The sequence below is a fragment of the Callithrix jacchus genome, chromosome 5, assembly GCF_049354715.1.
Source record: "Callithrix jacchus isolate 240 chromosome 5, calJac240_pri, whole genome shotgun sequence".
NCBI classification, from domain to species: Eukaryota; Metazoa; Chordata; class Mammalia; order Primates; family Cebidae; genus Callithrix; species Callithrix jacchus.
In genome coordinates this window covers 80401083-80473171 of record NC_133506.1, presented here as the reverse complement: position 1 = coordinate 80473171, position 72089 = coordinate 80401083, and the positions used below count along the sequence as shown (strand labels likewise).

General features: G+C 40.0%; 1 long non-coding RNA gene across 1 annotated transcript; it reads left to right on the top strand.

Moving 5' to 3' along the window:
* The first annotated feature begins 32644 nt into the window (after positions 1-32644).
* LOC144582834 (uncharacterized) lies at positions 32645-59841 on the top strand. Its single transcript, XR_013536280.1, has 3 exons — positions 32645-32897; positions 57476-57568; positions 59483-59841. It is a non-coding gene; the product is annotated as an uncharacterized LOC144582834 (long non-coding RNA).
* Positions 59842-72089: the final 12248 nt, after the last annotated feature.

Below are 72089 nucleotides of genomic sequence, written 5' to 3'. Positions count from 1 at the left end.
TTGAGCATCTTATTAGGGATTTGCTTGCCTGTTTAAATCTTATGTTTATTATTTTTTAAATTTTGTTTTCTTTTTATTGCATTTTGAGATGTCTAGCTATATTTTGAATACATGTCTGTTATCAGATATATGACTTTCAAATATTTTCTCCTAGTCTGCCTGTGGCTTGTCTTTTGATTTTCTTAACAGTACCTTTTAAAAAGCAAAAGTTTTTAATTCTGACAAGCTCTCATTTGTCTGTTTCTTTTTTAATGAACCATGCTTTTGGCGTTGTATGGAAAAACATCTTTGCCTAACCCAAAATTTTACACAGGTTTTCTTCTGAATGTTTTTACAGTTTTAGGTTTTACATTGAGGCCTCTGAGTTCATTTTTTAGATAATTTTGAGTTAATTTTCTTTATGGTACAAGGTGTGGATTGAAGTTTACTTACTGTGTTGAAAAGACCATCTTTCTCCACTGAATTGCATTGTTTACTTTTGTCAAAAATCAGTTTTCCATCTATGTACAGGTTTATTTCAGGATTCTCTATTTGTTATTTGCCTATGTGCTTATCTTTACACTTCTACCACCTTGCCTCGGTTACTGTAGCTTTATAAGAATTCCTAACATCAGGAAGTGTTACTCCTTCAAGTTTGTTCTTCTTTTGCAAAATTATTTTGCTTATTTCAAATCTTTTGCATTTCCCTATGAATTTTAGAATTAGTTTATCCATTTCCACAAAAACACATTTTGGAATTTTTTTTTATTGGGGTTTATTTGGATCCATAGGTAATTTAGAGACGGAACTTGAATCTTAACAATATTGATTCTTCAATATGAATGAACATGTGCATCTCTAATTCATTTAGGATCTTTTTGTATTTTCTTAGAAACGTTTTCTAGTTGTCACTAGTCTTTCACATCTTTTTTGGACTAGAAACGTTTTCTAGTTGTCACTAGTCTTTCACATCTTTTTTGGACTCTAAGTATTTCATATTTTTGATGCTACTATAAATTATATGTTTGGTTATAATTTCTGTTTCTGATTGTTTGTTGCTGTTATATAAAAATACAATGGGTTTTTTTTTTACATTGGTCTTGCATTTTGTAGTCTTGCTAAACTCACTTACAAGTTCTAATAGTTTCTTCAATTTTATCAAATTATCTACTTTGACAGTCGTGTCACCTGAAAATAAAGACAGCTTTATGTTTTCCTTTCTGAACTGGATGCCTTGAATTTCTTATACTTGCCTTTTTTGCACCGCTTAGAATCTTTAGTATGATGTCAACTAGAAATATTAAGAAACAACACCCTTGTTTTGTTTCTGATTTCAAACAGAAACAGTTTGTTTCTGATTCAGTTTTTCACTATTAAATGTATTAGCGCTAAGGTTTTGGTTATTTTAAATGTCTTTTATTAGATTGAGAAGGATCCTTTCTATTTCTAGTTTGCTGAGAGTTTTAATTTTTTTAAATAAGGAGTAGATTTTGTCAAATGCTTTTTTATGTCTATTGAGGAGACGAGTGAGTAAAACACATCACCTACAATTCTACACCCAGCAAAAATATCTTGGAAAAATAATGGTAAAATAAAAATGTTTTCAGGCATATAAATGCTGGAATAATATATTTTCACCAGTCTGCACTTTAAGAAAAATGAGAAGAAGTCCTCAGGCAGAAGAAAAATGATACCAGATGGATATATGGATCTATATAAAGGAATGAAGAGCATAGGAATTGGTAACTATGCTGGTAAATATGTATTTTCTTACTACTTAAAACTGTATAAAAGATAATTATTTAAATATAATAACAACCATGTAGCATAGGGTTAATAACATATATAAAAGTAAAATGTATTAAGACAATAGCACAAAAGTTGGCAGAAAGAAATGTAAGTATTGTTTTGGGAGGTTCTTATACTATACATAAAGTGGTACAATGCAGCACCTCATTTTTACAGCTAGGTTGTGGTAAGTTAAAATGGTATTAATATAACATAAACGTTAAAGCAACTGCAACAAAGAAAACCAATAAGTAACCAATGTTGTTCAAATAGATTCATAAATAACATTCAGTTAATGCAAAACAAGGCAGGAGAAGAGTTTTCCTGCAGAAAAAGAAAATATGGACACATAGCAATGTCAATAAAATGGGTTAAAAGTAAATACTCCTGCATGAGGGCCAGCCACTGTTCCTTCTCATCCTTTCTGGTGGTGCTTTTCCCAGCCTCACGTGGTTTCTCCACAGGCATTTGCTGATGAATGCTCACCTGAATACTACATGAGCCTCCTCTGCAGAGCCCTGCGATTCTGTCTCTTTGCAGTTGTGTTTTCTGCTCTACTCTGTCTTGGGAATTCTAGCTGTCTTGGTTTGCCTGAATTCTGAGCTCTGTGTCTTCAACTCAGGGAACCCACTGGACTCTACCCGAGCTCCTTCTCTCTGTGCTGTGGCCTGGAAACTGTCAAGGAAAAAGTTGCATTAATCATTGCTGTTTAATCATTGCTATGGAAACTCTCAGAGAAAAAAACAGTGTTAATCATTGCTATTTAATCATTCCTCTCTTACCTTATTGCTATCTTGTCTTTTAGAGATCAAGGTTCTTCCTTATTTGGTGTCCAGTGTTTTGCAAACTGCTGTTTTCATATATTGTTTTTGTTTCTTTATTTCATGTGGAAGGACAAATTTAGTCTTTGTTACTCTACCTTGCTCAGATGTGAAAATCAATTTATTATTTTTTTTATTGCTGAGAGTATTCTATTGTATGGATGTACCACTGTTCATCCACTCACATATTCAAGGTCTAGGTTGTTTCCAGTTTATGAATATCTCTTCTAGCCACAATTGTGTATAGCTTTTCGTGGCAACATTACATTTCCAATGCACTTGGATAAATACCTAGGAGTGTTATTACTTGCTCATTTGGTAAGATTATATTTAATTTTATAAGAAACTGTCCAATTGCTTATTAGATGGCTGTACCATTTAACATTCCTATCAGATATCTACACGGGTTCCAGTTGCTCTGAAATCTTGCCAGCACTTAGCATTATAAGTTATCTGTTTACCTATTTGTTTATTTTGAGTCATTTTCATAGATGAATAGTGTTATCTCATTGTGGCTTTAATTTGCACTTCCTGAATGATTAATAATGTTGAACTTCTTTTAGTACGCCTGTCATCTGTGATAAAATGTCTGTTCAGAACTTTTACCCATTACAAAATATTGGGTTGTCTGTTTCCTTGTTCTTGAGTTTTGAATGTTCTTAATATATTATGAATACAAGTCCTTCATTAGATTTGATTTGCAGATACTTTCTCCTAGTTTAGGACTTGACTTACATTTCATTTTTAAATCTCTTTAAGAAGGATTTAATTTGTTGAAAAGCCCGAATTAGAAATGTAACTTTATCAATGTCGCAATACCATTTATTGACTAGTAGAATAAATAATTTTAATTACACCAATATTTACTCGAATTTAAAGTCATTTATATTCATATTCCTGAGTACAATTTTTTTTTTCTTGAGATGGAGTCTCGCTCTGTCACCAGGCTGAAGCGCAGTGGCAAGATCTTGGCTCACTGCAGCATCCGCCTCCCAGGTTCAAGCAGTTCTCTGCTCCAGCCTCCCAAGGAGCTGGGATTACAGGTACATGCCACCATGCTCAGCTAATTTTTTTGTATTTTTAGTAGAGATAGAGTTTCACCATGTGGGTCAGGATGGTCTCGATCTCCTGACCTTGTGATCCATCCACCTCAGCCTCCCAAAGTGCAGAGATTAAAGGCATGAATGACCATGCCCAGACTCCTGAGTACAATTTTAGAGCGAATTTATTTTAGTAACAAAGATTTATGTTCTTGTTTTGGGTCGCCCACTAGTAATGTGACTTTAAATACTTGATTTCCTCAGCAGCAAATGTTCAACTTTGAACATAAACTTGCCAAAGTTGCTACACAGACTGCAGTAACACTTTCTGTCAACAACTTTGCTCTAAAGTTGTAGTTTTTAAAAAATACCTTCATAATAACATAATAGTATATTTTGTTTACAGTAGTATTCATATATATTTTTGATTGGTATTGTTCAAATAGTGTTAGGACTAGAAAATGTATACACAAATATAAAAAGGAAAGATGGTGCAAAGAGGAAGAGACTTTACATTTTATCAAAAATAAACATCTACAATTTATTTTTAAAATCCCACATAAACAAAAGAGGTTGGGCAGCGAGGTGGCTCATGCCTGTACTCAGCAGTTTGGGAGGTCGTGGTGGAAGGATCTCTTGAAGGCAAGAGTCACAGACCAGTCTGGGAAATAAAGTAACACCCTATATTCACAAAAGATTTAAAAAAAGAATTAGCTGGGCATGGTAGTGCATGCCTATGGTCCTAGTTACTTAGGAGGCTGAGGCAGGAGAATTATTGAGTCCAGGAGTTCAAAGCTGCAGTAAGCCATGATCACGCCACTGAGCTCAGCTTGACAAGAGAATGACACCCCATCTCTACCATCATTAAAAGTGTTAATTTATAGACACAGATAATAAATTACTTCAGATACAGCACATATAACATTTAGTGGGCACTGGAGTAATCAGGCATCTATCAGCCATCTAATTATTATATTAGGTGACTTCAACTGAATCATTATTAATCATTATTAAGTTGAGATGTAGAGTTAAAATATAATTTTTGAGGCAAAATGTAATCCTAGTGTCTTGAAGCCCACCATTTCATTACAAAAAGTTTCCAGTATACATAAATTTCTAAGAATTACACAACAAGGCTGGGTGTGGTGGCTCACACCTGTAATCTCAGCAATTTGGGAGGCTGAGGGAGGAGAATCACTTGAGCCCAGGAGTTTGAGACCAGTTTGGGCAACTTAGTGAAGCCCTGTCTCTACAAAATGAATTAAATAAAATACATTATCTGAGTGTGGTGGCACATGCCTATAGTCCCAGCTACTGGGGAGGCTGAGGTTACCTAGGCTTGATCCCAGGAAGTCAAGGCTGCATTGAGCCATGTTGGCACCACTACACTCCAGCCTGAGCAACAGAGTGAGACCCTGTCTCAAAAGAAAGAAAGTCAGCAAATATCCCTGTACCTGCCTACTTGGATTCTACTATTAACATCTTACTATATTTCCTGAATCATCTGCCTGTCCATATATCCATCCTGTTACTCATCCATCCATCCACATTATTTTCTGATGCATTTCAAAGGTAGTAAACTTATTTCTTATCACGAGGAAACCTCTTGGTTATACAACTAAAGATTGTCAGACGAGATAATTGTTTCTAACATATATTGACCTATCCTTGCCTGATCCCCCCACCCCTTGCCAAAAAAACCCCAACGCCATGTTAAAACCTACTAAGGTTCCCAAACTTGGGGCACTTTGCAAACCAACAAAAAGATTCCTGGGCCCAGTTCTGGATCTGTTGAATCTGATCTGGGGTGACACCCTAGTATCTGAATCCCCTCATGCCCCTCCTCCCTCCATCTCCACAAGTGGGTGAAGCATCAGCTAAGACTTTAGCTCACTCATTTTGGGAGAGTCTAGCAGGAACAGCAGACGTGAAGAGCGGCCATAACAAGCCTCAATTATGCACGTCTGGGAAGGCCGAGAGAGAATGATATTCTAGACAAAGTCAAATATGGTGAGGATAAGATGTGTTCAGACAGGGCTGAAATTAGACTGGTGCTCTGAAATAGCCTTTTGCAAAGCTAGCTGTCTGAGAGAATCATTTGAAAAGCTTAAAAAGGAAAAGATGCTTGGATCATAACAAAGAGCTTCTGATTTGAAAGCTCTGGATGAGGGCCCGATGTCCGTATTTTTTTTTTTTTTTTGAGACGGAGTTTCGCTCTTGTTACCCAGGCTGGAGTGCAATGGCGCGATCTCGGCTCACCGCAACCTCCGCCTCCTGGGTTCAGGCAATTCTCCTGCCTCAGCCTCCTGAGTAGCTGGGATTACAGGCGCGCGCCACCACGCCCAGCTAATTTTTTGTATTTTTAGTAGAGATGGGGTTTCACCATGTTGACCAGGATGGTCTCGATCTCTTGACCTCGTGATCCACCCGCCTCGGCCTCCCAAAGTGCTGGGATTGCAGCCTTGAGCCACTGCGCCCGTCCCGCTGTCTGTATTTTTAACAAACCATACAGGCATTCTCGATGCCATTGGTCTCTAGCCAGTATTTATGAATTTCTCCAGAAATAAAGAAAGGGGGGCTACAAAAGAGCTAGCTGAGATGTGATGGCTTTTAGTACAAGTAACACTTTAGTACGAGTTAAGTAATATTAGTGGGTGTGAGGCAGAGGCTGGGTCACCGAGCTTGAGTCTCAGCCGTGTCTAATGCCAGTAGGTCTGGTCACTAGGAGTTGATTGCCATAGAGTGCCATGTAGACAAATTTGGCCTGGTGCCAAGCCCATGTGCTGTGGAAGGGTGAGAGGAGACTGAGTTCCAGGCAGTGCTTTGCACTCAGATTTGTATCCTGATCCTGGTTGCTCTCTGGGCACCAGCAAGGAGGATTATCTGAGGAAAAAATCGAAAGAATTTTTTTTTGGCCAATAACCATAAGATATTGAAAAACAGACAGCATTTCCTTGTTGTTCATAAGACAGAGTAAGGTACAAAAGGAGTAAAAGGAAGGGAGAATTTGACAGAGAGCTTTGGTGCACTATGGACTCAGGAAGACAGCGTTTCCTGTTCCTCTGCATTAACTGCAGAATATAGTGAGGGATGGCAATTCCTTGCAGAAGCCTGTGGCAAGGCTCAGAGGGGACCTTCATGCCTCAGGCCATCACTGGTATCCAAATATCAGAGGAAGAGAATGGTGACTACTCACCAAAGCAAAGCCAGAGATGACACTGTTCTCCTTGGGAGCGTACTGAAATTATCTATGGTTGGAGGTGATTTTCAGGGGACAAGTGCCTTCAGTTAGTGTCATAGTTTGGGCAAGAGTCAGCAAAATATGACTTATATGGGTGCTGACTCGAAATAACAAATGCTTGTCGGGGAAGCTAAGAACTTGTAAAGAAGGCCGAAAGAAATTAAGGCCTAAGGAAATGAATGAGACAGCATATTAAGAGAGGGAAGAGCAGATGCTTTTTAAATGCGTTTTGTCTATTTGTCCTAATAGATACTGCTTGGTTTATCTTCCTCTAATTAAAAGTTACTTTATGAATTCAGACTTAATAGGAAATAGTTATTTAGACTGCAGGCAGTCTAGGTTCCCTGACGCCTGTGACAGTGCGCTCCCAATTCTTTTCTCTTTCTCTGACCTTGCTTTATGGATTCCTTTTCAGCGGCCTTTACTGGCTCCTTCTGCTCTGATGCCTTACAAGAACCATATTTCTTTATTTTTCTCTCTCACACAAGAGAATTGAATTGTCGGAAGTGGGATTTCAGGGTTGAATGGGAACTTTAGTGTGGGTGTGTGTCCTATTAAGCCACCTCCAGTCCCATGCTTGAAAACCCTACATGTAGGTGGCCACTTGTCCCCCTGTGGCCCAGAGGGAGCTGACGCAGGTGACATTATTCTTCCCAACATAAGCCTTTGCTCCTCACTCTGATAAGAAGCATAGCAAACAGCTTTTGCAAAGTTTTTGATGTGCTTCAGTTTTCCTCCAGAGAGGCTGAAGGAATATTATGGAATACTGAAGAGCAAACTCACTCTAGAATACTGGGAATGAAGATACTTGTATTTGGAACTTGGTAAAATTGGAACTTGGCTAAAAATATTTTCTCTCTGGTATGTGTGCCCAGGGAACACACACAGGTGATAAGAAAGAGATTTGTAACCCTGTCATATTTTAGTTTAACGGGTGATCTCTCTGAGAAGTTATGCAGTTATGATGGGGGGTGTGGTATGAGAAAAACAGTGAAAACGTATTTAGGCTCAACAGAAAGCTTAATGTTAGGAAGAGTTCCTGCAACATCAGAATGTAAATAATTTACTTTACTTGTTCATTCAGCAGGGTGAGGGGAGGGAAGATTAATGGGCAGTTTAAAAGAAAGTCCAGTTAAAACCTTTTCTGCCCTGATGTCATGGATGCAAGAGCCAGTTTAATCTAAACAAAAGGGGGAACTCACCCATTTGGGCAGGGCTGGGAGACCACACAGTGGCTGAGAATTGCCCATCAGCAGGGTCCCACCCTTTATAGACCCTTTGTTTGCATTTGTAGTGAAAAAGGAGATGCTCTTGTAGAGGTTAAGTCACCTAGTTATTTGTTATAAACTTTCAGAAAGGAATGGGTTTGAAACAAGTCTTAAGTGTTTCAGTGACAAATATTTAACGTCACTCCTGAGATTTATGGCTCTTCTGTTCACCCTTTGAAAGCTTTTAGTTCAGTGGCAAAGGTTACTAGGGGCTTGCCCGGTAGAAAAGAGGTCTTTTCTGTTGTTTTATCATCTTAGCGCAGGCTGGAGAGTCTTCCCAAGTTTCAGTAATGAATAATCGCCCTTTCTGCTCACATCGTCATCTGTCCTACGACTGTGATTGTCCTCAGAGACTAAGGCACGTAAGTGCTCCTGGCATCTGGTCTCTCTGCTTTCACACCTCCACAGCTGTGATGCAGGGTGGGAGGGCTGATCCCAGGCCATCCCAATCCACAGCACTGCAGAGCAGGGAGGCCAGGGTGATATGTACCTGCTCTTCCTCACTGGGACCCTGTCTGGAGCACCTGTTGTGTTGGGATTCTTGTACTAGAGTAATCCAAATGGTGAGGCCTCATCACTTTTTGGGCGAGATAGAACTTATTTGCTGTTAATGTCTAAATTTTGATGATGAGGGTGCCTGCTGGCTTAATTATGGGAAATTAGACCTCCTGGAAGTGTGCCTAACTTGCTTCTGAACAGGATGCTGGGTACCACATCATGGTGCCACAATGATATGAATAGATCTGCTGCAGTGGACCAGTGTGGGACATAGTGACCATGCTAGAGACCACGCTGCCTCCACCTGGCTTTGGGGTGATGGGCGGAGGCCTGGGGTGGGGGGATAAGTCTTCCCTCCTAATCACACAAAGACAGAACCATAACTCTGATAGTGCCTTTACTAAAAGACTGATTATGACTTATCACATGTCTCTCCATCTGTCCTGCCCAATAGTAAGGTTCTTTATCAGGCTTTCTTCTTGCTCCACGTAATAAAAGCAACAACTGACATTTATTGTATGCTTATTATGTGCCAGACAGTGTTCTAAGCATTTTGTGTGCATTGTTCCATTATTCCTCACCAAACACTTTGGGCTATTATGATCCTCATTTTACAGATGAGGAAACTAAGTGCACTGAGAGATTCAGTGACCTGGTCGAGGGCACACACAAGTGTGAAGTGGCATCCGACGCCAGGCTGCCAGACTCCAGGGTCTTCTTTTTTTTTCTTGTCCGCCAGGCTGGAATGCAATGGTGTGATCTCAGCTTACTGCGAGCTCTGCCTCCAGGGTTCAAGCGATTCTTTTGCCTCAGCCTCCCGAATAGCTGGGATTACAGGCACCTGCCACCGTACCCAACTAATTTTTGTATTTTTAGTAGAGACTGGGTTTCACCATCTTGGCCAGTCTGGTCTTGAACTCCTGACCTCAGGTGATCTGCCCATCTTGGCCTCCCAAAGTGCTGGGATTACAGAGGTGAGCCACCATGCCCGGTGACTCAAGGGTATTTTAACCACTGTATTCCCTACTCTTTCCTTCCTCAGCAGGAAGCTCTGTGTAATTTTCTGCCCTCAAATTCAGGCTCAATTGCTGGAAGGCCCCAAAAGGGAGAAGGAAACTCCCCTTCAAGCCAGTTTAAGGCTCATCCACCAAGTCTTCCTTTTCTATCCCAGGACTGATCTCTTTTAAATGACTGACAGCTCATTTCCTTTGGAAGAGACTCCACTTCTGCCTACAGAGGTATGGCCTTGCTGTTTCATTCTCCTCAAGACATCACTCTCCCAAAGACTGCCATGGAGTAATATAAGTACATTTGCCAAGGCCTGGGCTATTCAATCAGGATGCAAAATAGCCATTTCTGTTTTTTTAAAGGAGAAAAACAGGATCAGAGCTGTATATTGCTGTGCTGCCTTCTCCTGGCTGTCTTTGAATTGCTAAGTAAACAAGGACACATAGGACTCTGCAATAGCTCACAGTCATGGGGAGGTACAGGGGAGTCTAAATATCTATGCAAGAAAGAAACTCTCTGTAAATCAGTGGGTGTCTTCTAGAAAGAACACATACCAAGGCCTCTGTATTTTGAACAATGAAATCTCTATAGGTGATTCTAATATGCAATCCTGGTTGTAAGCCATGACGTAAGGAAATTCATAGCTAGATACAGACCTGCTAAGAGAGATGCTCTGTCTTACCAAACACAACATCTGATTAGAGGTGTAGGTAACACGCAGTCTGGTGAGTTCATAAGCATTTGGCTCTTATACAACTGCAACGTGTGTGTGTGTAACATGTGATGTATTTGCTTTGCATTTGCTAACTCAAAGGACCATCCAAGTAGTAATTCTGCCAACTCTTAGGTGGCATGAAATTCTCCTAATGTTTTCATATTTTAATAAAAGTTTTCAAATTTCATTTAAATGAAGAAAGAGAAGATGAAGTAAATCTGAAGAAATTTTCACTGCACAAAACATTAGATCTTAATTTTTTTGGGAATTTTGGGCAAAAAGTTTTTAGAAACCATAGAGAGAGATAGGAATAGTTTATTTTCCTCTCCCACAGTGGCTTATAAGTGGCATATTTTTGAGTTCTTTTCTTGCTTTTATACTTGAAAATGGACTTGGCTTGATATATTCATGTTTTATGCTTCATTTCCCTCATAACTTTTAAAGCATTGCTCCATAGTCAATGACTTACATTGAATTTGTGTGTATGTGTGTGTGTGTGTGGCAAATTTGAAGCCAGCCTGACGTTTTCTCCTGCACTGAACTATAATTTTTTTGTCAGGAGGGCTAAAAATTCTGTCTTTATCCTTGAAGTTAAATCAGTTAATGAGGCTATGTGTTGATGTCAATATTTTCTGTCACTTATTTATGTCCCATATATGTTGTATGAATTTAATCTACAGATTCTGTTTTTTCCATTTTTTGGAAATTTTTCAAGATTGTATCTCTAAATATTTTTTTTCCCATTTTTGGATTCTTAATGACAACAGCCCTAGTTAGCTTTCAGTTGGTTCTTCTTTGTCTTCTGCATAAATCGTCTTCTCTTTAATTGCTTTAATTTCTTTGTCTTTCTTATTCATTGGGAATACCTGAAGCCCTTCTCTGTGTTATTAATTTAACACTTAACACTATCTATTATATTTCTTGCTCTTTCTACAATGTCCTTAGGGTCAGGGTTCTCTATTCTGTTCCGTTGGTCTATGTGTCTGTTTTTGTACCAGTACCATGCTGTTTTGGTTACTGTAACACTGTAGTATAGCTTGAAGTTGGTTATTGTGATGCCTCCAGCTTTGCTCTTTTTGCTTACAATTGCCTTAGCTATTCAGGCTTTTTTTTTTTTTTTTTTGGTTCCATATGGATTTTAAAATAGTTTTTCTTCCTAGTTTGGTGAAGAATGTTAATTATAGTTTAATAAGAATAGCATTGAATCTTTAAATTGCTTTGAGCAGTGTGGCCATTTTAATGATAATGATTCTTCCTCTCCATGAGCATAGAACATTTTTCCATTTGTTTGTATCATCTCTTATTGCTTTGAGCAGTGGTTTATAGCTCTTCTTGTAGAAATCTTCACCTCCCTAGTTAGCTGTATTCCCTGGTAATTTTATTCTTTTTGTGGCCCCTGTGAATAGACATTCAGTCAAGATTGGCTTTTGGCTTGACTGTCTTTGGCGTATAGGAATACTAGTGGTTTTTGCACATTGGTTTTGTATCCTGTATTTGCCGAAGTTGCTTATCAGCTTAAGAAGCTTTTGGTCTGAGACAATGGGGTTTTCTAGATTTAGTATCATGTTATCTGCAAACAGGGGTAGTTTGACTTCCTCTCTTCCTATTCGAATGCCTTTATTTCCTTCTCTTGCCTGATTCCCCTGGCCAGAACTTCCAATCCTATGTTGAATAGGAGTGATGAGAGAGGGCATCCTTGTCTTATGCTGGTTTTCCAGGGGCAATGCTTCCAGCTTTTGCTTATTCAGTATGATATTGGTTGTGGTTCTTATTATTTTGAGCTATGTTCCTTCAATATCTAGTTTATTAAGGGTTTTTAACATGAAGGATGTTGAATTTTGTAGAATGCCTTTTTTATGTCTTTTGAGATAATCATGTGGTTTCTGTCTTAATTTTGTTTATGTGATGAATCATATTTGTTGATTTGCATATGTTGAACCAGCCTTACATCCCAGGATGACGCCTACTTGATCATCATAAATAAGCTTTTTAATGTGTTGCTGGATTTGGTTTGCCAGTATTTTGTTGAGGATTTTTGCATTGATGTTTATAAAAGGTACTGGCCTGAAGTTTTCTTTTTTGTTGTATCTCTGCCAGGTTTTGGTATCAGGATGATGCTGGCCTCAGAATGAGTTAGGGAGGAGCCTCTCCTTTTCAGTTATTGGGAATAGTTTCAGTAGGAGTGATATGACCTCTTCTTTGTACATCTGGTAGAATTCAGCTGTGAATTTGTCTGGTCCTGGGCTTGTTCTTGGTTGGTAGGCTATTTATTACTGCCTCAATTTCAGAATTCATTATTGGTCTATTCAGGAATTCAATTTTTTTTCTGGTTCAGTTTTAGGCAGGTATATGTGTCCAGGAATTTATCAATTTCTCCTAGATTTTCTTACCTGCATAGAGGTATTTATAATATTCTATGATGTTTGTTTGTGTTTCTATAGAGTCAGTGGTAATATCCCCCTTATCATTTCTGATTGTGTTTATTTTAATCTCTCTTTTCTTCTTTATTAGTCTAGCTAACAGTCCTTTTTATTCATTTTTTGAAAAAACAAGCTCCTGCATTTGTTGATCTTTTGAATAGAATTTCATGTCTCTATTTCTTTCAGTCCAGCTCTGATTTTGGTTATTGCTTTTCTTCTGCTAGCTTTGGGATTTGTTTGTTCTTGGTTCGCTAGTTCTTTTACTAATAGTTGTGATGTTAGATTGTTAACTTGAGACCTTTCTAACTTTTTGAGGTGCACATTTAGTGCTATAAATTTTCCTATTAACACTACCTTAGCCGTGTTTCAGAGATTCTGGTACATTGTATCTTTGTTCACATTAGTTTCAAAGAACTTCCTGATTTCTGCCTTAATGTCATTATTCAGCCAAAAGCCATTCAAGAGCAGGTTATCAAATTTTCATGTAATTGTATGGTTTTGAGTGAATTTTTTAGTTTTGAGTTCTAATTTGATTGTGCTGTGGTCCAAGAGACTGTTTGCTATGGTTTCAGTTCTGTTGCATTTGCTGAAGGGTGTTTTACTTCTGATTATGTGTTAGATTTTAGAGTAAGTGCCATGTGATGATGAAAAGAATGTCTATTCTCTTGCTTTTGGGTGGAGAGTTTTGTAGATATCTCTCAGGTGCATTTGATTCAGAGCCAGTTCAGGTCCAGAATATATTTCCTTCCCTTCCTTCCTTCCTTCCTTCCTTCCTTCCTTCCTTCCTTCCTTCCTTCCTTCCTTCCTTCCTTCCTTCCTTCTTTCCTTCCTCCCTCCCTCCCTCCCTCCCTCCCTCCCTTCTTTTCAAATTGCTGGGAATCTTACTAAAAACAGTTTCTTATGCAGCAGGTCTGGGGTGGGGTCTGAGATTTTACATTTATCACAAGTTCTCATGTGATATTGGCCTGCGGACCTCACTTTGAGTAGCAGGGCTTTAGGCCACAACAAGAATATAATTTTTATTTCAGTTTTGAAACAATTGGACACTGTTAATGACAGTGTATGGGAGACATAAGGTAAAGTGAGAAGAGTACTGGGTGAGGTCATCAAGATTCAATTTCCATTTCTGCTGTTCACCAGTTGTGTGCTCTCAGTTTCAATTTTCATGTACTAAAAAATTGGTAAAATCAAATGTCAGAATGAATGTGTACATACTTTGCATAATGCATTTAAATGAAAGGATTAAATAATTCTCTATGATTAACAAGAATGATTATCAACATTTCCCAGGTAATTTATTGTCATCAAAACAACAACATCAGTAGGTATCCAGAAAGTTAGGATGAAAAGAGATAATTGCTGTAAAATGCCCATCATATGCCTGGAATATACATGGAAACACATGTTAGCTATTCTTGTTTCTATTCAATCCAGTAAGATTGGGAGAGAAGAGACCTGTACTTTCCAATGGGTTTGTCAGCTTCTTCTTTTTTTTTTTTTCTGAGATGGAATTTCACTCTTGTTGCTCAAGCTGGAGTGCAATGGTTTGATTTCTGCTCACTGCAACCTCTGTCTCCTGAGTTCAAGCAATTCTCCTGCCTCAGCCTCCTGAGAAGCTGAAATTACAGGCATGCACCCCCACACCTGGCTAATTTTGTACTTTTTAGTAGAGACAAGTTTTCTCCATGTTGGTCAGGCTGGTCTCGAACTCCTGACCTCAGATGATCTGTCCACCTCAGCCCACCAAAGTGCTGGGATTCACCACGCCTGGCCCTATCTTTTAATGTAGTCTCCATTTGATCTTGGTTGTTGTACATGTATCCTCCTAATGATGTAACTATGTATTTAAAGAGACAAATGCAGAATGAAGTCTGACCATCAACCTGAGATGTTCATGTTTGCATCAGTTAGGATACTTTAAGCTGCAAAAAACAAAACCTCCAAATTCAATTTATTATAAGCAACGGGGAAAATTTATTATGTCATTTCATTAGAAAACTTGAAATAGGGCAGCTCTGAGGGCAGCTGGGCAAGTTTTTCATCACTCCCATTTCCATTTTGGAGTAATGGCTCCTCTCATGGTCTCAGAATGGCTTCAGCATTTCCAAGTATGGCATCCAGACAAGACGATCTCTAGGGGGAAAAGAGAGTTTTCCCCCGAATCTACTTCCAATGGAGGAAATAACTTTCAGAAGATTCCAAAAGACTTGCTCTCTTATCTTATTAGTCAGGACTGGTTCATGTGTCCCTTCTTAAGCTAATCCCACTAGAATTGGCACTGGGATGACCATGCTTCTCTGGATGGCTCACTCAGGAATTTTCCCTATATTTCATGGGAAAGGATTTAGAACAGAATTCAGAGTACAGCGTGCAAGGAAGAACAGCTTTTGGACACTCAACAGTGTAGATGATGATCTAAATATGAAGAGCACAGATGAAATCTTCACAGGGGCAAACACTTTTGAATTTCCCACCCAGGATAGGATTTCCTTCCTGTTATAGCCATCTCAAATATGTTTCCATTGGCTTAAATTTTTAGTGGGAGAAGATCAATTATTTTGAGTATCTTCGACTGCTCCTTTTTGCTGTTGACCCTTATTTGCACCCCCAGTTAAAATGTTGAAGGCAGTTTTAGCATCAAGAGTACCAAGCCCTTGTAATGAGGTGCCACCCTCAGCAGCTTCTGAAGGTGGAGTGGACCCTGAGCCTTGTGCTGGGCACTGACTGGGGTCAGAGCACCTTTACAAGGTCTCAGCTGTGCCTGCCTCTTTATTTGTCTCCTCCTTTGACCTCTGTGATTCAAACTCCTGTTGAAAACGCTGACCTTCATTTCACACCGCTTCCCCTAATGGTTTATCACCATTCTCTTAATAACTTTCACACCAACATTTCACCTGAAAGCTATTGAAAATGTGCCACTTTAAAAGACTGGGCTCACCTTGCTTGTCAGTACAACCAGCAAATACCACTGTCTCCCACTCTTTCAAAGAAATAGAAAAACTTTAAGGTCTTGTAAGACCAGATTTAGGAGCCACTGAGAATATAACCCATTTACTCTGAACTCGGAGCAAATCAATTGACCTTTCATAGATACTAACGTTTAGATACGTATGCAGCTAGAGAGATTTACGTCCTGACCTTCCACTTGCTTCTAGAGTAGTTGAACCTTTGCTCAACAGCATTGGAAAATTCACACAACATTTATTTCTTGCTCTAAAAACCTTCTTGGAGGCTTCAGAAATAATCTTTTATCTATTCCAAGATGGAGGAGAAATAACAATGGTTTTAACCTCATTGCAGAGCAATTTGACCTTTTAAAGGGGACGATATTAAAAATGGAAGCATAAAAGCTCAGCCTCTGACTGACGGTGGATTGTCATCATCATTGCTGTCATTCAAAATTGTTGCAAAAAATCTTGCCATTTTAGGGTACCTCTGCTAAAAATGTTGTGTGCTTTATGCCTTTAAATGCTTCTGTGCTTGGCTTTTTTGCCTCTGGCGTTGTATGAAGAGCTTGGCTCCATTAAGATGGAAGGAGGAAGAGAAGTCTCTGTGCTTTGCACAGGAACCTTGGCTGGCTGAGGTTTGTGGAAATGAGGAGAACATTACCAAGGTGCATAGTCTTGTTCAAGTGAAGCTCGCTGCCTATCTGTGGCGTGCTGGGAGGCAAAGGCATCTCTATGCTTCACACTGCCTGCCTGGCATCAGGAGATCTGCGAGGTCTCCATGGAAGCTTCCCAAGCCTGCCTTTCCTAACAGTGTTAATTATGTTTGAAGCCCCCAACAGGGCTGCTGTCATCTCCTCTAAGCAGAAAGCTTCTCACCCCGATTTCCTGATGCCTGAGAGTAAAAGCCAGGTGTAATAATTTACTGGGAGGAGTGGTTTATCCTTCCAACAGAACCTAAATCAGACCTTAACACTCAAACTTGAGTGCACATCCAATTTCCTGGGAAGCTTGCTAAAAATACAGATTGAAAAAGCTAATCTCTACTTTGATTCGGTAGGTTTGCACGGAGCTCTGAATCTGCACTTTAAACTGAAAACACCAGAGGCGAATCTGAGGCAGTGCTCAGAAAAACCTATTTGGGGAAAAACTGCTCTAAGTCAGAGGCTTGAAAACTAGCAGCATTGCTTCTCTGTGCTGGGTTTTTTGCACCCCTGAGCACAATCCTCACTGGCCTTGCAAATTTGGTGGCCCAGTTTATAGATGAGTAGAGTAGAGGACACAGTGGTTAGGTCATTTGCTCACAGGCTCATTGCTGGCAGTAGCCTACTCCCTGATGTGAGTCCAAGGCTGCCTGATTCCAACACCTGTGCTCTTGAGTTTGGGCTATACCATCTCCCAGATGAATGCCTCCTTAGGCCGCTAACTAGCGTCTGAACATACAAAGATAAGAAAGATAGTCTTCCTTTTTAGAACTAATTTCTAGTGAGTTTTGAGGGATAGTTTTTCTCCCTTTCCTTCCAGATGTGGAAAAGCAGTTTGCCCAGTGATGGGCAGAGCTGGGACTAGGAACTAAGACCTCCTGGAGATTTTTCTCCTGTTTCAGGATGACTTTAATTAAGTGGACTCAACAGTTTGGCTAATGATCTACCTTGCTGGCTGTGAAGATCCTCCAAAATCAAGGGAATCCAAAATGGATTCCTAAATGCGTGAAGAATTTGGATCATGCTCTATTCTATCCCATACCGTGTATCTATTTTTGATGATGCTAAAAGTTCTCAAGGCATTTCTAATGCATGATATTTGTGATGAAACAAAAAAGATGGCTGAGATGGAAACATTTTGGAATAAAAGCACCATAAAAATGGTTGTGGTAGGTGTATTATCAAAGGTCCTATCTGATCTGCCTCACTAAAGTGGTGCTTTCGACCTCACAAGGGTGAGACCATTGCTGAACGTTCATCAGGCTAGCAATGCACTGGGGCCTCTGCCTGTGTCATCATCCCATGTGTCTATACGTTGATCTTACTGTTTTACAGAAGGGGGAACAGAGGCTCAGAAAGGACACTCATGGCGAGGATGAGGGTTGAGCTCAAGTCTGGAGCCTTCATATTTAAACACCATTTACTGGGTTGCCTTGTGTTTATTTCTCATAATACATTCACTATACAGATGGGAGGTAGATGCAGAGTATAGGGTCCTAGAGATGAGGTAGTTCAACTTCTTCCTGTTGCAGAGATGGGCTCCGTAGCATCTCCTGAACACAGTGAGTGCCCTGTCTTCACACACTCTTAGGGGTGGGCATTCAATACCTCAGAGGTTATCCTCAAAGTTCCCTTTTACTTACAGGATCAAGCACAATCTCCCCAGGCATCCATGTCTTGCCCCATTCAAACCCTAACTCTCTCTCCTACTGCTCCTTGACAGACACCTTAGTCTACTGCTGTCTGCCAGGCTGACCACGTGCATTTCCAATCTCTGCTACTGAGAGAAACTCCCACGTGCATCAGCTCCTTTTTTCTCTCTGTTTCTCTGAGTCTAGTCATCTTCAAGTCTAGTATAAAGACCTTGTCCTCAGCCCAAGGCGAGTTTACCCAGTTTCCCAGAGCACTGATCCCCCATGCTACTCATCAGATTCCTTGTGTAAGCTGGTTCCTAGTGGGTACCCTCCTTGCTGTCTGTGGAACCATTCAGTGAGATTGTGAATCCAACGAAAGCAAGAGCTTTGTCCTATTCATCTTTATATTCTCAATGCCTTAAGTCATTTCCTCAGAATGGTCTTTCAGTATTGTTTTAGATAAAGATTACTCTCTAGTAGAAACTGCATCTTCTGTCCTGCGTTAATTTCCATGTCAGTGGCTGTCTGGAACAGAGTGATCTGTTAGTGTTGTTTGATTGGCTGAAATTTTTTTAAGAGCTTATATGATGATGAGGCTGGAAGGAGAACTGAGTCTCACCTTTACTACTATTTGCCACTTACATACTGGGACTCAGAAAATATGTATTGGAGCATTGTTGGTAATACTGAAAAACTGCAAAAAAGTCTAAAAGCCCATCATCATGACATGGATGCATACACTGTAGCACACTCATAAAACGGAATACTATACAGCAATTAAAAAGCACCAGTGAGAGCAGCATGAATGCACACGAATATATCTCATAAAAATAAATGTTAAGCAAAAGAGCAAGCTGAGAAGGATGCACAAGATGCGATGTCATGCATTTGAAGTCAAGAAATGTCCAAAGCAATATTATACATTGTTCATAGGAAAATGCATGTTTAATACAGTTTCAAAGCAACATGTATGAAAGTAGTTCTGTGGGAAAATGTATGAGTTTCTGGGGCCAGTCATTATAAGATACCACAGGTTCAGGGGGCATAGGCAACAAAAATGTGTTTTCCCACAGTTCTGAAGGCTAAAAGTTCAAGAGCAAGGTGTCAGCATGGTTGGTTTCTCCTGAGGCCTCTCCCGGTGGCTTGCAGACGGCCATCCTCTTACTGTGTCCTCACATGGCCTTCTCTCTGTACAGGCACACCTGGTGTCCCTCAGGTGTCCTAATCTCCTCTTCTTACAAGGACACCAGTCAGACTGGCTTACCGTAGTAATGTTACTTTAACTTAATTACCTTTTTCTAAAGGTATCTAAAGGTAACTCTATCTACAAATACAGTCATATTCTGATATACTGAAGACTGGAGCTTCAACATAGAGAAATTTTGAAGGCACACAGTTCGGTCTGTAACAGCAGACTCATTCCTCCGGAGGGCTGTGAGGAAGAATCTGTCCCTGCTCTCTCTCTTCCAGTAGCTGGAGGCATGCCTTGGCTTTAGATGGTGTTCCGTCTGCGTCTTCCCTTTGTGTGTGTCTCCCTGTGCATCTTTGTCCAAATTTCCCCTTTGTCCAATAAGAACACCAGTCACATTGGATTAGAACCCACCCCAATGACCTTATTTTATTTTTATTTTTTGGTGGAGTCTCGCTCTGTCACTCAGGCTGGAGTGCAGTAGTGGGACCTTGGCTCACTGCAACCTCTGCCTCCTGGGTTCAAACGATTCTCTTGCCTTAGCTTCCTGGGTGACAGATTACAGGTGTGAGCCACCATGCCCGGCTCGTTTTTGTATTTTTAGTAGAGACAGGGTTTCACTATGTTGGCCAGGCTGGTCTTGAACTCCTGCCCTTAGTCATCCACTGGCCTAAGCCTTCCAAAGTGCTGGGATTACAGGCCCAATTACCTCATCTTAATTTAATCACATCTGTAAAGGCCCTGTTTCCCAGTAACATGACATTCTGAGATACTGGGGGTTAGCACATCCACATATCTTTTTTTTGAGACACAGTCTAACCCACCACAAAGTACGTATTTTTGTACGCAATTTTGCCAGGTGAAGGATCAGCTGCGAGGGACTTGAGATGTATGTGTCCTATTTTAGTTTTCGGGTGGACATTTCATAACAATAACGGTTACAGCAACAAGCAAAGGAATTGAGTGGAACTGCCAGCCTGCTCCTGCAGAAGCGGTCAGAGCTGGAGGAGGGAGAAATCTTTTTCTGGTCTTATGGGGACCATTTTCCTCTCACAGCACAGTCCTAGGGTGGCTGTCACAGTGAAGGCCAGCTTGTTGAGCAGCTTTAATCACTAGATATTTCTTAAAAGTTCCAGGCCTAAACCTTCACATTAACTTCCAGCCATGGGCACTGTGCCAATCTCTGTCTGAAGCCATGTAGACTATGCCTGTGGCTGCTTTTACCCGGAACACTTTGATGTGTTTGAAGGTGTGACTTGCCCTGTCCTCCCTCCTCCCTGTTCGGTGCCTGCTCCTTCTTCTTCTATTATCCCACCCCTATTTCTAGTTCCTTTAACTCCTCCTCCCATAATGAGGTGTTCTTCATTCGGGTGCACCTGGCAATGAGCCAAAGACAGCATTGCTCTGTCCTCATAGAGCCTGTACTTTATTCAGCAATTGATGACTAAAGCAATTCTTATAGTATAACTGGGGTAAGGAGCTGAAAAAAAAATGATGCTGAGGCCAGGCGCGGTGGCTCACGCCTGTAATCCCAGCACTTTGGGAGGCTGAGGCAGGTGGATCACGAGGTCAGGAGTTCGAGACCAGCCTGACCAACATGGTGAAACCTCGTCTCTACTAAAAATACAAAAATTAGCCAGGCATGGTGGCACAGGCCTGTAATCCCAGCTACTCAGGAGGCTGAGGCAGGAGAATTGCCTGAACCTGGGAGGTGGAGGTTGCAGTGAGCCAAGATCATGCCACTGCACTCCAGCTTGGGTGACAGAGTGAGACTTTGTCTCTCTCTCACACACACACACACACACACACACACACACACACACACACAAAATGATGATGCAGGCTTGATGTGGGAGGCCAGGAAATTCCCTTCTTAAACGAGCCTCAAGCAAAGGGTAAGAACTTCCTGGATAAAGAAAAGCCACGGTTTTTCAAGAAGAGGAGGCAGTACACGGGAAGGAAGGTAACATGAACATCGAGCATCGGCAGATGTGAAAGAAGGCACTGCGGCTTGAGGGTAGGGGACCAGAAGACGGGAGAGCTTTGTTGAGGCTGCTAGGGGATGATAGATCATGTTGAAAACTGTGGCTTTGATTTTCAGGGACGGTAAGAAAAAGTTTTTGGTTGAGAAGCAACGTGGCATATTTGTGTTTTAGAAAAATCACCTTAGCTGCAGAGCTGAGGTAAGAGAGTAGGTAAGCAATAATGAACTGAGAGACCCATTGAGAGGCTATTCCAAAATGCAGCTCATGTAGGAAATAAAAGCAGTATTGATCAGGGTAGGGATGGTGAAATGTTCAGAAGGACATTCGTTTGAATCATACATAAGGTGTAAAGTAGAACAGGATAATTTATTAGAAGCAGAGAATGAGGGCAATACTACCCTTAGTTTGGGGCAAAAGAGGCCCAACCCTGGGCCTTATACTTTATACCAGGGATTGGCAAACTCCATCCCATGGGCCAACTTGTCCCTGTCCTGATTTTTTTCTTTAAATAAAGTTTTTTTGAAACACAGATGCACTTGTTCATTCTGTGGCTATTTTTTTTTTTTTTTTTCGCCACAGTGGCCTTTCTGGCCTGGAAAGCCTGAAATATGCACTATCTGGCCTTTTACAAAAAAATTTGCCAATTCCAGTTTTAGAAGACCCTTGACATCACAAACACTCACAAAAAGTAAAGATATTAATAAACAGATGGGTCTCTCTCAGCCCAGGCAAGTCACTTGCCCATAACCTTAGACATCCATTTTTAAGACTAAGGCTGCCCAGGCCCCAGAAAGATGCTGGTCTTCATCTTTTCAACCTGGCTTCTCTATACAAAAGTATCTAAATGCTGTGGAGCGTTTGGCTTGTGCTGTTGCTAATACTGCTTTCCAGTGCAGGAAAAGTCTGAGCAGAGCAAATGCCTTCATAAAAGAAAAGATGAGACTGGGCATGGTGGCTCACACCTATAATCCCAGCACTTTGGGAGGTCGAACCAGGTGGATCATGAGGTCAGGAGTTCAAGACTAGCCTGCCCAAGTTGGTGAAACCCCGTCTCTACTAAAAATACAGAAATTAGCTGGGCATGGTGGAAGGTGCCTGTAACCCCAGCTACGTAGGAAGCTGATGCAGAGAATTGCTTGAAACCTGGAGGCTGAGGTTGCAGTGAGCCAAGATCACACCACTGCACTCTGCCTGGGAGACAGAGAGGGAATCCACCTCAAAAAAAAAAAAAATGAATTAATGGACTTGTCGAAATCTTTGTCTCATTTATTGCATGAGTAAAACAAATTCTTAAAAACAAAGTGCATTTCTCGGTGTATTCAGTAGCCACCTTCATTGTTTGTTTTGCTTAGTGCTGGGATACTCCTAAGTTAGTGTGGTCTCGGGAGTGATTTTGCATGGTGGCTGAGGAATATTTTGCTATACTTTACAACTCATGCTACTGTGGTTTAAACCTAACATGAACGAAGTATGATACTGATTCTTTACACAAACATAAAAGCTGCACATATGCATATGAGCTCCATACATATTCTTACTCCGGGTTCTGCAATGGTTAGGATGGGCCATGGCAAGGGAAGGGTAAAGGATGTCTGTGGTATGATCATTTAAGCAGTGGAGTTGACAGCTAGCTTGGAAGATGTTTTGCAGAGCTTTTGAGAATGCAGGTAGAAGAGGTGGAGTCAGCATTTGGATATGTGCTACTCAGAGGGGAGGTCTGGGTGGGCTGAGGATGTCAAGGGAGAGGTCATTGGTAATTAGATAAGATCAAGAGCTCTGGGAAAGAAACCTCCTGGTTAATAGTGCCACATAAGCTGAGGAATGGATTTAGCTACCTGGAAGTCATTAGTGACCTCAGCATGATTCTCATGAAGCCAAAGGATAAGGATTTGGAAGCCATCCATATGGAGGTGATTTGAAATATGCACGAGGTGTGAAGAAGGTACACAGCAAGTATAGAGAGTAAGTTCAAGGCTTTTGAAGGGAATGAGGAAGTGGAGCAGTTGCTGGAAGAGGGAGTGGGACCAAGGGTAGATTTTTTTATGTTTCATTTTTACTATTAAAGATAAGAGGCACTTGAACATATTTCAACGCTGATAGGAAGATTCCACCAGAGAGAGTAAAGTTGAAAGGAGAGAAAAAAATTTCCAGAGCTACTTTAAGAGCAGATGATCCATTTGTTTGCAGCCCTCACCATACTGATGAACTCTTTGTTATGTCTCTGATACTTCAAGTAGTCATAAAAAAACAGCAAGACTGTTTTTGCTGGGAGAGATGGCAGCATGGCTACTGGGAGTCCCTGAGGATGCTGCCTCTGAGTCCTCACCTTCCCCTACCTCACTATCAGCATGGCATATGGTCTTTTGATTCAGTTTCATACAGAAGAGGTTCTTGTTATGTATCCCTCAGAAAATAAATTAAATTTAAAATAGATCTCATTTCAGATCCAGTGGCTGTAATGCTATCAGCCCACTAGGTAGAATTAGCTTGCTGCTCTTTTGGTTCATTGCAGTCTTAACAGTGGGGTTGCATGTTTCGCAAATGAGTGTATCCTGCATGGAAATCTGACATGCTCTCCATCACTGTTTCACCCGATTAAAAACGTTGTACTCCACAAAGAAACAGCATTGAAGACACAGGGGTCTCTGAGTGGCAGAGTTTTTAGAAAAGCTGTCAGTGCAAAATGAAATTTAGAATCTTAGAGATGGCACCAAGCTGGGAAATTTACATACTATCAGGAAGCAGGACTAACTGTCTGTAATAACTGAAACTGCAATAACAACTTGAGTTGTCCTAGGGAGTAATGTTAGTAAATACAATAAACATCTTTCAAATCCAAGAGCTTTTATTTTCCTTCTATTTACCACACAGAGATGCTGCCACCTTCACCAATAAATACCTTTCTTGATATATTTAGTCCCTCAAACACTGATTCCCATCATCATCAATGCCATTTGGAGCAATTATGGTGCTTAAGTGCTTTATATATATATTTCTTTATTTTACCTTCATCAAAATCTTGTGTAGTCCCATTGCTATCTTCATTCAAAGGAGGAGGAAACAGGCTCAGAAGGTAAATTGTTTCCATAAGTGGAAACACACTGTGTGAAAGTGGCAGAGTTTGGGTATAAACTCAGGCAGGGTGACTCTGGAGCCCTCAGCTTTCCCTCCTTCATTCCTCTCTGAAAAAATGAAGGATCTCATCTTTTGCTCTCAGGTAGCTTAAAATCTGATTGGAAATATCTGGTGTGTGTACTCATAACTTTTCCAAGACAGAATTTGTTAAGTATAATAAGGGGTGCTTTGGAGTTTAAGAGAGTGATGAATTACTCCTGGGCATGCAGAGGAGCATGCTATCAAGGTTGGTTCACTATTGATCCCTAGAGCTAACAGATTGGTGGAATTGTGATTGATTGAGGTGGGAGTGAAGGATGGTTAAGGTGGGAGGAATAGTAAGGGCAAAGGCAGAGTTAGGCCAGAGACAATGTCTGGGGAGCAATGGGAAGTCCTGTTTAACTGATGTGTGTGTGGAACAATAATACCAAAGACTGTGTGAGTCAGAGCATGGGAGTGGTTAAATGACAGTATGACTATATTCTCTCCATGCTTCTGGAAATAGTAGAAAGACTGGAATTGTATTGGATAAAGAGACAAGTGCACTAGGAAAGCTGATTCAGCGTCTGCCATCCAGGGAATATATATTTAACTCAGATGATATCACTAGAAAGTAAGTACATTTTTTAAAAAAGGTTTGACCTTTTTCCTCTCATCATCTAATCAATCAGTCATTATATGCTGCTCTTTGTGTCTAGCACAGTGACTTTCAATTTCTTGCTGAAATTAGAAACCACCTGGGGAGATGATAAACTCTTAATGCCCTGCTGGGATACCAGACCAATTAAGTAAGAATCTCTGGGGTGGGAAATAAGCAACAGTATTTTTTGAAGATTTTTGGGCATTTCTCATACATAGCTGATGCTGCATACCACTACTTATCAGATCCCTCACTTGCTAAGTGAACTAATTAATTAATTACTGCTATAGGCATGACTGGGTAACTAAAATGATAGTTGTGCTGGTAACAGAAAAAGAAAGATCAGAAGGAAGAACTGACTTGGGAAAAGGTAAAATATTTTGAAATTGGCAAATCCAAGTGGAGATTGGATGTTCCTTGGTGGAAATTTGTGGGCTCTCCTTTTCATTGCAGCCTCATTACTAGGCTCTATTTCCTGAATGTAGCAAGTGCAGTATAAATGTTTGAGTCCAGAAGTCCAGTGAGTATTTGAAACTAGGGTTTCACATGCTCTTGAGGGAAGTCAGTGTTGCTAAAATTCAGATGTTTGAAGTATCTGCATACAGAAAATAATGTAAGTCATATAGATAGAAAAAAGAGAGAAAAGATCTGATGACATAATATTGGGAAATATCACCATAAAGGGAAAAGGAAAAAGAACTAAGGAAGAGGGTTTTAGATAGAAAAGAACAAAATAGTGCAAAGTCAAGAAGGTGGAAAAAGATTCTAGATAGTCAAGTATTTAATATATAAAATGTTACAGAAAGGTAAAAAACGAAAAAGAAAAAAAGGTTAGGGCAAAAAACCCTGAAGGCTTTGGTTCATATAGTGTAGAGCAAAGTATTATTTGTTAAATCATACAAATAGTATTATTCATCATAGAAAAAATTATAAATTATGAATAAAAAATAAAAATCATAATACTACCATTCAAATATAAGCACTTAAAATTTATAATTATTTTTTCAAAAATGAAATCTGTATTTTTGTAAACAAAAATGGGACACTTTCTATACATTAATATGAAATCTGTTTTTCACATAAAAATATATCACAAATACCTTTCCATTTCAAGGAATATACACACATGGTAATTTTCAATGGCTTCAGGTTATTCTGGTTGTAATAGAACTATTATAATTTATTTGACCAATTTCTTATTAGTAGTTTTTAATTTTTTGAGATTTTAAAGTTTTCCTCATATATGTTTGTACATATGTTTGATTACTTCCTTAGGTTAAATTCCTAGGCATAAAATCCCTAGGTTCAAGGATATGTACATGGTATAATCTTTGCCTTCTAGAAAGCTTGTACCACTTCATACTTCTACTAGCAAAACATACAATTGGTTAATTTATCATACACTCAACAATAATGGATATATTTCTTCTTTATTTTTGCCAAACTGTTGGGTAAAAAGTGATTGTTCAATAATATTTATTTGCTCTTCTTTGATTACTAATTATCCCAGTTGTTTTCTACTTAGCATATTTCAGTCTTCTCTCAATACTGTTCATTTGTTACCCAGAATGCTTTTTCCTTCACATGCAAAGACTAGAGGGATGCCTGATTATTGCTTTCTGCTGGCTCCCCTTCCCTGATTTCCAGAGTTCAAATTATATTATACCTCATTTTATATTTCTGCAGACATTAAAATGGGAACTTATGATGGAGGGATGTCTCAGGATGGGTTCCCTGAGCAAAGATGTTAAGATAGAGTATGGTTTAGAGATGCTTTAGTGGCTTATATCCCTTTCTTCTGCTAAGTAACAGAAGAAAGCAGGATTGTGCAGAAGAAAAAGGCAACTGTGATGCTGGTGGGACAAAGCTTTGCCAACCCTTAGTGAAGCTCTGGAGCCAATGTTGCCCAACACAGCTAACCCTCTTTGGGCCAGAAGGTCCTGGCCCTTCTGCTCTTACTTTACTCAGTCATTAGATGGGTAGAGTTGCAAATTAAAATATAGGATGCCCAGTTTAATTTAAAATCAGATAAAAAATGAATATTTTAAAAATAGGAGTATGTCCCAAATATTGCATGGGGTGTACTTATCATAAAAAATTAAACGATTCATTGTTTATCTGGAAGCCAGATTGAACCAGGCGTTTTGTGCTTCATCTGGCCACCCTGGATGTGGGCTGCCTGAGAAACGTGTGACCTTAGACAGGAGGCTCAGCTGCAGCAGGTTCTGAAGGAGCTGACAGCTGGAAGTGGCTGGCTGACCACATGCCCCATGTCTGCACTGGAAGTTCTCTGTGGTGAGAGAGCTTGGTGATTAATTTCCAGGTTCAGGGGAGTGAAACGCAGGAACCCAGTTCTGAGTTTGAACTGGACATTCCAAGGGAACAGCTTCAATTAATCAGGAGTTAATTCTATTATCTACGAACTCCTTGACTTTTCTCAATCTTGAGTTCTTTTATCAGAAACCTCTTGAAGTTCTTTTATCAGAATTCAAGATTGAGAAAAGTCAAGGAGTTCATAGATAGTAGAAGAGAGGAAGTTGTGAGTGAGTATATACTATTTTTAAAAACTGGTTTTGGGAAAGTTTTTCTAAGGAAAACAGTAAAAACGCTAACACAAGGAAACAATAGGGAAACATGATATTTATAGCAGAAGGAGGATGGATTGAAGATATTGAACTAAAAGGTAAAGTAACTGTTGAAACGAATTCCAAAAGGAAGCGACCAGCTTTGCCAGTAAGAAACAAGCCTTCTTCTGAAAAAGCAGGGGAGGAAAATAAAAATCATGAAGTGGAGTGGAAAGAAGCTGTGGGAACTGAATTTGTGTGACCTCTATCTTTTTAGGAAAAAATTCAAGGACATCTGCTGACACTGAAAAATAAATGGTAGGGTCTGAGGCTTGGGAGCCTTGTGAACAGCCTCACCATCTGAGCATAATTTGGAACACAGAATTTTGGAGAGAGGGTTTATTTTATTTATTTATTTCTATTTTTTATTTTTAAGACGGGGTTTCACCATGTTGGCCAGGGTGGTCTTGAACTCCTGACTTCAGGTGATCTGCCCGCCTTGGCCTACCAAAGTGCCAGGATTATAGGCGTGAGCCACTGCGTCTGGCCGGAGAGAGAGTTTAGCCTCAATATCTCCATCTTCTTCCTATGCCACTGAACATGGATGACATATGACACGTAAGACATGGTTTCTCTTTTTAAGGAGTTTATATTGTAGATGGAGAGAGTTCATTCATGAAAAGAAATAACCATCTAGGAAACATCTAAGCTCAATGCAATTTTGTGGTCTAGTCAAAATCCATTATAGTTCAGAAGATCAAGGATTGCTGTGAGCTGGAGAATCTGACAAGAATTCACCAACAAGGGAAACTTTCACTAGGGCTTGGGTAGGAGGTGGACCAAGGGGGACTGGTGCTCCAGGCAGGAACATTGTCTTCTTGAGAAACAGCAGTTTGACTGGTGTCTTTTATGTCACAACTATTCCTTGGATGAACTTTGCCACAATTGGCATTGTCCATTTTCTTCATGTGCTAAGCCTCTAAGAGTCCTGAGTCACCGTCGTATCATTGGTTGGATTTCTACTGCAATCTAGTGACTCTTGAATGAGAGTCAGGAGACATGGGCCCCTATTCCTTTATTTTCATAAGAGTAGATGAGATTTAGACTGTTCCTGAATGGGGGACAGTGGGAAGATCAGATGGCATGTGGGCTGTTGGCTGACAGTGCTCATTGGCTGCAACAATGGAACAGCATGAAAAGAAGTCTTCAGGAGGTCCCTGGACTGCCTGGAGACTTTGAGTGCACTGTTACAGAACTTGTGTTAGCATTCATGAATACCAAATGAGAGCACAGAAGTGAATTAACTTAATGAACTGAGAAAGCTTTGCAAGACTCTTTGAGTACTTCCCAGTCTATGTGCTACCTTAACTGCCTACTAAAGTAGAAGAGATTGGATGTTTTCTCTCTCTCTCTCTCTTTTTTTTTGGGGGGGTGGTGGTTGTGGGGTTTGACTCATTACTAATCCTATCTTCATTTCTATATAAGGAACTTAAGATAGATCTTGCCCTAACACTGCCAGACTAATCTTCCTTAATTACATCTTTTATTGCATTGTTTTCCTGCTTAAAAACCTTCAATGGCTCCCTATCTCCCACTATAAATTCTTCTTGATTTATAAAATTGCCATAATCTGTCTGTTTTTCTCCGCATTCCAACTGTATTCTTTTCTAAGCTCTAAACATACCCAGTTCCCTTGATAAGCTGCCCTAAATAGAGGCGTTACTTTAACAATGGGGAACATTTGTAAGGCATGTACATTTAATTCTTATTTTGCTACGTTTTCACAAGGGATGACCTTATAACTTAGATTAGATCTTATCTCAGTGATGTAACTAGGGTTATATTTTCATGATCTTGAATTCCCTCCTACCTTTCCAAGGATTTTTCTTACTGGCTTTCCTGCTTGTCAGCTGGAATGTTTTCCAATAAAGATTCTGGATATCTAGTAAAAACTGCTTTCAGTAGGAGATTTGATCAGCCTTTGCAAAAACTAAACAGCTTGTGTTTTGTCAACATCAATTCCCAGTTCAGATTAGAATCATTAGTGGCAGAGCAAGTGCTATTTGGCTGAGCAGGGATAATTAAAGCAGCAAACAGGGACCTGCGTAATTCTGCCCATGTTTTGCATAGATAATGGAAGGAAGACATGTCACAAGGACTTCTGAAATAGATGATAACATGATTTCAAAGATATGTCCCCACCTGGCATTCAGAAACCAAGTTAAATTACCAAAGGGGCATAAAGATAAGGAAAACACAGCATCAGCACTGAAAATGAGGGAAAGGTTTGATCCACATGTTACGAAGTCGGAATAATTTTTGAGACAGCACAGAAGAAGTGACAAAAGATAAAGTCATAATTTCTCTTATTTAGAAAATCCCTCCCCTCCCCTTTCTTCTTCTCTTCTCTATTAGAAAATTCAGGCAGTGGTGAGCTGGTAACCTGGCTTTCTGGGAAACTAAAGCCCGAATTTGGAGCATTTGGTGTGTGGTGTAATTGAAACTGCCTTAGCCAATTTCAAGCTACTGATGAGGAATTAGGATGGGGCACACAGATTCAACTTTTCAGAGCCCACCTTAGTTGGCTTATCACACCACTGAGTATTATGGGAAGTCAGTGTAAACAGGGGCTTGGAATAAGCTCCTAAACTGGTTATGTGAGTGTGAGGGTGTGTGGCAGGGAATGGAGGCCATGAAGAGTTGGATGTTGGCTTCATGGATCCCTCTAACTGCTGGGATCCATAGCTCCCAGGAGCATCAGAGCTGGGAGGTGCAGGGACAGGTCAACAGGAGAAAACAGCTAGCGTGGGCCTGTTTTGCTCTTTGACACAGACTCTCAGCTGCAAGGCTCTTTGTAAAGCAGGTAGGTGGAGTGTGGAAAGACCAGGTAGAAGAAACAACTAGATCTAGAAAGATGGCCAAAATACGAAGATGCTGTTATGGACTGTTTGTCCCCAACCCCTTAAATTCATATGTTGAAACCCTAAACCCCCGTTATGATGTTATTTGGAAGTGGTGTCCTTGAGAGATAATTAGGCTTGCATGAAGCCATGAGGGTGAGGCCTTCTCATAAGTGGCCTTATGAGAATAGGAAGAGTACTTCCTCTTTCTGCCATGTGAGAAACAGCATGAAGGCTGCTGTCTGTAAGCCAGGAAGAGGGCCTTCCCCAAGACCCAAACCATGCTGGCACGCTGGGCTTGTGCTTCCAGCCTCCAGGATGGAGAGAATAAATAAATGTTGTTTAAGGCACCCAGTCTATGATATTTTTGCCATAGCAGCCTAAGAAGATGAAGACAGACACTCACAAAATAGAAAGCACATAATCCTGTGGTGAAGATGTGCCCAGATTTACTGGCTGTCACGCTGAGAATACGTACAGGTGAAACTTCCAATGAGAAGACAGACTTCTCAGATTGGATAGCAAGGCAAATTTCAACTACATACTGTTCACAAGAAAGACACCTAAAGCAAAATGGCACAGAAAAACTAAAAACAATGAGACGGGAAATGATATCTCAGAAAAACGCAACAAAAATAAACCCAGAGTTTAATATGAATATCACACAAAAGGAAATTTAAGACTGAAAGCATTAAATGGGAAAAAAAGGTTACTTGGTATTAATGAAAAATTCAAAACAAGAAAAATTAAGTCCAGACAAGAGTCCTAAAACTTTATGTAGCAAAAATATATAATATTGACAGATAAACAGCTTAACTATTTAAAAGATGAGAAGCTGTTGGTACAATCTTGGTATTATACCTTAACGAAATGTGACTTTCAAAATTTAATTAATTAGACCAAAAAACGCTGCTATATATACAGAAGAATAGAATGATTATTACATTTGAATTAGTCGTTATATATTTTTAGATAGCTTTTATACTTCCAAAAGAATATTACTTTTTAAAGATGTCCCACAAGGCATTATAGCATTCATTCAATAAGTATTTATTTGTATTTTCTTTCTTTTATATATTTTTTCTCTTTTTTTAATTTTCTTAATTTTTTTGGCTTATTTTGAGGTTGCCATTCATGCTCAACATCCTTTTCTGAATGACTAATTTTTCTTCATTGATTTAAAAAGCTATATTTGTCCATTTTTCCATGTTTCTTGTTTTTCACTACTAAGGTTTTCAACTGAAGCATTTTTTAAAAATCCATAATGTATTGTTTATTGTTAATGGTGCATAATACCAATAGCTTACTGAATATGAGAGTAATATGTAGGCAGTCATCACTGAGCTCATGCTAGAAATAAGCATGGGGATATGATGTGAATAGAAGGGATGTTACTAGAGAAAGAGATAAACTACAAGGGGGTGTAGTGAGGTGTCATCTAAGGCAATGTAAACTAAATGCCTGTAATCCCAAATCTGCCCGTTGTTTTGAGTTGGGAAGAGTCAGGCGAAGCAGTAGACAATCGTGCTCATGAATTGTTCACTGAGTGAGAAGTAGACAATCAGCTTTGGAAAACCAGAACAACTTGGTATCTTCTTTGCTCTTCTTGAAGAGGAGAAATGAAATAGCACTTGGTTTTAGGGTTCTGACAAGTTCAGCTAGTTGAAATGCCTTGAAATTTGCTGCTACTTCAAGCTTGGGATGCTGTCATTGTTTTGGAAGAAGATTTTTGAATTTTTTCTGATAGCACATATGCTCCTTGATGATGTTTGGTTATAGCCACTGCAGAAACTATCATAGCTCTCTGAAAACATTGTTGAAATTGATTATATTTCAAATATAGTACCCTTAATTTAAGCAGAATGAGTATGGGCAAATCTTTTTTGCTGAGATTTCTTCTTCCTACTTCTCCTCCTCCTTAACCCTCTTCCTCCTCTCTTTGTCCTCTGTCCTTCTTTCTTTTTTTTTTAATTGCATTTTAGGTTTGGGGGTACATGTGAAGAACATGCAAGATTGTTGCATAGGTACACACATGGCAGTGTGGTTTTAAGCATCTGCCAAATGCGTGGCCTGGGTATGGGATGAAGTTTGAACAGGCCAGTCACAGACCTATTGCATGGGTCCCCTATACCGGGCACGGTTCTGGACGTACGGGATGTGGCAGGGGACAAAATAGACAGAGGTCCCTGTTTTCACGGGCTTTATTTCAGCGGGAGGACTCAGACAATAACAAAGACGCACAAAATGTGCCAGGGGAAGGATACCAAAGCAGAGTTAGAGAGTGACAGGAAAGGATCCTATCTTAGATAGGGGGCAAAGGGAAAGCCTCTGGTCACGTGACATTTAGTCAGAGACTTGAAGAAAGCGAGGGCACCAGGCATAAAAATGGAGGAAGAGAGCTTCAGGCGGAGAGTACAGCGAACACAGAGGCCTTTCATCCTTGGGTCAGTTTTTCTCCTTGACTTTCCTTAAATTTCTGAAATCTAAATATTTTATTCATTACCAGTCTTTCTCATTTAAGCTTCAAGCCTATAATTTTTTGTCTTCGAATTGCTGTGATCATTTTCTCTACACATTTTTAATTTCTTTTTAATGTCCAAATAGGTGAGAGCTGAAGACTTCGTGTACTTATTGGCCCGAGACTAATTTTACAGAAGCATTTAAAAATTTTCCTATAAGTGTTCAGGACACACTACCCCCAAATAGGGCACTTTGGCCTATTGCTATATAAAGCTGAAGGAATTTGTAATAATGGCAGGATCAGGAAAGTCTCACTGACCTTCCCACATCATTCTTTCCTGAAGCAGGTCATACAACCTGAAAAGGATTTTCTGACCTTCCCCTGAATCAGGCCACAAAACTCCCATGTGAAAGGTGCCCTCCCTATACCTCTGAATGGATAAGCATCCTTATCTCTGAGGACACAGGGTCACAGAGAAGAATCTGAACAAACAGGCCCTGGTAAGTTCCCTCCATTTATTACCATTAGATCACACCCTTTCTGCTTTATTACATTTCCCCACCACTCTCGAGTCTTCATCAAAACTAGCATAAAACTACTCAAGTGTACCTGTTTCTTTGGATCTTCATTTTCTTGTGAAGGCTCCTATGTCATGTAAAATTTATATTAACCATCTTTTTATGCTTCTTGCCGTTAATCTGTCTTTTGTTATAGGGTCCTCCATCATGATGGGTAGAGCAATGATATCTTTCCTCCTCTACAGTGGTTTTATAGATAAATTTTGACTACCTTTTATCATAATTTTGTTTTGCTTTAATCCAGAAAATGTAGCTTGAACAATTTCCTCCTCCTCCTCCTCTTCTTCTTCTTCTTCTTCTTCTTCTTCTTCTTCTTCTTCTTCTTCTTCTTCTTCTTCTTCTCCTCCTCTTCCTCCTCCTCCTCCTCCTCCTCCTCCTCCTCCTCCTCCTCCTTCTTATTTTTGAGACAGAGTCTCGCTCTGACTTCAGGCTGGAGTGCAGTGGCTCGATCTCGGCTCACTGCAATCCCCAACTCAAGGGATTCTCCTGTCTCAGCCTCCTGAGTAGCTGGGACTACAGGTGTGTGCCACCATGCTCAGCTAATTTTTGTATTTTTAGTAGAGGCGGGGTTTCACTATGTTGGCCAGGATGGTCTTGATCTCCTGACCTTGTGATCCAACCACCTTGGCCTCCCTAAGTGCTGGGATTACAGGCATGACCACTGCACCTGGCCGCAATTTTTTATTTTTAAAGTCCATCTAAATTTTCCTTATGGCCCAATATATGATAAAACACAGTTCAATGTCTCTACATGGCTTAACTCCGTGGACACCAACCCATGTACTTCACAAGTGGGTATAATGAGAAGGTGCCCACATGGGCTGTGAGACCTGGTGGCCCCACTGGTTACTTTACTTTGCTATGTAACACACACAGTGACTTCTCACTGCCCACAGCACACAGTGCACACTCAGAAAGGTTTTCAGGATCATGAACCACCCAATATCTTCCCATCTGTTCAGCCTTATTCCTTACCTCATTTCTTCTCTTGCTGTATGCTGCACTTTCATTTGCTTGGAACTGCTATTTTCCTCTAATTTGAGGACTGTAATTATGCTATTATAGAATATTATTTTTTCTCTTGCTCATTGTATTAGTCATTCTTTAGAGCAATAGAACCAGTAGGGTAGTGTGTGTGTGTGTGTGTGTGTGTGTGTGAGTGCATGTGTATACATATAAAAAGATTGATAAGAAATTGGGTCATATGATCATAGATGCTGAGAAGTCCCAAAATCCATCGTTGGCAAGGTAGAGACCCAGGAAAGCTGATGTTATAGTTGTATGAACGGTTCAAAGGCCTGAGAACCAGGATTACCAAAGTTTCAGTTCAAATTCAGAGACAGGAAAAGACTGACATCCCACCTGAAGCAGTCAGGTGAGGAGAGTTCCCTCTGATTCAGTCTTTTTCTTCTGTTCAGGTCGTCAATGGATTGGATGAGACACACCCACATGAGAAAGGGCAACCTGCTTTACTCAGCCTATGGATGCAAATGCTAATCTCATCCAGAAACACCTTTGCAGATACACCCAGAATAATGTTTGACCAAACATCTGGGTACCCGATGGCCCAGTCAAGTTGATACATAATATTAACCATCACACGAACCTAACTTTTCTTCAAGGTCTCAGAACAAATGTTGCTTCCTCCCAGAAGCCTTCCTAACCCCACTTCTGTGACCACATTAGGGGATCCTGCCATGTGCTCCTCTAGCATCCTGCTCATTCCCTCCTCTGGTACTTTTGTGCCCTACTCCAAGTTGTTTATTTAATTTATTAGACTGTGCCCTCACTTCCTTCAAGTTTCTGCTCTAATGTCACCCCATCAGAGAGGCCTTCATGAACCCATTTCTAAAATAGCACCCTACCCTGTCACTCTTTGTCTTTGCTTTTACCTGACATATTTAAGTGACTTTATTATTTTCTTTGTCCTCCCACTAGAATATCAACTCCATGAGAGCAGGAACCTTTTTCTGCTGCATCCATTCCTTCTACAAGTGTGTCTAGTACTTCATGAGCATCCAATTAATGCATGTTTCATAAAATCCAGGAATAAATAAAAATGACTAAGTAAAACTCACATAGAGATGTAAGAGTGATTCAATACTAGAGAATTTGTAGAACATTCTAGAGAAATTTGACATCTATTAATTTAATTGCTATGTAACGTATTTTTAAAACCATGATCTTGAAAGATGTTAACAATGAATTATTAAAAAAAGAAAAATTTGAAATGTAGAATTGGTGGAATAATTTCTTAAAATAATAAATCAGTAGCTAAAATCATAGTAATGGTGAAACATTAAAAGCCTTGTCATTAAAGTAGAACAAGGTTCAGTAAACCGTGGTCGGTGGGTCAAATCCAGCGATGTTCATTTTCGTTGTTGTTGTTTGTGACTGTTTTTCTGCTGCAATGGCAGTGTTGAGTAGTTGTGACAGATGGTCTGGATCTCAAAGCTAAAATTATTTACTATCTGACTCTACAGAAAATGCTTGCTGATCTCTGATAATGAACAGAAAAACAGCCACATTCAAAGTTATTATCAACCTAATTCTGAATTTTCACCTGTAAAAGTAAGATATAAAATAGAAATGAGGCATTAATTAGCAGAAAGAAATACATAAAATTACCATTATTCAGCCCCATTTACTTTTGTCTTAGGAAACCATAGCCTCAATTGAAAGCTATTAGAACTATTAAGAAAATTCACCAGGATGTCCAGTTGCGGGAGAATTAAAATACTTATAGTATGGGAACAAACATAAGTAGGAAAGGGCAATACATGCCTAGCTCTTAGTTTAAACTTTATAAAATATATACAACCTTGTTCAGAATAAGAAAGACATGAGTGAGGAGTCACAGCACATTCTTGGAAAGGAAGATTCAATACTGTGGAAATGCCACTTCTTCCAAAATGACTCTTCAGGAATAATGCAATTCTAACCAATATCCTAATGAAATTTGGGGCAGTTTTCGAGAACATCAATTATTTTTCTGTATATTAGTCAGAATCAACTTGGTTAGGATGCAGTAACAACTCTCTCCTTCTCTACCCATCCCACCCGGATGTGGTGGCTCACATATGTAATCCCAGCACTTTGAGAGGCTGAGGCTGGTGGATCTTTTGAGATCAGGAGTTCAGGACTAGCCTGGCCAACATGATGAAACTCCATCCCTACTAAAAATACACACACACACACACACACACACACACACACAAAATAGCTGGGTGGTAGTGTGCACACCTGTAATTCCAGCTACTAGGGAGGTTGAGACAAGAGAATCGCTTGAACCTGGGAGGCAGAAGTTGCCATGAGCCAGGATCATGCCACTGCACTGCAGTCTGGGTGATAGAGTGAGACTCTGTCTTAAAAAAAAAAATCAGCCAGGCACCATGGCTCATGCCTATAATCCCAGAATTTTGGGAGGCCGAGGCAGGCAAATAATGAGGTCAGGAGTTTGAGACCAGCCTGACCAACATGGTGAAACCCCGTCTCTACTAAAGATACTAAAAATTAGCTGGATGTGGTGGCATGTGCCTATAACCCCAGCTACTCGGGAGGCTGAGGCAGAAGAATCACTTGAACCTGGGAGGTGGAGGTTACAGTGAGCCAAGATCACACTACTGCACTCCAGCCTGGGCAACAGGGTGAGACTCCGTCTCAATTAAAAACAAACAAACAAAAAACAACCTTCTCTTCTGCCATCTCAGTGGCTTAAAATAACAAAGAATGCTACGTTTGTTGCAGGTTGATATCTTTTTGTTTCCTTATTCTGAATTCAAGCTGAAGTAGCAGCCTCCAGCTTAGATGTTGGCAGGTACTGTGCCTATAAAAGGGATCTTTAGAGGGTCTTGAATTAATTGATGATTAAGTACTGTGGCCTGGGAATAACATGTCTTTGAGCTCATGAATAACATGTCATTGATTCATTCATGGCCAGAACGAATCGTATGACCCTCTCCAACCAAAGGGATTTGGTTGTGAATCCTACTCCTCCCCCAAAGAAATCAGGTAACGGTGGCAGCAATGATTCCACCAGCAGAGCAGGTGCCAGGGACAGAAAGAAAGAAGCATTTTCTTCTGCAGATTTAAAGATATATTTAAAATTTTAAGGATTCAAAGTGTGGTACTGTTTTATGAGGCCCAAGACAGAACAACTTAGTAAGAATTTTGTCTGTGATAAAAGTGCCATGGATGAATTTATTATATATAACTCCTTATTTATTGATATTACAAATTACATAAAAGAAAAAGAAACTACTTCGTACAATGATTGATTGATGTCATTATTTATTTGTCCAAACCAATAGAATATACAATACCAAGAGGTGCAACCCTAATGTAAATTATGGACTCTGGGTGACAATGATGTATCAATGTTAAGTCCATCAGTTATAAGGAATGCACCACTCTGATGGCGTATGTTGATACTAGGGGAGATGTGAGTGTGTTGGGGACGGGTCATATGGGATATCTCTGTACCTTCCACTAAGTGTTGCTGTGAACCCGAAACTGCTCTGTAATAATTGTCTTAAAAAAAGCAATAGCAAAACAGAAGTAAAATATTTTTATCAGTGCCTGGAATATATGTAAAATGAGAAGGGCATGCTGAGTATTTCTTAGAAACTTTACTAAGAAAACTGTATTAGCATTTTTAAAGATAATGGTTTTAGAATCAGCAATTAGTTTTATAAGGGGTTATTAGGAAATCATTTTCCTTAATACAAAAGCCGACATGAATCCAACATTTTAGTAGATACATTAAAACTACCATAAATCTGTTTAACAACTTTATAACCCTTGTTTAAATTTTTTTAGAGAGATACCATAAAGAGCTTTTTTAGAAATTCTGTGCATCACTAGTTAATTTCCATTGCAGTCTATGTATGGGCCATTGCTAAAGGAAATGGTTGAGAACTGTTGAATCTTTAAATTTTATGTCTGTAACCTCAAAATGGAAATATATGTTTATGGATGTTGAAGTCTCTCTTTTATAAGGATTGAAGGGAAAATTATGTGTTTATATTATGAAAGAGAAGTCAGGAGAGTTGACTCCAATCAATTTGCTATCACCTCATCTACAGCTTGCTACCCTGGTCTACTGCATTGAAGCTTTAGCAGATCTAAAAGAATATCTGAAATTTTAGCAGATCTAAAAGAATGTCTGTTCTCTCTTCCTGTTGCATCTGTTGTACCTGGACAGGGAGGGAAAAAAAAGAATAACTAATGAACATATAATGAAGAAGCCTCCTCAGATGTCATGGATGAGAAAGTCTAAATCTCAGGCTTTTTGATAGCACACCATGGAACTATTGGGAAGGCAGAAAAGTTAAAAACCATAGCTGTTAAATGAGTGAATAATAGCATAGCATTTTCTAAAACCCTTTTTCTGTTTCTAGACAGGAAGGTGACAAACCATTTTGCAGGTTTAGAGAGAAAATAGAATGTCAAAGCGATTTTCTTTTACTGAAATTAGGCAGTAATGACACCCCTGTGGTAGTGGCTATGAGACCTTTATAGCCCTGGCAAGATATCATTAGTCAAAACAGGGTAGTTAGATCAGCCAAGTGGTGTCCTAATCCCACCACCCAGGTATCAGTGGATCCAGAACAGCCAGTGAATGACAAGGAAAGAACAGGTAAACCAAGCCAAAATTGAAAACTGATGGTATTAAGCAGAAAAGGTGCCAATCTATCCCTAAGTGTTATGCATATTTGCATATTGCTTCAGATTTTTCAGAAACTATTTTTCTGTAGGAATAGCAAAACTCCACCTCCATCATTGTAGAGTCCTGGCCGGCCAGAGAATTAAATTGATACAAAACAGATTAACAGGACAGAAGCATACACGTTTATTTACTATGACTTTTATGTGGCGAGAAATAGCTCATAAGGAAATGAAATCCTGAAGAAATAGTTCAGTTGGTTACTTCTATACTGAACTGAACAAAGAATGGTAAGTTGTGAAGATATGACAAAGCAAAGGATTCGAATAAGGATATTTAATTGGGCAGAGAAGTGACTAGGAAGATAAGGGTTAGTTTAACAAGGTTAGTTTATATAGAATTCCTTTGGCTTCAACTTTTCTGTCCTTGTTGATAAGAATGTTGCCTTTTTGTAATGGAGAGAATATCTTTCACCTGGGAATTTAATTTTCTACTTTTAAAAAACAGTGTGGCTGTCATAGAGTGATCTTCTTACAGCTGATGTTTTTCAAATACCTTTGAGTCAAATAGTCAATATGCCAGAGTGATATAATTTTAACTCCTTAAGTAGTTAATGTTGAATCCATATTTTAAACTCACTTTTTGAAAAAGTGGTAGTAAATTTTATCTAATTAAAAAGCATTTTAATTTAAATATAATATACATATAGAAAAGTATACAAGTTACAAGTGTACAGCTTGGTAAATTATCACAAAGTAAGCACACTTGAGTGATCACCACCTAGGCATTACAGACATTACAGAAGACCCTTCATACTCCTTCCAGTTACTGTCTATTCCCTCCTATTTGGTATAGATTAATTTGGTCTGTTTTGAACTTTTTATAAGTGTAATTATCCAGTCATTTTTTGACCAGATTCTTTTGCTCAACATTGGAAGATTCATCCACGTAGAAATTGATCACTTATTTTCAATGTTGAATAGTTTTCAAACAAAAATACAATTTTTAAAATCTAGATTATCATTGTTGCAATTTAATGGATTATGGCTTCTTTGATTTTTTATTTTTGACCATTGCAAATAATGCTGCTGTTCTCATTCATGTGTTTTGCTGCACAAGTCTTTTGTGCCTATCTGCTGGCTATACAAGAAGGAATAGGATTAGTGAGTCATGGATTATACATATGTTCAATTTTATTAGTTAATGCTCAACGTTCTTCTAAAGTGGTCACTCCAGCTTCCATTTCCTGGTGTAGGAAAGTTTTTGTTGCTTCACATTATTGTCAGAACTTGTTAATAATAGTTTTTATAGTGGGTGGATGGTGGTATCTCATTGTAATTTTAATTTTCATTTCCCTGATGAAAAACACAGCATTGAGCATCTTTATTTGTGTTTGTTGGCCACTTGAATTTCCTTTGCTAAGTTCCTCTTCAAGTTTATTGCCAATTTTCCTTTAAGTTTTCTGTCCCTTTCATTTATTTGTAAGAGCTCTTTGTATATTTTGGGTATACTCCCTTTGTATATATATATATATGTTTTGCAAATGTCTCCCACTCAGTAGCCTGTATTTTCACTCTCCTCTAGTATGTATACTGTATTTGTAATTTCAGTGAAATCCAAGTTATTATGTCTTTTATAATTAGCTTTTTTGCCCTATTTAAGAAGTCCTTTCCCACCCCCATGATCATGAAAATATTCTTAATGTTATTTTTTAGATCTTCCATTGTTTTAGTTTTCACACTTAGAACTTCAGGACTTCAGTCTACCTGGAATTGATTTTTGTGTGTAATGTGAGGTAGGGGATCATGTTTTACTTTTTCCCATTTGGCTGTCATATTTTTAATGACAGGATATATCTTATTCATGCAAAATAAGACTCACTATAGTAAGATGTCAAATATCTCAAATTCATTTCTGTAGTTAGTGCAATCCCAATCAAAAGACCAGCAGATATCTTGGAGGAAATTGGCAACCTGATCCCTAAATTCATTAGGAAATGCACAAGACAGAAAATAAGCAAGACATCCTTAAAGGGAAGCAATGTAGAAATTGTGTTCTACTAGCGATTGAGATTTATTATAATTAAGACTAGGTGGTATAAGCATAAGGACAAACAAACCAACCAGTAGGGTAAAAAGAAAGTCCAGAAATAAACACACATATATGGTCGCATGATTCATGATGAAGGTAACATTACAGAGTGGTAGAGAAGAAACATATTTCTAAAAAGTTTAATTTTAATTGTTTAATAATTGAAATTAGAAGGGTAGTAAATTGTATTTAGATATTTTAGATATGTGTCACATTAAAGTATGATATCCTGGAATGTTTTGTGATTTTAATAATTATAAAGTTAAGGCAAAGATCTGCTTAAGTTTCAGATAAATGTAGTAGATTAAAGCATGTTAATTAGATTAAAGCATGTTGCTCTAAACATCTGCCATCTGGTTGAGTTTCTACCATCATTATAGTAGCTTATCTTGATTACTGACAACATGTTTAATCAGCTAAGCAAGGACTTGAAAACCTATTTTGATACTAATACTGAACAAATATTGTGGGGTTACTGAAGACATAAAATGTGATTTATTTTTCTAAGGACTATGGAATGGATATATGACAATCAAATTGGCATACAGCAAATAAGAAGGAAAGAAAGGTGCTAGAAAAAAGGATTGATTAGATGTGTGGGCAAAAATGTATAGAGCAAAGTTAGCAAAGAAATGTCCCAAGATGGGGTATTTTTGTTGAGACTTCAAATCTGGGTGGGATATAGAGAAATGTGTAGGAGGTTGTAGAGTTATCAGTAGTATAGGGGAACATGAGAAAATGAAGAGATGGGGAACTAAATATCATGTTTGTCTATGTGAATGTGCTGGTGGTGTATGTGTGGGGACAAACAGTAGAGTGGGTAAAAATACACTGATGAATGGTGGAAAATAGTTTGGGTTGATAGACTGGAACCACATTATGGAAAAACTTAAAAAACAGGAAGGAAGGCCAAGCACAGTGGCTCCCACCTTTAATCTCAGCATTTTGGGAGGCTGAGGCAGGTGGATCACGAGGTCAGGAGTTCAAGACCAGCCTGATAAATATGGTGAAACCCTGTCTTTACTAAAAATACAAAAATTAGCTGGGTGTGGTGGTGCATACCTGTAGTCCCAGCTGCTTGGGAGGCTGAGGCAGGAGAATGTCTTGAACCCGGGAGGCGGAGTTTGCAGTGAGGTTGCAGGTCGAACCACTGCACTCCAGACTAGGTGACAGTGAGACTCTGCCTCACAAAATCAACAACAAAAACAAACAAACAAAAAACAGGAAGGGAATCAAATTTATGTAAAAGGGAGGAGAGGACTGAGATGTATCTGTCCTGATTATCACCTTCTCTTCAGTGTATGACAGAGTGCATCACACAGAATTCGTACTCAACCAATATTTGTTGAATAAATGAATGGAAAAAACTATAGTGTCCAAAAAGGAACACCAAGTCCATGCCTTGGTTTAGGGCATATAACTTCCAATAGAGCCATTGTCTCCTCTTACCTGAAAGCTTTTCAGGGCACTGGTAGTTGCTAGCAATGTTAAGAATAATTGAAACCATATTGCTGAAATAATTAACTTCATAGGAGAAATGTTTCATTGAGGAAAATACGGGTCATGAATTTCCATTTTGAAAAGCCAAAAAGGAAAAGCCCCCTCTCTAAATCCTATTCTCTGGCTCCAGTTGTGTGTTTGAATAGACTATGAATAGTTTCAATCCAGGGAAATATTATGGGATTGACCTCTTTTTTTTTTTAGAGAGAGAGAAAAGAGAATCAATAATTGATATTTTTGGCCTTGAGGGTTTAGGCTTCTGCCTCTTTGCACATTCAAGGTTAAATTAATAAAATGTTTGTGAAGGTCTAAGGATCCATCTGTTCATTCTCCTCCTATAGAGGCGGACAAAGTAAATACCTCACCCTGCAGGTTCCACCTCATCATGCTCTTACTAATCACCATTCCCCTCTAGTCGCCACCTGTTCTGGCTCCAACTCAAAGACCCTAGTGGAAACCTTCAGGGAAAGGTGAAATCCTTCATTAGAGCCTTCCCAAGCCCCAGCCCCTGTTCCTTCACTCCTTCTTGCCTGAGATTTCTCTGTGGGAGGAAGAATGTGATGAACCAAGTCAAGTTGGGTCAGATAGCACTGTTCTCTTGTCCTGCATACGCAGACACCAACAGCACCCCACAACAGCTTGTGGAATCTCCCAGCTGGAAGAGACATGAGAGGTGATGGTTCAACTCCTGCATTTTGCAGATGAGATCGAGTCAGACAGAATGGATTGCTCACAGATATGAAACCAGTTAGGGGCAAGGGTGGGAAGAGAGCAAAGATCTGTGCTTCTAGTCTGGAAGTGCTTCTGCCTTTATGCTTCACCATCCGGCTTCATTCCTGTCTTACTGCCCATCACTTTGTAGCCATGGCTTTCACCTTAGTTTCAAATCAAAACCACATATTTGTTGCAAAATAAGTTGACAAGCCTGATTACCATTGCATTACACATAGTGCAATCCCTATGATGGTGGTTTCACTGTTTGTCAGGCAGGCAAGGCAGCTTCCCAAAATGAATCAAAGCAGAATGACTTGTGACTTGAAGCACTCTTGGTTGAAAATGACTCCTCTCCAAGACATGTGGCCCCCAGACGACATTTATGCTGAGGGTTGATTCTGAAACATAAAGGCTGTTTCTTTTCTGCAAGCTTCATTGCCGATTTAGGGGAGTTTATGGAAAGAGCTCTCAAGCCGACAGGCGATCAGAACGATGGGCTGCATTGCAGGGAACAAAGCAGAGCATCTGGGAAATCAAAGACCAGGAAATGCAAATGCACACACGTTCTTCACCTTGATTAGTGTGAGCAAGTTTGTCTCACCCTGACCAATATTTGATGGACCATTAAATCTGGAAAGAACATGGAGTCCAAGCTCTCTTCATTCCCAGGCAAACCAACCAAAGTCCACAGAGGGCAGGTGACTTTTAATGATTGAGTTGGGACTGATAGCTTTTCTAAGATATAATGTTCTTTTCATTGTATCTGTGTTAAAAATAAAAGCTTATATGAAAGTGACACTGAGTTGTTTCCTGGCTTTGCCATCTGTTATAATAAAATAAGATCCCTCAAAATCTCAACTACTTTTTAAAAGGTACACTCTTGAATTTTTCCTAAACAGGGTGTGACTGACATTACTAAATTCCCAGAACAAAGGCATGTACTATGTTCTCTGTGCCTTTTTTGAGACTTTTTCTGCCTCAAAGAAAAAACAGAGGACAAAGAAAGGAAATGCAGTTAAATGAGGTTTCTGGGAAACAAAGACACATGTTACTTATTTGTTTATGTCACTGTTTACTTATCTGCATTAAGAAAAATGTAAGAAAAATGATCTCATAGCATGTCTGAGGACTCTGTCACCAGAAGGAAGTAACCCTAATTTCTAAAGAGTGGGCAGCATTGCTACAAGTGAACTAATTCATTTTCTTTCTTCTAAAGAGCTCTCCATGTCACCATTCTGGATAAATTCGTGCTTTCGATGTTGTTAAAACCCTTCTGAGAGGAGTTTTATTTTATTGGACAACACAGATTTCTAGATTCTCAGACTACCTCCGAGAAAAAGAAAGAGAAAGAAAAGAAAAGAAAGCAAGCAAACACCAAAAGCCCCAGGATCTCATTCTTCCATTTTTCTCCATCTTGATAGATGATATCATTATTTTCAGTTATTTAAGACAAACGCCTAGGACTCAACCTCATTTCCTTCCTTTTTCTTACCATCTCCCCTTTCCTGCAGATCCTCGTTGCTTCTATCTCTCAAATACATCTTAATTGCATTCACTCTTCTCCCTCCCTCTCTAGTCCATAGCACCATCAATCTATCTCCGACCTTCATTTTCACGCTAGGTTTCTAACTGGCCTCTCTGCCCCATTAAAACCCATTCTCCACACAACAGACAGAGAGATCTTTCTAAAACATGACTAGATTCTCTCTCACTGCTGCTGAAAAACTTCCCTAGGCTTCCCATTGCACTGGGAATAAGAATATCCCCATCTCAATGCCTTATACTTTATTTTTCCATTATTTCCGGGGTCAAAACATGCTTTTTCAAGCTCTTTACAGGGTTGAATCAGTTTAAATGTCACATCCTCCAAGAGGATCTCCTGCTTAACCTATTTACAAGTAGCCAAACCCCAGGCTGTTCCGGTTCCTCTGTAATATTTTATTCATATCTCCGAGCCTTGCCTGCAATTCTTTCGTTTCCTAAATATGTCTTTCTTCCTTCATCATAATGCCAGTCCCACCCCCAGTACCTAGCTTAGTCCCATATAGGCATATAGTAAGTACTCACTTACATGTTTAATGTTGAATTATACGAGGTCATACCAAGCATATCCTATGTGCCATGTATAGGTACTTTATAAATTATATTCCATTTCCTTCTCACAATAACTCTAAAAGACGGGCTCAGTTGTTCCCATTTTATGGAGGAGAAAACTTAGATACAGAAAGTTAACAAGCAACTTGAAGGCAGTGCAGGTGGGATTTATATTAACAAAATGAGTGATACTTGGGTCAGTTTTTCTATCTGACCTCCTTTGCCTTCACAGATTAAAGAATAAAAGAGCTCACTAGAGGTTAAAGAAAAAAGAGGGCAATTATCCCTTTGGGGCCTTTCCAGTGAAGCTAGACCCTATGGTTTTACAGGTAATTAATTACTCTGTTCTCCTGTGGTTGGCTCAGTTCAGGGCTTCAGCTTCTGATATTTTTTGCACTCTCTTCAATTTTTGCATCTCTGTTAAGGGCTGTCTCCTTGTGGGAGCAGCAGATCAGAAATGGACGAGGAGTCAGAAGGGGTGGGGTCTGCCAGTAACTACAATGGAATCATGAGCCTCATTGTCTTTAAAATCTCAGAAATGATCTTCCAGGTTCATTTCTACGTTTGCAGTATTTTGGCTCAGAAGGTGTTTTCCATAGAACTCATTAGAGGCTTCCCCAGATCCTCTTTGGAATTCTTTCCTTTCTGTCCTTTCACTCATTTCACAGATCGTATATATCGAGATGAGAAGAACATCGTGAAAGAGAACAGGCACATTCTTCTGATGCTGATGCATTTGGCAGAGCTGGGTTAGGCCCTGTGATCTCCTTCCCCCTGGAAATGTCTAATCAATGATGTAGTCATTTTCTCATACTATCTAACAAATATTTGTCATTCTTTTTGGGGGGGCTGGGATGGATTCTCACTCTGTCATCTGGGCTGGAGTGCAGTGGTGTGATCTTGGCTCTCTGCAGCCTCCACTTCCTGGGTTGAAGTGATTCTCCTGCCTAAGCCTCCTGAGTAGCTGGGACTACAGGCACACGTCACCATGCCAGGCTAATTTTTGTATTTTTAGTTGACACAGGGTTTCACCATGTTGGTCAGGCTGGTTTTGAACTCCTGACTGCAAGTGATCCACCCGCATCAGTCTCCCAAAGTTCTGGGATTACAGGCAGGAGCCACTGCGCCCAGCCAAATATTTGTCATTCTATCTAAAAAATAATTACTGAGAACCTGCTATATGCTAAGCCTTATGCCAAGCTTCAGAATCATATATGGTCTGAATCTTCATGCAGCTAGAATAGATACACTTATTAATAAAGCAAAAATATCTGGAATAAATGTAAGATTATAGCAGTGACAGGTACCATGAAACAGGAGCGTATGTTGGTATGTGAAGAAACAGTAGGAGAAGTTGACTTAATTGGGAAAATCACTGTCAGGCGGGTTATTTCTTTTTTAACTGTTTACTTAACACATAATCATTCATACTTACCAAAAAGGGCTGGATTTCTTCCCTGAGGAAATATCAACTAATATAAATAATGAATAGAGCTCACTAGAGAAAGAAGGGTAGCTAGAGTGTCTCGGACAAAGGGAATGGCATGTGCCAAGGTCCTGTGGCAGGAGATAGCATAGCACAGTCCAGGACTAAAATATCAGTGCGATAGTTGTGCAGAGTGCAAAGTGATCTCTTCAAAGAAGGCAGAGAAGGCTTCCCTGAAAAGAAGGGGGCAGAGTTGAGATCTGGCAGAAAAGAAGTCAGCAATGCAAGGCATCTTGGCTTCCTGCAGATTATTTCTGCCTAACCGAAGCTCTTCAGACATGGTTCTTCCTTAAGCAACATGCGAAAGCTTTAGCTACGAGAAGGGGCAATTGAAATCCATGAGGATTTTCATCCTTTCACTGCAACTGTGCTGGAGGCATCTCTTTAGAATCAAGAAGAAAGTCTCCATCAGTGGTCAATTGGCACCAAGCCCCAGGCATGAAGAATCTAGCAAAGAATTCACTCTTGCCCTGCCCTTGGCTGGCCATACCACAGAGGATGGCTGTGTGTATTCTGGCAAACTTCCTACTCCCAGTCAACCAAATGAAGATGTACAGAGTGAATACAAAGCATTTGCTAGGGAAGAAAAACAAAAACAAAAACAAAACCCAACCAACCAAACAGAGGATCAGAGACAGGAGCAAAAGCCAGAAGGCGCTGACTTCCAGTTGTTCAGAGAGATAAGTCAAAGCTTGTTTTTCCCTGTAAAAATAGCACAACCAACAGAGGCTGTAGTTTCCAGCATCAAGTTTAGAAACAATAAAGGAAGTGACTCAAAACAGTGGTAGTTACCTATTTTTCCCCATTCTATATGACTCACACCGGATCAATAATCCAAATGACTTTTCTTTCTCATTAGTCCCTAAATGGAAAACTTTGACATGATTGTGAAGAAGAGAGTTAATGTGTATTAGCTGAATTCTGCCTCTTAGATGCTAAGTGGCCCCACAAGCCTGAAACTACCTGCTTTACAGACTCTCCGTAATTCTCCATGGCAGAGGAGGTAATTGAGAGAGTTACTGGGGACTTCTAAGCAAAAGAACACTCTGCCTCCATTGTTAGGAAATTCAAGATGCAAAACAGGTCAGGCCTTTTGTGAGGTATAAATGATGGTGTGTTAAATAAACATTTTTTAAAAAGAGAGAAACTGCCTGACAATTATTTTTAAGTCTGGCATATATCTATTTTTCCTTCACTCAAAGAGCTCAAAATTGGCTTAAGTGGAGTTTAATTGAAAAAGTTCACCTCAAGAGTGTGGTTAAGCCTGGAAAATTTTAGCCAGTAGGGGAATTTTTATAAAATTATGACCGAGTGGAAATAGTGTTATAATGGAAGTCTATGTGTAATGGGCACTATTAAAATTATATATGTATATATTTGAGAATCAACAGGTAAGTAAGTTACAAGGTTACAGTTCTGTGGCAGGTCTCCAGTGATATTATAAGCTACAGGCACAAAGTTCAAGTCATCCAAATTCCTAAATAGAATTACAGTTAGATTCAAAAATATTACTGTCATAATCATACACCAGTCAAAGTAAAGATCTTCCCTGTGCCCAGCCTTTGCCTATGTAGTTTTGGGTAATCTGATTGGCATGTAATAGAATCCTAGAATATGCAAATAGAAGAGGCTTCTAGTTTTCTAGTTTGTCTTCGCCCCAAAATTCATAAGGAAAACAAACATAAAAACCAGCAATCCTGCCAACACTGTCAGGTTAGGTGACTTGCAGATACAAAGGTTCGGATGGAGGTTTAAAACTCAGACCTTTTAGTCCCGTACTTTTCCCAGTTTATTACATTGATTCTTTTCTGGTCTGCTTCTAGCCTGCAGTTCATAGGGATTTCCAGAATTCGTATGTAAGAGGAATGCAGGGGTGTCCATTTGGTTGGGGCAAAGGAGAAGGCAGCTAGAGAAATACTTCTCAGACTTTCATGCAAACCTGGGAATATTTATCTATTTGAGAAATGGAGCCTCACTATGTTGCCCAGCCTGGTCATGAACTCCTGGGCTTAAGTGATCCTCCCATCTCGGCCTCCCAAATTGCTGGGATTACAGATGTGAGCCACCACGCCCCACCTTAAATCTGAGGATCTTGCAGATACAAATTCAGGCCTATTGGGTCTGTGATGTTCCTTTGAAAAGCTCTCAGGCGAAGCTGATGGGCTGATCCTTGAATCTCACTTTGAGGAGACAGGTGTTAGAGACTTGTCTCACAGCTGGGTTTGCATGTAGACACTGAGTATAACACAGGACTTTTTTTTTTTTTTTTTTAAACTCTGCTTCTGGAAGGCCCAATGACACAAGTGTGGGACTTTTTGTTATGGTTTCCTGGGTCCCTGAGGCTTTGTTCATTTTTTTCCTTCATTCTGTCCTCTCTTGTGTTCAGAATGGATTAATTTCTATGGTTCTATTTTGCAGTTCACTGATTCTTTCCTCTTTTCCCTTTATTCTGCTGTTGAGCCCACTGACCCAGGTTTTATTTCTCTATTGTTCTGTATTTTTCTTGTATCTATCATATTTTTCAGTTTTAGAATCTCCATTTGGTTCTATGTCTTCACTGAGGCTTTTTGTCTGTTCATTCGTAAGTGTGTTCATAATTGCTCCTTGAAGCATTTTTATTGTCTCTGTTTTAAATTTTTGTCAGATCGCTTTCATATCTCTGTTTAGTGTTGCCTTTTTTCACTCAGTTTCAGATATTTCTGGTTCTTGATATGATGAATGTTTTTTGGTTGAAACAGCCATTTTGTATGATGTTACGTGATACTGGATCTTATTAAAATTTTCTGTTTTAACTGGGTTATTCTGACACTGCTTTGGCAGAAAAAGAGGGTTGTCAACGTGTTTGTGCCACAGGGAGATAAAAATCTGGGTTTCCCACTTGGTTTCTGTTGTTAACTATGGGATCAGATAGGCTCCTCCTTACTGTGGGGTGAGGTAGGAGTTTCAGCACCTACCCCAAGGTGGTCTCCATAGACGTTGTGAGGGACCAGGGAGCTCCTTACGGGCCCATGGGGATGAAAGTCCCAGTTTCTTACCTGGCCTTCTCTGGCACCACCCTGGGCAGGGATACAGTGGGGGTGTTCGGTCACTTTGTTACAGCCTCACTGGGTGGGTGGAAGTCTAAGCCTCACTGAGTCTCTGATGGCAATGGCATGGGAGGTGGGCCACAGTTTTCTTTTGTGGTGTTTGGCTGGAGTAGAGCAGTTACTCCTACAAGTTCTCTGTTGCTGTAGGTTGCCACGTCCCTCGGTCTGTGGCTAGACTGAGCGGAATTTTACCGGGGTCTTTTTATCCAAGACTGTTGGTGTTTCCTGATTGCAGACTACTTTTGCTTCGACTCTGGGATATATGGAGTTAAAAGAAAACCTGTGGAACCCACCATACCATTCTTCCAGTTCCAACAGCCATTAGGCTGCTGACCTTCTTCTCTTCACCTTTCAAAGTCTTTTTATATGTTAGCTTTGGATATAACATCCAGCATTTTTTTTTTGTACTTAGTGGAAAGAATAGGGAAAAATATGTGTCCTTCATCCTCCCAGAGGCAGAAGTCATTACCATTATTTTATATTCATTTAAGGGCAGCATGTGGCATACAATACATTTTACTTTTTTTCACTCGGTATTATGATCTGGAGAACTATATTGTTATGTGAAGATCTGAGTTCTGATTTACTTTTGATAGTTCTTGGTCCAGGCATGGGATAAGTGAGCTGCTTTAGTGGACCGTACATACAGACGTGACCTAAGCAGCTTTCATAATTGGCATTCCATGACTCATAGGCAGTATACAGAATTTTCTTAACTGAAGTGTTTTCCTTGTGACTGAATATATATGTAAGTGGCCTGTGGGTGGTGAGCTGAAATATAACCAAACAGAATAAGAATGGGGGAAGGTTGTAGGTTGTAGGTTGTATAAATAATAGCCCTGGGATAGGAGCGACAATAACAACACAGTGCAATCACCATTACTACCATTGGACTATTCCCTACTGATATGGTTTAGATCTGTGTCCTTGCCTAAATCTCATGTTGAACTGTCATCCCCAGTGTTGACGGCAGGGTCTGCTGGGAGGTGATTTACTCATGGGAGTGGTTTCTTATGAATGGCTATACACCATCTCCCTTGGTACTGTTCTCATGATAGTGAGTTCTTGTGAGAGCTGGTTTTCTAAATGTGTGTAGCACCTCCCTGCTCTCTCTCCCTTGCTCCTGCTCTGGCCAGATAAGAGGAGCCTGCTTCCTTTTTGCCTTCTGCCATGCTTTTAAGGCATGGCCTCCCCAGAAGCTCAGCAGATGCCAGCATCATGCTTCCTGTATAGCCTGTGGAGCCATCAGCCAATTAAACCTCTTGTTTCTTTTTTAAATAAATCACCCAGTCTCAGGTACTTCTTTATAGTGGTGCAAGAATGAACTGATTCACTGATCATGGGCCAAATATTATTTATTTCTCACAACGTGTGTGAGGTGTGGCATTGCTCTAATTTTATAGATAAGAAACCAAAGTCACATAACTTTCTCAAAGTCATCTAGTTAATACTCGCCAATTAAACCTATACTGCAAAATATTTAAAAAAAACTTCATCTTAAATGGTAAAAACAAAGCAGAAGGTTTATTATCTCAATGCCAAAAAACCCAAAGGCTCATTCATTCAGCAGCTCAGCAGCATCATCAAGATTCAGGTTCTTTCTATCTTTCTGCCCTGTCAAGCTTGTAAGCTTTGTTTCACTCAAGGGTGCAACACGGCTGCAGGAGTTCCAGGCATTGCATGCAGAAGAATAAGGTCATGTCTTCTGGTGTGAATATGTGTGTGTGTATGTTTCCTGTCAATAAAAGCAAAGAAAATATTTATTAAAACTTCTTCAACAAGCTTTCCCATATTATATTCACCAGAATTGCACCATATGCCTAGGGCTAGTCACATAAATTGCAGGACGCAGTACAAAATTAAATTGAGGATCTCTTGTTCAACAATTACTAGAAATTTTAGGATGACAACAAGCATTGGATGAAGCATTAGGTCCTTCTGAGCACAGGACCCAGTGTGGACTGGCTGCATACCCAAAGCCAGTACTGCTCATGCTCATGATCAAGCTACATTTGGCCCTTGAACAATGCTGTGGTTTGGTGGTGCCAACCTCTGCACAGTCAAAACTTACATATATTGGTATAAAACTTAACCACTTATATATAATATATATGCATACAACTTAACCACTAATATTCTACTGTTGACTGGAAACCTTACCAATAACATAGTAGTCGATTAACACATATTTTATGTGTTATATGTATTATATACCATATTTTTACAATAAAAGTTAAAGAAGGTCGGGCATGTTGGCTCATGCCTGTAATCCCAGTATTCTGGGAGGTTAAGGTGGGTGGATCACGAGGTCAGGAGATTGAGACAATCCTGGCTAATAAGGTGAAATCCTGTCTCTACTAAAAATACAAAAAAAAAAAAAAATTTAGCTGAGCATGGTGGCACACATATGTAGTCCCAGCTACTCAGGATGCTGAGGCAGGAGAATTGTGTGAACCCAGGAGGCGGAGGTTGCAGTGAGCCGAGATTGCACCACTGTACTTCAGCCTGGCAACAGAGCAAGACTCTGTCTCAAATAAAAAAAAAAAGAAAGAAAACAAAGTGAAAAAAGTGTTACTAAGCAAATTACAAGAAATAAAAAATATATTGACTATTCACTAAATATATTGACTATTCACTAAGGTCATTATAAAGGTCTTCATACTCATTTTCACATTGAATAGGCTCAGGAGAAGGATGACAAGGAGGGGTTGATCTTGCTATCAGTGTGGGCAGAGGCAGAAGAAAATCTATGTATAATTGGACCCATGCAGTTCACACCCATGTTATTCATGGATCAACTGTAATTGTAGACAAAGGGAATAGGGCCACTATCACAGGCTTAGCTGAACTGAGATTTATTCCTCAAATTTGGGGTAGGACCACCCTTCCTGAAACCATAGGGAGAGGAGTAGAGATCAAAATGAAATTGAAATGCTGCCACACAGGGAGGTGGAGGAAGGGTGTTTATTGGCAATCAGCAGTGTCTGATTGCAGTGTGTGTATCTCCAAGGTTTCTGTCTGCCTTCCTGTATTTTGCTGTCTCCCAAGAGTACATATTTTGGGAATCTAGCTCAGTTCTGCCATGATGTGACTTTGAGCAAGTTGTTTTGTTTGTTCAAAACTTCAATTTCTTTATCTGTAAAACTGGAATATATGGGTGTCTCCACATTTCATGGTGTGGCCTTTATGCTTTTGCATGTTCATCACCAGAAGATGGAATCTTCTGCTCTCTCCCTCAGTGATATTCACAGCAAGTTTGTAATAGTTCCCACTATATGTGGTCAGGATCTTCTTGGACTGACGGGTCTCTGGGAGATGTCAGCAAGATGCTTCCTGCATTTAGGGGCTGAGGGAGAAAGAGGTAGGGAAAGGGCACGGTTTCTTGTTTTGGCCATAGTAGGAGAAGCACTGAGAGCAGAGTAAATGCTGTTGTTAAGTCTTAGATGCACAGTGAGACTCAGTCTTCCATTCCACCCTAGCCACAGAAACTGGAATGATGGCCTTTCCTAGCAGGCATTTTTGGTTCACACACTGGGCTGCTTCTCAGATCACATAGTAGATTACAAGATGACCACAAATATTTCTCCTCCCATTCCCTTACCCTTGCATGTTAGATTGCAGCTTCTCTCATCAAGAGGTGGAGTCTATTTTTCCTCTTCTGAATCTAGGCTAGCCTTATGACTTACTTTGGTGAAACAGTAATAAACATGGCTAAAGAAGAGATGTAAACATGTTTGGAAATGAAAACATGTCCTCTCTTTCTGGCTTTTGGATCCTTAAGCCTATTATGAGAAGAAGCTCAGACTTGCCTTTTGGAGGTGAAGGGCCATCAGAGTTGAGGTTCTCGGATCAATGAATCTTCTACCCCCCAGATATGTGAATGAGACACTCTTGTATTAGTTTTCTATTGTTGCCATTAAAAGAAAAAGACCACAAGCTTAGCAGCTTAAATAGCACAGATGTACTATTTCATAGAACTGCAGGTCATTAGTCCAACATGGGTCTTACTGGGCTTCAATCAAGTTGTTGGCAGAGCTGTATTCCTTATGGAGGTTCTAAGGGAAAATCCACTTCCTTGTCCCTTTACAGCTTCTTGAGGCCACCTATGTCTCTTCGTTCACGGTCCATTCCTTTATCTTCAAAGCAGGCAGTATCTGCTCATCTCATTCTCATGCAGCTGAACTCTGATGTTGACTTTCTGCCTACTTCTTCCATGTTTAAAGTCCCTTGTAATTACATTGAGCCCCCTTGGATAATCTGAGATCATATTTTTATTTTAAGATTAACTGATTAGAAATCTAAATTCCACGTGCAATTTTAATTCTCTTTTTATATGTAACCTAACATACAGCTTCTGGGGATTAGGACATGAACCTTTGCACGGGAGTGCTGTCTGCCTACCATGAAGCCCATGCTGTAAACCCAAATTAATTAAATCTTATCCCTACATCTTAGCCAGAAAGATCTGCGTAGGGACTCAAACAGTCTTTGAAAGAACTCATCCCAATACTCCTGGTTTGATAAATATAATTTTTTCCCATCCCCAATCCAGATAAGATTGCTCATTTGGGTTGTTGGGAGAAATCAGTTTCTTGTGGTTGTATGATTGAGATCTTTAGTTTCTTGCTGGTGGTCAATTGATGATTGTACCAGCTTTGAAAATCTATCCACACTCCTTGGCTTGAAGCTTCCTTGTTCCCTCTTCAAAGTTGATAATGGCAGGGCATATCTTCTAATGCTTTGAATCTCTCCTCCTCCTTATTCCTTCCCATTTTTTACATCCAGTTGGAAGAGGTCCTCTGCTTTTAAGGACTCATGTGATTAGATTGGGTCTGCCCAGATAATCCAGGATGATCTTCCATTTCAAGGTCTACATTCTTCATCACATCTACAAAGTCTTTTGCCATGCAAGGTAACAGATTTATAGGTTCTAAGGATTAAGGCATGAAAATTTATGCCTACCACATCTTCTCAGATCATGCAGGTGACCAGCCAGCTGACCAGGGATGGGATGTTTGAGTAAGGCCAGCAGAGAGTAATTGAGCTGGACCAGACCAGAAGACCCACTCAACTGACCCATAGAATAATGAGAGATATAAATGGTGTTTCTTCGAAACCACTAAGTTTTGAGGGTGGTTTGTTATGCAGCAGTAGTTAACTGTTGCAAACTATAAGTTGGTCCATGATTGAATCAATTGTGCCTGAAATCATAGATACAGTGTCCTGTATTCCTTCACCCAGTCTTCCTTTTGGAAATGGGCAATGTATCTTTTAAGCTTTTAAAATGTAAAAAATGTTGTCCTAAATTTTAAGACCATTTTCTCTGAACTCAGTATTTTTAAACCAAAACTTCTCTATAAGGGATTGATTGTGGGTTGCTTTTACATCTCTAAAAGAGGCTAGTTTTATACAGCTTTGCCTGGAAAATGGGACTACTAGCCCTGTTCTCACTCTTCTAACTGTAATTGCCTCCATGCTTCTAGTGTGTTTGACTTTCCACTGTACCCTCCTGGTCCCCACTTTCTAAGGGAGTCTTCAATTAGTCAATTTTAGGCACCTTTTTTTGTTGAAATATAAAGAAAAAATTAATATCTAGAATCTACCCTGCTGTAGGGAAAACAATGCATACGTTACAAAACTATTAAGGACTAAGTGGTAACATGGAAGTATTTATCACCATGCCTTGTATATGGCAGATGCCCTTTCTATGTAAATTTCATTCTTGGTGAAGTAGGGAGTAATACAGTCTGGTTTCTTGTCCCATTTTGACAATAATTCTTTGTCTAGGCTTAACACATTATTAATTTTTGAGGGTGCCATCTTTCTTATTTGTAAAATGAGAAAGTTAGAACAAAGAACTCCTAGAAGACATTTTTTTCTCTAAATTTCTAAATTGTCATTTAATTTTTGTTATTTATTTATTATTATTCTACTGTAAGTTCTGGGGTACATGTGCAGAACACGCAGGTTTGTTACATAGGTATACACGTGCCACGATGATTTGCTGCATCCATCACCCTGTCATCTACATTCTGCTGGAATGAGGGTTGTAGGTATTTTAATATGGTACTAAAACATCAACGAATTTTACTAATGATGACTGTGTTTGTGTGTCTGATAAACAGAGATAAAGCAACAAATGAAACAATAAAATACTATTATAAATGAATATATATATATGTAAATATGAGGCATTAATAATATATTTTGGTTGACAGTCACAGTCATATTGAGGTAGGAAATATGGGGACTCATTTTTAAGTCCCCTCATTTTAAGAAACATGGGGAAATTTTGAGATTGATAAGAAATACCAGAAGAAACCCTGAGTTTTTCCTCTAAGTAGTCAGAGATACCTTCATGGAAGATGAACGTAGGATGCTTGAGAATGCTATTACCCTGCAAAGGACAGCTGTATTATTCTTCTATTGCAGTGTAACATTTTAGTACAAACTTGGTGGCTGAAACAACACACATTGATTATCCCATAGTTTCTATGAGTAGGGATCCACACACAGCTTAGTTGGTTTCTCTGCTTAGTGTCTCACAAGGGTGTAATCAAAGTGTCAGCCAGGATGCATTCTCCTGAAAGCCAGACTGGGAAAGGAATTATTTCTGAGCTGGGGAAGAAACCACTTCCCAGCTCTCCCAGGTTCTTTGTATCATTTAATTTCCTTGTGGTTGGGGGACAGAGGTCCTAGCTTTTTCCTTGGCTGGAGGGTGCTCTCAGCTCCTAGGGTCTGCTGCATGTATTTTTCTGGAGGACACCTGCGGTTCTTAGATACTCCCCCACACTTAGAGGGCACTTGTGCTTTTATACCACGTGGGCTTTTGCAACATGCCTGCTTCCTTCATGAGTCGAGCAAGGAGAGCCTGTGGGATAAACATGGAGTATTTTATAACATACCATAATCACGGGAGTGACATCCCATTACCTTTGCTATATTTCATTGCTTAGAAGCAAACCATTGGTCCTACCTACACCCAAGAGGAGAGAAATGCACAAAGGTGTGGACATCAAGGGGTAAAGGATAATGGGGGAACCACTGTGAAGTCTGCCTGCCACACCCTCAAACAAGTAGGTGGAAATCATACAGGATTTGCCTTCTTTGTACTCCTGTTGTTTATAGAAGTGACATCGTCTCTTTCCCGAGGCTTTCTTTCTGTTCCAAAGTCTCTGAGACAGCTGACCATTTTCAGTATAAGTTATTTGTCATTGGGATCAAAATTAAAAAAATGTTTATTGGTCATTAAAAAAATTGATGCTGAGTCTAGTGGAGATAACGTTAGTCAAAATGTCCCTCATGACACCTCATTAGAAAGTATGTCTCTCTCTACTTTTCTTTCAGTGCCTAAGATGAGGCTTCCCCGAGGCCCTCAGAAGCTTGGAGATGTGTTGAATTTGTGTAAAGCAGTCGGATAGCACTGGAACAAAGGGGAAGGTAAGAAATTATATTGCTCTTGCTTGACAGATTTTGACTCATTGAGCAAAATAAACATTTTCTTAGCAAAGAAAATTTGTTCAAATGTGAGCTAGAAGGCAAGTTTCATAAACAGACCCTGGAAGAAACCGATCCAAGTCACGAGTTTCCAATTTTCATTACAGTTTTTAAAAACAGAGGATTAAATTTAGAACATATTTTTTCTCTCGCACACACCTCCATCCAATGTGGGACAGTATTGAAGTGGATGAAAGTCCACACTTTTTCCCGTCTGCTCAAATTGTCTTAACACAGAGCATCTGTATGTCCAAACAAATGGGCAACTGAGGAGATTAATGAACTGACCTTTAACCTTGTAAGTATTTATTCCGGGGCTCAGGGGGAATGCATTTCTGTGCCAGGGAAAATCCCGAAACTGTCTCTGATAATTTGGTATTAAAGACAGCTCTGTCAAATGCCTCTCGGGACACTGTGAGTGCCGCCCTTCCCCTGACCCCAAGCCTCTTAGCCCTCACATTCCTCTCCCCTCATTCATTGGTTGCACCTTATTCCTTCACCATTCCTTCCTCTAAAAGAGCTTTTCTTCAGCAATATTAGCTGTCATTAATTAAGCACCTACTGTATCAGACTCTGTGGTAGCAAGTTTAATCATCCTCATCATCCTCTGATATTTCTGAGCATTTACTATATAAAAAGCAATATCATATTCTTACATTTAATTTTGTCCTAGGCTAATGAAGTATTTTTTTAAAGAGAGCTAGCTGTTTACTTATGCATTAGTTACTTAATATCAGAAGATGGAGTAGGAATTAGGTTTCTTAAAATTTTGATTAAATAGAGAAATAGGAATGCTCTCACACCATTGGTGGGAGTGTAAATTAGTTCAACAATTGTGAGAGACAATGTGGTGATTCCTCAAGGATGTAAAACCAGAAATACCATTTGGCCCAGCAATCCCATTTCTGGGTATATACCCAAAGGATTATAAATCATTTTAATATAAAGACACATGCACATGTATATTTATTGCAGCACTATTTACAATAGCAAAGACTTGGAACCAACCCAAATGCCCATCAAAGATAGATGGATAAAGAAAATGTGGCATATATATACCATAGAATACTGTGCAGCCATAAGTAAGAATGAGTTCATCTGCTTTGTAGGGACATGATGAAGCTAGAAATCATCATTCTCAGCAAACTAACTCAGGAACAGAAAATCAAACACTGCACTTTCTCACTCATAAGTGGGAGTTAAACAATGAGAGCACATGGACACAGGGAGGGGCCATCACACATCAGGCCTGTTGGGGAGTGAGGGACAAAGAGAGAGAGAGCATTAGGACAAATACCTAATGCATGTGGGGCTTAAAATCTAGATGATGGGTTGATAGGTGCAGCAAACCACCATGGCACATATATACCTATGTAATATACCTCCACATTCTGCTCATGTATCCCAGAACTTAACATTTTAAAGAAGAACTTGATTCAAGAAATGGCTCTTGCATGTTTTCTATATATGTCCTCATCATAGCAACATAGGGAATAATTGCTATTCAAACCAAATGCTAGTATGAAGCAAGTCATTCTTTCCAGCCTTCTAATGACTCTTTCAATTCATATAGGTATACATAATAGACATGTGCATATATATATGTAATTCCACGAGGGCAAGTCGTTGCTTTCTCATCTGTTGCTCTTAGAATATGACAGTGCTTTACAGAAAGAAACACAAGTATGAATCAAGAGCATAGAAATACCCCCAGAGTGGTAAGATGTGGAGTCATAAGATGTGGAGTCAAATGACAAGCTTGTTATGACTATTACTCTCCAAACACAGCCCCTCCCTCTATGTATATGCTACTCCTTACATCATGAGAAAGCTTATGTTCCTTTGTCTTGAATCTAGGCTGGCCCTGTGACTGCTTTTCACCAATTAAATACAGTTAAAGTTACATTTCAATACTTTCAAACTGAGGCGTTAAGAGACTAGCAAATTCTACTTCCTTCTTCTTGAATGTTTCTTCTTGGAAAGAAGGCGCCATGTTGTGAGGAAGACCAAACAGATATGTGGAAAGGCCTCCATAGAGGAGAACCAAGAACCTCCACCAGCAGCCTTTTCTGAGCTTCCAGTTAGCAGTGAGCTTAAATTGCTAGCCATGGGAATGCGGCCAATTTGGATTTTCCAGTCATTCTAATACCCCAGCCAAAAACAAAAGAAGTAAAACTGACATCTAACCTACAGAGTAAAAAATAATAAATTGTCATTTCTTTACCAACAACAATAACAAATTGTTTCATTTTGGGGTGGTTTGTTACACTGCTATCGATAATCAGAACACTTCAATTTTTTCAAACAAAATTGTTTTCTGAAAGCTCTTTGTTGGGAACGGGTTTCTTTTCTTTTCTAATTTTCTCTCCCTTTGAATTCATGTCACAGAAGCATCAGCGCTAACCCAAAACTCTTTTCTGCACAGAAAGTGGTCCAGCCACCCTTTTCATCTCTATCTTGGAGGACCTATCAGGGCCTGGCTGGAGGAATCAGGGGAAAAGAGATGAGTAGCCAGTGGATCATGTTTTACTGTTTTGTTTGTTCATTTGTTTTTTTAACTTCGGTTTCAATGTTCTACATCTCTATCTGACAGCAAAAGTGGTTCAATTTGGAGATCATGATCAGGTGTGGACCTATGTGCAATTTTCTAAGGGGGCTGTTTTTGCAAATAGACATTATCTGCAGTGTTTCTTTGCCTGACTTGTAGTGGTTTTCAGAAAGACGGTGTTAGCAATGCTGCTAAAGCTATATAGGGAGTCACTGGGAAAGGTTGCTATGCTCACCATGCTGCAGGAGACCCTGTGTTTTCACTCACCCTTTAAGATTTCAGGAGCTATGATACACTGTAAGGACAGCTACATATCATTTGATTGTATGTCCTTTTCAACCTGATTATGCTGTCATTGTATTAATTTGTATAGACTCTAGATTGCATTTTAATCGTCTGGTTTGCATTCTCCCCTTCTATTTTTCTGGTTGATAAAATTTTAAAAGGACATCTGTTGTACTAAAGAAGACTTTTTCTTTAGGATGCAAAGTCACTGGAATCTAGGGTAGCAATTTTTCTTAGGTAATAACCTCCCTCCCCTATCTTATCAAAGCAGGCTTTGGCTGTGGAAGGTCTCTCTTAATTCAGTTGTTTAACTTTGCCATTTGTTGACTGGCTGAATGAATAACACCCTCTCACACCTCATTCTGGTCTCTCACACATTCATATTCAATGCTGAAGGAGTCTGGAATCTGGAGGTCTGGCCAGAGATAATGAGAAATTCCAAGCTCTTTTATAAGGTTTTAATGAAGAATCTATTTCCTTTGGTGCACAGGAGAAGGAAGAAGGAAGCTGTGTCCACCACCAGTGGAGCTATTTAATGAATGTCTCTCCTGTATATGGAGCCCTGTGAGCTGTCTGCGGCAGTGGCTCTCAACTGGGGATCATTTTGCCTCTTCCTCCAAATAAGAAAACATTGGCAATGTCTAGAGACTATTTTTGTTTGTTTGTTTTTGAGAGGAGTCTTGCTCTGTTGCCCAGGCTGGAGTGCGGTGGTATGATCTCAGCTCACTGCAACCTCCACCTCCTGGGTTCAAGATATTCTTCTGCCTCAGCCTCCTGAGTATCCAGGATTACAGGTGCATGCCATCACACCCAACTAATTTTTGTATTTTTAGTAAAGACGAGATTTCACTATGTTGGTCAGGCTTGTCTCAAACTCCTGACCTCATGAACTGCTTGCCTCAGCCTTCCAGTCTGGAGACATTTTTAAATTGTCACGACTATGGGGTTTTACTAGCACCTAGTGGGTGGAGGCCAGGGATGCTGCTAAATACCTTATAATCCAGAGGACAACCCTCTAACAACAAAGAATCATCCAGTGTAAGATGTCAATAGTATGAGGCCTTGAGAATCCCTGGTCTGTGGAAATGAAGACATGCTGAACATAGTTTCTTCCTACATGGAGGCAAAGCAAGACAAATGGAAATTGGGATGAAATATGTGTACGATGAGACATGAAGCAGAGAGGGGTCTGCCTTGTCTTTCCACCATATGCAATGTGTCATAGAGCAAAGCTGTTCATATTATGAACAAACACTTGCCGTGGGGAGTGATGACCCCTAGCACAAGCATGGATGAAGAAGAGATGAGGGTCACAGAGTTCTTTGGGGTTTGGGGTTGGATCCTGTTTTTCTGTGTCTTCTATCTCTCTAAGGAGAGATCTCATCCAGCACCATGAACTTTGATTAATCTCTTTAAACTGATGATGCCCCTATTTCTGTCTTAATCCCAGGCTTTTCCTCTGACGTTTAGACTTATATACCCAAACGGGTGATACTATATTTCTGTGTGGTTGTCCCTTAAATGTCTATAACTTAATACGTCCAAAATGAAACATCCAATTTTCCTTCTCAAACTTGTTTCCTTCCCCCAAGTATTCCCTCTTCCAGCAAATATGCTCCCTCCTGCCAACTGTTCAGGAGACTAACATGATTCTTCTCATTTTCTAACTACTTAGATCTGATCTAGTATAAAGTCTATAGATTCTGCCTGTTAAATATATCCTATTTATACCATCTCTTCTGTCACTTTGCTGGTTCAGGCCACCATGACCTGTAGATACAAAGATGAACTTCCTCAATGGTTCACCTTCATCCTTCCCTTCTTGCCCTGGCCCCATCCAATCTATACATGACACCGACATAGAAAATGGATCACGCCACTTCATTGCAGTAAACCTTTAAACATTGTCATTTCTTTTACACTATGATCTGCATGCCTTACCTGGCTTCCAAATCCCCATGTGGTTCAGGTGGTTAATCATCATGACCGGTGTCATTACAAGCAAAGAGACAGAAACACACAGGGAGAAGACAACCGTGATGACAGAGGCAAAAATTGGAGTGGCGCATCAACAAGGCCAGGAGCTTCAAGGATTGCCGACAAACAGCAGAAGCTAAAAAAGACAAGGAAGGATTCTCCTCTGTGGTTTTCAGGGCCCTGTTGACACCTTGATTTGGACTTCTAGGCTCCAGAATTCTCAGATAATACATTTCTGTTGTTTTAGGCCCCCAGTTTGTGGTTCTTTCTGGCAGCAGTCCGAGTGAGTTAGTGCAGACGTATCACTCCCACCTCCCTTCAGACACACTATCTTCCTCTTATTCAACATGTCAAGCTCACTTTCTCTAGAAGGTCTTATTTTAGCGATTCCCTCCCTCTGGAAAAATGCGTGTTCCCTTGGTGTTCACAGGCTGGCATTCCTTCCTGTTCAGATGGCAGCTTGTACGTCGCCTCTTTAGAGGAGACATCTCTGAGCACCAAGTCCAATGTGGCCATCACTTTTCACCTATTCCACATAATCTAAAATCCTCGTTTGAATCTCTGCTTAGGACATGACTCTCCATGAAATTTTTCTTGTTTATTTGTTTATCATCAATATGCATCACTATCAGGTAAACATAAAACAAAAACCTTCTCTCTCTTGTTAACTGCTATTCCTCTTTCGCCTGAAATAGTGCCTGAGCTTAGGCACTATTCCATGAATATTTATTCCATGAATAGTGCCTTGTGAATCTCCCTTATAAGCCCTCCTTTCCACTGAAATTCCCTATGTACTTCTGTGCTTCTTTGATTAATATCTGTCTCCCTTTCCAGAGTAAAAAGTTTCTGAAATCCAGAATGGTACCTGCTTCCCTTACCATTACATATCCATCATCAAGGACAGTGTACAAGAAAACGTTTGGTGAATGAATGAGAGAATGAATGGGTGGCTAAAACGGACAGTCATAGCCTACAAGAGTAGTTGTAAAAATGGACCTGGGTAGTTGAGGAATGGACCTCATCATGGTGGTGGTGTAGGGAAACAGGTGAAGTAGGAGGTTGAAATCACCTAGTGAAACACCACTGCCCTCTTTTTTTTAGAGATGGCGTTCTTACTCTGTCACCCAGACTGGGGTACACTGGCATGATTGGTGTACCGATATTCCATGAATATTTTTGAATGAAGGTATCAGTTTAAAAAATGATCTCTGCCAAAGGGAAGTTGGTTTGAGTGACTGGACGATAAGGAATAGTCTGTGAATAATTCAGCTGGGTCTCTGAGATCGAAAGGGTAGAGACCTTTTGATGAAAAGAGCAGGGGTTTTCCAAAGAAGTTTGCCCTCCCTTGGGTGAGAAGGATCTAGCTCATGTTAGATGTTTGACCTTTGGTAGGAAGGGACATAATTGGTTGTGTTCCATCAAGCCCACACTTTTTCCTCTACAAATATTTGTGCTGCAAACTCTCCCTCTCCCAGGCCTAACGGGAGCAGGGAAGAGCCAGCACACGAGCTCTGGGCCTAATGGAAACATTGCAGTGCTATTAGCACAGATGGTTGTCATATGTATGCAAATGAGAAACAAATTGAATTTGGTGTCCCCTCTCACCAGCTGTCCTATCAAGGAAGGTTCCCAGAGCAGCAAAAGACCTGCTGCTACGCTGCTAATCTGTCACCACAGATTAATTACAGCAACCACATTAATCACCATTTGTTTCTAGTACAAAGGGAAATATCTTGTTTTTCAAGTACGTCCTGTTAAAAGAAGGTGTCCAGGCTTGTAGAAACAAGGCTCAACAAGGGCATGAGGCTTCATTAGTTAGGAATGAGGGGCCAATGAAAGATGAAAAACCCTAGGCTGAACACCGCCTTTAAAGCTGTGTGCTAGTGAGGATTCAAGAAGGGGCCATGGGCTGGATGCCGAGGGACAGTTAGCCAGCTCTCATTTTATCGGACACTTAAACAGCATGAGTTTCAAAAAGTTAATTTTGCCTATTGGCAAAGAATCAGGAGCTGACTAAGAGGTATTTTGAGGTGAATTATTACTATTTTTGTTATTTATTTATTTATTTATTTTTGAGACGGAGTTTCACTCTTGTTACCCAGGCTGGAGTGCAATGGCGTGATCTCGACTCACTGCAACCTCCGCCTCCTGGGTTCAGGCAATTCTCCTGCCTCAGCCTCCTGAGTAGCTGGGATTACAGGCACGCGCCACCACGCCCAGCTAGTTTTTTGTATTTTTAGTAGAGACGGGGTTTCACCATGTTGACCAGGATGGTCTTGATCTCTTGACCTCGTGATCCACCTGCCTCGGCCTCCCAAAGTGCTGGGATTACAGGCTTGAGCCACCGCACCCGGCCATATTATTGTTATTTGATAGTGCAATGGTTAAAGCACTGATTTCACCTCTGGCCATATATCTAGCTCTTGTTTAGAAACGGAATTAGACTAGTAGTTTTTCATTCTTTTAGAGGGTCAAGACCTATTTGAAAATTTTTTTTAAGAGACAGGATCTTGCTATGTTTCCCAGGCTGGAGTGTAGTACTGGCTCTTCACAGCTGCTATCACAGCTCACTGCAGTCTCAAACTCCTGGCCTCAAAAATCCTCCTACCTCAGCCTCTTGAGTAGCTGGGACTATGGGTGTGCACCGCAGTGCCCAGCTTCTACTTGAAATTTTGATCAATTCAATCCAGTCTGTTCCCACAAAGTATATGTATACAAAAATGTTATATTCAGTTAAAGTAGATTCATTGATTCTCTGAAGTCTTTGTATGCACCCATGTTAAGAGGGCATGGAGGCTGGGCACAGTGGATCATGCCTGTAATCCCAGCACTTTGGGAAACGGAGATGGGAGGATTGCTTGAAGCCAGGAGTTCAAGACCAGCCTGCACAATAAAACAAGATCCTGTCTTAAAATAATATTTTTTGTTTTAATTAGCCAGGCATCGTGGCACAACTACTCAGGAGGCTGATGTGAGAGGATAATTTAAGTCCAGGAATTTGAGGCTGCAGTGATCTATGATCATGCCAGTGTACCCCAGCCTGGGTGACAGAGTGGGATCCCCATTTCTAAAAAAAGAGGTGGTGGGGTTTCACTAGGTGATTTCAACTTTCCACTTCCCCTGTTTTCATATACCACCACCATCAGGTCCATTCCTCAACTACCCATCTCTACCTCTTGTAGTCTGTGACTCTCACTTTTAGCCACTCATTCATTCTCTCATTCATTCAACAAACATTTTCTTGTACACTGCTCTTGATGATGGATGTGTAATGACGAGGGAAGCAGATACCATTCCGGTTTTCATGAAACTTTTACTCTGGAAAGGGAGACAGATATGAATCAAAGAAGCACAAAAATGCATATGAAATTGTGAAATTTCAGTGGAGAGGAGGGCTTATAATTCACATGGCACCATGAAGGCAAATAATAGGGATGTACAACCTATCTGGAGTAAAGGAGGCTTCCCTGAAGAGGTGAGGTATGTCAGATCTGAAGGATGAGGCAAAGAAGGATGTTAGAAGAGTTCCTTGCAAGAGGGGATAGAAGTATACATGACTTGCTCAATAAATTGAAGTAAGACCAGTGCAAATGGATTTCACAGACCGAGGGGTAGCATGGTGAATATGTGATCAAAGAGCATGAGGGCTCTTGTGGGTCCAGCTATGGAGGCCTGCATTTATCCTAAGAGCAATGGGCTTTAAGCAATAGAGGATCAAATCATGTTTGTATTTTTAAAAGATCCCTCATCTTTGGCATTAGAATTGGGTGTTGGGTCTAGTGGTGTCCTTGGCTACTGAGACTTATAGACCGAGAGTTGGTTACCTTATGATTGTATACTGGACAGTGCAAAAGATTCAAATGAAGTGGCAGACAATGAGTGTTCTTTGCAGAGTAGCTTTCAGTGTAACAGGGTGAGGGGAGAAATTGAGGATTCAGTGCCATGTCAAGAACTGATAATTAATTGCCTTTGGGTGGAGAAGAGTCGAGAGCATTTGAACCAATTTTGACACAAGTCATATCTTTAGAAGGTTTGGGGTCAGTTTTTAAGAATCAAAAATTTCACCAATGAGATTAACAAAAATGAGCAGAAAAAGGAAGATAAAAGCTGTGTGTGTGTTGAGGGCATGTGTGCAAGGAGAGGAGAGATTGTCCTTGTGAATTTAAACTGCAATTCCTTTCAACTTCCAGAAGCAGTTTTTTTTTCAAGATTGACCAGTTTCTTGTTTACCTTTGGGTTGTTAGAAAAATGAGAAGCAGCTCTTTAAATAATTAATTTACAATTTCACGTGAAGTTCGACTAATCTGTGAGACTACAATATATTAAAAGAGGCTATACGTTATATGTTATGTAATAATATGTATAGTAATATATAATAATATATTCTTTGCCTGGCATAAGACGTTTAAAGAAAATGGAAATTATATCTGTGGCTTTCTATAAAGTAGAATCTGGTTGCTAAAAGGACTAATAAAAATGCTAGCAAAGGGAAAGCTGATTAATAATAGTGATGGCTACTTTTATGTGTCAACTGGACTGGGTTAAGGGATGCCCAGATAGCTGGTTAAATGTTATTTCTGGATGTGTCTGTGGAAGTGTTTCTAGAAGAGATTAGAATTTGAATCAGTGGGATGAGTAGAGAAGTGTCACCCTCACCATTGTAGGGAGGCATCATCCAATCTTTTGAGGACCCCAGGTAGAACCAAAATGCCGAGGGAGGGCATAGTCACTCTCTCTTTTTAAGCTGGGAAGTCCATCTTCTCCTGCCCTCAGGCGTTGAAGCCCCTGGTTGTCCAGCCTTCAGACTCTGAGACTTACACCAGCAGCCCCCCTGGTTCTCAGCACTTTGGGCTCAGACTTAATTACGGCACTGGCTTCCTTCATTATTAGGTCTTTGAATTCAGATTGAATAACATCGCTGGCTTTCCTGGTTCTCCAACTTACAGACGGTATATTGTGGGAGTTTTTGGCTTCCATAATCACATGAAGCCAATTCCCACAACAAATCTCCTTTTATGCATCTATATACATCCTATTGGTACTGTTTATCTGAAGAACTGTTAATAATATAATAATAAAGGATGACTTTCATAGGAATTTTATACTTAGAAATTTATCCTAAAGGAAATAAGAAACAAAAATCTGTAAAATATATTTAATGGAAAAAAGTCTACATGCTCCCATCCCAACAATATTAATTAAACCAATGATCACCTATACAAATAAATATTATGTGGTAATTTTAAAGGAATGATTGATATATAGATTTATTTACATAAAATACATCTATGATATAGTGAGGTGACCAAAACAGACTTCAAAATATTTCTTTTATAATTCCTTTGACTTAAATAGATGTTTGTAGAAGTCATCAGATGGGGACCCTATTACCTTTCCACCACGAAATTTACAAACCTACTTGATTAGTACACATATTCTCTATCTTCCACTTTGGTTAAAAAAAAGGGGGGGGGGATTCCTGCTCCTGTCAAAGTCCAATCATGCTGCTTATTATTTTGTTTTATTTTATTTATTTTGAGATGAAGTCTCAGCCTGTCACCCAGGCTGGAGTGCAATGGCGCGATCTCAGCTCACTGCTACCTCCACCTCCTGGGTTCCAGCGATTCTTCTGCCTCAGCCTCCTGAGTAGCTGGGATTACAGGCATGTGCCACTGTGCCTGGCTCATTTTTTCTATCTTTAATAGAGATACACCATACAACATGGGTTCACCATGTTGGCCAGGCTGGTTTCGAACTCCTGACCTCATGATCCACCCATCTCTATCTCCCAAAATGCTGGGATTACAGGTGTGAGCCACTGTGCCTGGCCCCATGCTGCATATAATCTGGGCTCCATCTCCTCTTGCTTTTGCAGGGACATTACTGATAGAGTTACTATACTTTTCTTATTATAAAATTACTTTTTCTATTAGATCACTCCCATCAGCATAGTAAAAAGCTCTCATTCTCACATCTGATAGCAGCTGCTGCATCATTTACACTCATCAATTAAGAGCAAAACTCAAGAATGTTGCTACAGTGACTGTTTCCATTTCAACTCACTCAAGGCTGATTTCTGTCCCTACCACTCCACAAAGAAACTGCCAAGGTTACAAATTACCTTGAGGTTGCCAAATGCCTTGGTCACTTCTCTGACCTCATCTCATTCACTTGGCAGGATTTGATAACCATTAACCTGGTCTCCTCTCAAATAAATTTGATCTCTGTCTTCCTTGTCTTTGCTGGCTTCTGCTTCTCAAACTGATGTTAAATGTTGAGTGCTTCAACGTTGGTCCAGGTTCCTCTTTGCTGCCCTGGATCATCTGTTCTCAATTCTACCTGCTCATGAGCATCCTCCAAAAGGTTTCTAAATGCAGTGATAATTTCCAAGCAAGGGGAATTAGAGTCTCTGGGTCTGGAGCTCTGGCTGTGGCAGGTTTTGAAAGCACATTGGGTGACCCTTACATGCACTCAGGGTTGAGAACCACTGACCTACATGGTATCATTTGTTCCATGCTTTTACATATTATCATCACTATTCTGAATTATTACTACATTTATATCGTCAGCCTCTGGATAGAACTCCCTAAATGACCTAGATCAGCTGGGCCTGAAGGAAACTCAGTGTCTCTTGATGGCACTGCCCTTGCCTTTGATCATGGGGTGAGTAATAAACACCATCATATCAAGAGAACCACACTGGGTCCTATGTCCTATGACATCCTGTGAATGTGTGCATCATACACTTCATTCAAAAGAGAAATTCTTGTTAAGGAACTTTTGCACAGATTGCACTGGTCTTCTAACACCATTGTCTCAATAATGATGTATAATTTTACTTGGACAAAAGATGAATGAAAGCAATTTTGCTTTCATTCCAAATCCAAACTGGGTGTAAAAGCACCTGTCATGCTACTCTAAGTTTACACAGTCTTGGATATTACTTCTCCTGGTATTCACCTACACAATCCTCTCACCTCCCCCACCCCACCATCAATGATGCCAAGCAAATTCTCTTCTGGTGGCTTTGCCATTTCATACTGTTAAGATCTGCATTAATGTCTCCTCTAGTCATTCCTTATGATCTCACACCAGATTCTCAATGACATTCATTATTTCCCTGAGCTCATTTCATATTCACTCCTATACCCTTGTGTATGATTAATTTTTTGTGTCAACTTGACTGGGCAATGGGTTGCCCAGATATTTGGTCAAACATTATTCTAGGTGTTCCTAGAAGAATGTTTTTGGATGATACTCATGTTTGAATCAGTAGACACTGAGTAAAGCAGATTAACTTCCCTGACATGGGCAGGCCTTATCTAATCCTTTGGTAGCCCAAATAGGACAAAAAGGCCGATCCTCCTACAAATATGAGAGAACTCTTTCCTGACTGCCTTTGAATGGAGACTTGTTGGCCCTTCCTGGCTCCTGAGTTTGCAGGACTTTGGAATGGAACAATATCATTGGCTCTCCTGGGTCTCCAACCTTCTGGTTGCAGATGTTAGGATATGTCAGTCTCCGTAATCATATGAACCAATTCCTTACAATAAATCTCTAGGTATAGATATAAATAGAGATATCGCCATTTTTTTTGTCCTGTAGAATCCTGAGCAATGTGCCTTGTCTCTGGTGACCAGTGCTTTAGCATCTGACAACATCATAATTTTTTAAGGCACTCAGTCACTCACTTTCTTATCTGATTCAACATTGGGGATCCACTTATCTTTGTGCTTCTCTTGCAATTTCAGCCACCCTTCCCATGCTCTTCTACCACCTGCATTACTGACCTCAAACCATTACAAATCCTCTTATTCCTCTGCTCCACAGAGGCTTCCTTAGGCCTTCTTCCAAATCAACTAATATTATCCACACTTCTTTCTGCCACTGGCATGTTCATTTCGATATCCTAGCCTCAGTAGACTTCCTTACTTGGTTGAGTATAGCGGACATATATTGGGTGTGTGTCACACATCGTTTCTGTCTCTAACATTCTGAAGGGAAGTCTCAAAGTCAAAGATTCCTAGATGCTTGGATTTCAGTACTGTCCTGCACAGGAGAACCTGGTATTGCAAACATTCACTTGGGAAGGAGGCAGGGACCCCAGAGACAGAGTTACTCTTCCTGCCTTCCTGGTCAGGCCTCTCCAGACTCCAGAATTAAGTCCAAGGGAAACATGAGATCCTGTTTATGGAGAATGACGGGGAGTCTTGGCTTCTTCACCTCTTCTTTCCTGTGTGGGCTTTGTCCTACGTCCTAAGAAAGTACCACTCTCTTTCAGGCAGTGCACACTCCATCTTCCCAATGCTCTTTTTTAGGATTTTTTTTTCTTTTTTTGAGACTTAGTCTCACTCTGTCACCCAGGGTGAAGGGCTGTGGTGTGATCTCGGCTCACTGCAACCTCTGCCTGCCAAGTTCAAACAATTCTCCTGCCTCAGTCTCCCGAGTAGCTGGGACTACAGGCACGAGCCACCATGCCTGGCTAATTTTTGTATTTTTGGTAGAGACAGGATTTTACCATTTTGGCCAGGCTTGTCTAGAACTCCTGAGCTCATGATCTGCCCGCCTTGGCCTCCCAAAGTGCTGTGATTACAAGCATAAGCCACCATGTCTGGCCTTTTTTAGGATTTTTTTAAAGCTTGACTTGTCTGAATTGAACTCTTAAAATAATTTTTAAAAAATGTACTTTCCTTTTAATTAACACATAATGATTGTATATATTTATGGGGTACAACGTGATGCAGGTATACATTGAGGAATGATTAAATCAGGCAAATCAACAAATATATTGCCTCACGTATATCCTTATCATTTCCTTGTGGTGAGAACATCTAAAATCCACTCTTTGAGCAATATTGAAATATGCAATGCATTATTATTAATTATAGTCCCCATGTAATGCAATAGATAGCTAGAATTTAGTCCTCCTGGCTCAGGAAAGTTTGTATGCTTTGACTCACATCTCCCCTTACCCCATCCACCCTGACCCCCAGCCTCTGCTAACCACCATTCTACTCTCTACTTTTTTAGATTCCACATATAAATGAAATCATGTAGCATTTCAAAGTTTGTTCATAGCAACACCTACCACTTATCAAACACTTAGGATGTGCCTGCCATTGTAAACTGTCTCATCACCAATCCTCACAAAAACCATGCAAGAGAGGTGGAGGTTGCTGTTAGCTCAAGGTTACGTGGTTGATAAGGGGCAGAGCAGGAATATCAACACAAACGTGTGATTTCAAAGTTGTGCCCTCTCCCACCAGTTTTATATTAGACCTGCCTATCACTGCCCCACCCTCACACTTCTTCCTGTTTGTAAGTTACCTCCCACTAAGAACCCCTGCTGGAGATATTACAGGGAATGGGTTTATATTTGTGTTATCTCATCCTCCTGGCTACCCCTTGAAAAGGAGTGGAGCTTGGATTTAGGGGAAACCCAATTTATAGACTAGGTTATAACTAATCAACCTCTTTGCCACTAGAAGTTAAACTCTGCAACAGAGGACTGTGGGTTGGGCCCCGAGCTGACAGTGAAGTTGGTCTATGTACATCAGAGGTCACAGTGCAGAGGGGAGATTGGAGCTGAGGACAGGGAAGTGCCCACAAGGAGAGGCGAAGAGGATGCCTCACAATTCTTAGCACGTCCTCCTG